Here is a 72,089-nt window from a genome sequence, read left to right on the forward strand (position 1 = left end):
ATCCAATTGCTTTAGTGGCCAACTGTAGTGCACAACAAGAGCAAGAATAGTTCTGATAGTTGATGCCTTTACCACTAGACTAAAAATTTCTATAAAGTCAATTTCATCCTGTTGTTCATATCCCTTGGCTACTAATCTAGCCTTGAACCTTTCAATTGTACTATCAACCTTTTGTTTAACCTTGTAGACCCATTTATTTGATATAATGTTTTTGTCAGGAGATCGAGGGCAAAGAGTCCAAGTTTGGTTGGTCTTAAGGGCCTAAAATTCTTTTTGCATGGCTTGACACCATTGAGGATCTGTGCTGGCTTGTGCAAAATTTTTAGGAGTGACAAAAACACTTGTGGCAGAGTAGACCTGCAGAGGTTATTTAGTAGAATACATTTTGTAATCTGAAAAGGTTTTGACTTTTCTGGAACCATCTTGGGATCTAATTACCATTGGGTGTGAAGGCTAAGTATTTGGAGAGAGTGATGAGGACATGTCAATTTGTGAGGGATTAGAAGAACTAGGTACTTGACTTTGATCATCAGAATGTGACATGATAACATGAGGGTCAAAACCAGGAGAGAGGTCATTTAACTCATTTTGAGTGACTACATGAGTAAGGTCATTTTTGGGATTAACAAGATTGGAAATGACATGAAAATTGGAATTAGTTCCTCCAGATATGAATGGAAGGGGTGTAAGAGTCATTACCTGAGAAGCACTTGTTGCTGAGGAACCATAAGCTATTGTAGAGGGCTGGGTAAAGGATGGTAACCAATCTTGAGCAGGAAAAGACCCTTTATCAAACACAACATGTATGCTAAGAATGATTTTGTGAGTTGTAGGATCAAGACATCTATAACCTCTATAGTTAGAGTAGTAGCCTAAAAATATGCATTTTTTGAATCTAAACATTAGCTTATGATGGTTGTATGGTCGAATGAGAGGGAAGTAAGCACAGCCAAATACCTTAAGAAAGGTATAAACTGGTTGCTTGTGGAGCAATTTGACATAAGGTGACTGATATTTCAAAGAGCAGTAGGCAAGCGATTAATGAGGTAAACAACAGTGTTGAAAGCATCAACCTAGTAGTCTAAACGTAACTTAGATTGAGAAATCAAAGCTAGACGAGTTTTTACTATGTGCCTATGCTTTCTTTATGCTAAACCATTCTTTTGAGTAGTATAAGGGCATGATATTCCACGTGTGATACCATGTGTTTCAAGGAATTGACCGAATCTGTTTGAAATGAATTCACCACCACCATTTGAATGAAATGCTTTGATTTTCTTAAATAAGAGATTTTCAGCCATGCATTTGAACTTAACAAAGCATTCAAAGGTTTCAGATTTTGATTGTAAGGGATAGATCCAAGTGAATCTTGAAAAATTATCAATAAAAGTCACATAATACTTGTAACCATTATTTGAAACTATAGGTGAACTCTAAAGATCTGAGTGTATTATTTCAAGAGGTTCAAGGGTTACATTATGAGACTCAGAGAAGAGTAAAGTTTTAGATTTTGCTAATTGACAAGATTCACACAATGAACATTGCTTAAGAGACTTAGTGATAGGAAGTTTCACTAAGGATTTGATTTTGTCAAAGATAGTGGTAGCTGGATGATCAAGTCTTCTGTGCCTAGTGATAGAATCAGCAGTGACTTCGAGAAAGGCAGTGATCTTCTTGGTTTTATTCATTTGATTGGTGAAGGAGATTAGATATAGTCCATCCTTATTGAGCCCTTGCAAAAGTGTTTGGCCCATGCATTTGTCCTTCACAAAGTAATGAGATTCAGTCAATACAAATACACAATGATTATCTGAACTGAATTTCTGTATAGAGAGTAATTTTGCAGCAACTGATGGATAGTGAAGAATATTATTCAATTTGAAATGAGTACTGGAATTAAAGAGAACTACAGAACCTTGATTGGCAATTGTCAAACCCGTTCCATTTCCCACAACAATTTCCTCATCACCTTTGTATGGTTCTTAGATAGATAAGTTCTCCAAAGCTGCTGTCACATGACTGTTTGCACCACTATCAGCATACCAAGCCTGCTTTTGTGAGTGTTCCATTTAAGAATTTGTTCTTGCTGCCATTATAGCTAGTTGAGCAGGTGGATGCTTGCCTTGATAAGCATAATCCATATGCTTGTAGCAGTCCAAGGCTGAATGCCCCATTTTCCCACAAATTTGGCATGGTGCCCTGTTGGAGTCACCTTGAAAGGGATTTTTGTTGTTGTTGTTGTCTCTTCTCTGGTTTGGTTGATAATTGCCTTCGTTCAATCCAAATGTCTTGCCCTTGCCAGTGTTGTTTGTCCATGTGCGTTTTGGCTTGTGAGAGTAGAGAGCAAAGTTTCTTGAGTTACCAACAGATTGATGTTGGTTGCCAAGTAGAGTTTCAAAATTTAGAAGTTCAGTTTGAAATCCTAAAATGTCATGGGAACATCATGAGTAGCAAAGTTGTAAGAGGTAATAAATGGAGTATATGCAGGATTCAAACCACCCATTATGTAGGAGATGAGATCATCATCTTCTACTGATTTGTCTGCAGCCATCAATTGGTCAGCCTATGACTTGACAAGACCAAGATACTTAGCGCAAGTTTGAGATCCCTGCTGTAGATATTGCAGCTGGCGCTTTAGATAAGCTACGCGAGATCGTGATTAAGAAGCAAATCTTGCTGCTAGAGATGTCCACACTTGTTTCGAGGTGTTCAATCCATATATGGAGGATAGGACTATCTCAGACAGAGTGGTTGTAAACCAGCCAAGAAGATACTAGTCTTTCTTTTGCCACAAAGGTAATTTGGATTGATTACTGTGGTTGTCTTTCCTATTTCATCAATGAGAAACTGATGGGGGCATGGTTCTGTGCCATCAATAACACCCATCAGTTCATGGCTCCTAAGAATAGGAAGAAACTGTGACACCCAATTTAGATAGTTTCAACCATCTAACTTGGTGGAAATGTGATGTGTAATGCTTGGTAAGGTAAAGGTGTTGGTATGAGTAGATGAGTCCATGTTTAGAGCAAGATCAAAGAAGTGTTCCTATGGTTGCTCTAATACCATAAAAGAAAAGATGAAGAAATGGTTTGGTTAACACTAACCAGTATTGTATTCCATTATGTATATATAGCCGTAAGCTATGTACAGAATTAAGAAAGTATATAGATAAGGAAATCTACATGTAAGGAAAGTATACAAAATATAATAACTAATTTACAACAGATTGGTCCTAAGGATGAATGAAAGTCAACTATCTTTTCTTGCTATCTCGAGTCATCTTGCCATTTGAGAGATCCTATGATTGAGCAACAGATGGGGCAGGAGATTGTGCTGGATCATGATTGAGTATATCTTTAACAAAATTTGAGTAGACCAATTATTTTATAACAACTTATGATACATTCCAATGGCTAGAAAATGACTAATTTTCTTGTTACGTAACAAATACCATAGTATGGCCGGAAAATAACTAGTTTTCTTTATGTAACAAATGCCATATGAAAGTTTCATTCTTCATATATTTTAATAAGTTGACGTTCTCCATCAATGCATAAGATTTTATTTAAAGATATAAGGAAAATAAAATATTACATTATTATTTAGAATACTCAAAAATAATTTTATCATTTTAATAAAATCTGACATTCCCCCACTATTTGAAATAATAATTAAATTTAAAAAAATTCTTGTGCATGTAAACGAAATAAATTGCTTCAATGAAAGTGTCTTTTGGACTTGAACCTTCACCTAATATAATTATATCGAAACTATGTCAAGGTAATCATTAAACATATCTTGATTTGATGACCCTATTATGCTAGTTGGATAGAATTCAAGCAATTATCTTCTACTTCTCCCAGTGTTTTCATTTAGCTTGCACTTTTATAGCCTTGTGCATATCCTAGTTTCATGAGATCTCTAGGCATGGTTGGTACCATAGGAAGCGGCCACACTTGCACTCTCACATAGGTAAGTTCCTCTAAGGTGATTCTGTTTCACCTTGACAAGATTAGTTTATGAACTTACTAAGAGTTTTACTCATTCTTTAAACTCCAGAAACTATTAACACTAGAATACATCTATTTGGAATTTGGGTGTAAAATGATAATTTCTTTTTAAACAATTATATAGTGTTAATAATCATTACTCTATCGACTTGTCGATACCCATTGAACCATGCCCATATTTCAAGTTCAAGGTTGGGTTCCCATTGCAAGCAATTTAATTTTCCTTACTCACAAAATATTAGCTTTCAATGAGGCAAGCCAATGGATGTATGGAGAGGAGAGGAGAGGGGACCTAGCCTCATATATAGAAAACTTATGTAATCCTCTTATTAAAGACTCAAATCCCAATGGGATTTAAGAAATTTTCAGAATAAAACCCTTAAGTTTTCAGGCCTATATACGTAATTTACTACATCAAATAGGATATAATCCTATATTACTAAGGTGCAAAAAACTCTAAATGATCACTCAACTTAATGGGTCTAAAAGTCTTGTCTCTATCGTATTCTAGAAGGCAATTATGGTGAAGTTAGTTAGTCTGCTCTATTTCAAAGGGAATAGGAGGAAGGTGCATTCATTGATGATGAAGGGAAGGGTGATGGATGATTTGGAAGAGATTTGTGATCGTCTGAATCTAAATGAAGAAGAAACAAAACCGATTGCAGTGGATATTGGAGATTTGGAGGAGTTGAAGAAAAAAGGAGATAGGAGTGTGGCGGGGAAACTCTGTTCGGAAAGAGCAGTAGGGAAGGATGTAGTAAGATCGATGATGGAGAAGCTATGGAGAGTCAACAAGCAGATGAAATTCTATGAGATCAGGGTGAACTATTTTGTTATTACATTTGCTACACAGGTAGATAGGAATAAGGTGTTTGGTGGCTGTCCTTGGCTGTTTGACAGCTATTTGTTGGCACTCAAAGTGTTCAATGGAAGCACTCAACCGCACTTAATTTATTTCTCCAAATAAAAGTTCTAGATTCAACTGTTTAATTTTCCATTAGAGGGGATAAACTGAAGACTGAGGGAGTCGACTAGAAATTCAATTGGAAGAGTAGTGGATGTGGACACCAAGGAAGGCAGTATGGCATGGGGACGATGCTTAAGAGTGAAGGTTGAATGTGAATTGTCGAAAGCACTGGCCAGAGGTAGAACTATACTGTATGAAGGTAAACAAATGTGGATTCCACTAAAATATGAGAAACTACCAAAAATATGTTTTCGTTGTTGATGTATTTGTCATAATAAAAAGCGATGTAATGGTGGTGAACAATTGGGAGGGAAAAACCAGTTTGGTTCATGGCTGAGAGCCTCAGTAGGAAATCGAAAAATAATAGAGAGAAGGGGGGAAGGTAATTCACAGATTTTTGAATCTAGTTTTGAAGAAGTTGTAAGGGAGGAGGTAGTGGAAGTTACTACAGTAGTTGAGGAGGGTGAAAGAGTAGAAGAGAAGGGGAAGGGGTTAGGAGAAAACACTAGGGTAGGGGGGGAAAAGAACAAAGCGGGAGAAGAAGAGGGGTGGAGTATTGAAGGGGAGAGACTGGTGGATAGGGTGAATACTCAAAAATGGTCATAAGGGTTAAAGAAGGGGAATTAGAAGTAGAAAAAAGTATGATGGTGGGTAGCAAAGTAAAAAATTCTTAGATTAAGGTAGGGGTGAGTAAGGGGAGTGTTAAGAAAGTGACTAAACAGTATGGGAGTGGGTGGAAGAGAAGGGTGAGGGGTAGAGGACTAGTAGTTGAACCAATTAGCCTTATTTCCTCTTTAAAAAGAGGTACGGAGAGTTGTGGGCTGGAGGAAAGGGAAGATGGTGGTAGAGAGAAAAAAACAACAGTAGAAAATGAAGAGGGGTAATGATGTTGGTGGAGGTATTGGTGAAGGCTGTGAAGCAACCCCGCCAGCAGCTATGAATCTATTATGTTGGAACTACTGAAGGTTTGGGAACTCTTGAACAGTTTAGGACCTTAGAAGGGGTAGCTTGGTGTGTAGCAGGAGATTTCAATGAAACTCTGACACAAAATGAGAAGGTAGGGGGAAGAATGAGAGCAGCAAGTCAAATGAGAAACTTCAGGGAAGCTTTAGAGGTGAATGAGCTGTTTGATGTGGGTTGTATGGGCTCTGTGTTCACGTGGAGCAATGGTCATTCTGACTATTCTTTGACTAAGGAGAGACTTGATAGATATGTAGTGAATAATAAATGGAGAAACATGTTTAAAGACTTTGTGGTGGAAGGATTGTTGGCTAGATGCTCTGACCATAAACCAATGCTTATGATTGTTCTGAAGGCTAAGACAATAAGAAGGAAAAGAAAAATTATGTTTCATTTTGAGGCAAGTTGGTTGAAGGAGGAGGATTGTAAGAAAATAGTGGAAAAAGTTTGGTCTAAAAAAAATAAACTCCTGAACCAATGAGACAAGTTCAAAAGTTACTAAACATTTGCAGTGGTACTTTGATGAGGAGCTTCAGAAAAAGAGATAAGGATAAGAATGGTAGCATAGAGATGTTAATGGGTAGAGTTAAAGAATTACAAGATATGGAAGTGCCACAATACACATCAGAGATCCATAAGCTACAGGGGGAAGTGGGCAACCTATTAGAACAAGAAGATATAAGGTGGAAACAGAGGGCAAAAAGGAATTGGTACAACTCAAGAGATAAAAACATAAAATTTTTTCATGCATGTGTTAGCCAGAGAAAAAAGAAGAGCCAAATACTTTCTGTAGTTAATGCTCAGTCAGTGCTGAGGAAAAATCATGAAGAGATAGGTTAGGCTTTTAGGGGGCATTTTTCTGAGGTGTATAAATATGAAGATCCTTCTCAGGATAGTAAAAGAGTGTGTTCAAGATATAGAGGTTAGGGTGACAAGTAGTATGAATGAAGAGTTGATTAAGGCCTTCACTAGAGAAGAGTTGGAGGTAGCATTGAAGTAGATGGGGTCATATAAATCCCGAGGCCCCGATGGTTATAGTGCCTATTTTTCCTAGAATATGTGGAGTAAAATTGGGACAGACATCAATGAAGCTACTTTGAGCTTTTTAAATGAGGGTGGTAGGTTGGAAAACTCTTTGAATTTTACTTATGTGGCCTTAATCCCTAATGTTACTAACTCAAAGAAAGTGGGGGATTATAGACTAATAAGTCTATGCAATGTATTATACAAGTTAATTGCAAAGACTTCGGCCAACATAATAAAGAAGGTACTACATGCTATTATCTCCAAAAACCAGAGTGCATTTGTGCCAGGGAGGTTTATTGTGGATAATATTATAGTGGCCTATGAGACTTTGCATACTATGAACTGTAGACAAAGAGGGAGAGTGGGAAGTATGGCCATAAAGCTTGATATTTCAAAAGCTTATAATAGGGTAGAGTGGTCTTTTTTGAAAATGGTAATGGTGAAGATGGGGTTCAGTGAGAGATGGGTAAAATTAATCCTGGACTGTGTTACTTTAGTCACTTTCTCAGTGCTGATAAATGGAGAACTAGGGAGGGTGATTTGCCCAACAAGGCGATCCCCTTACTTTTTTCTATTATATGCTGAAGGCCTAAGTACTTTAATCAATGGGGCAGAGGCTAGAGGTGAGCTACAAGTTGTAGCTATGGCAAGAGGGGGAGAAAGAATTACCCACTCGCTCGTTGCGGATAATTGTATAATTTTTTGGAGAGCTTGTTGGAAAGAATGGAAAAAAATCAGTAGCATTTTGAAGAAGTATGAACAAGCATCCGAGCAGTGCTTAAACAAACAGAAGACATCCACAATGTTCAACTCCCATGGAAAAAATGCAGACTGGGACAGAATTGTACAAGAGTTGGGAGGAAGGGTGCAGAATAACTATGAAAAGTACCTAGGTCTACCTACAATGGTGGGTAGATCTAAGTACAACATTTTTAGAGGCATCAAGGATCGAGTCTGGCTCAAGATCAACAACTGTGAGAACCATTTTCTCTCACCTGCAGGGAATGAGGTACTTTTAAAAGCTGTTATACAATCAATCCTTACTTATTATATGAGTGTATTTTCATTACCAAAAAAATTGTGTAAGGAGTTGGCTGTATTAATGTCTAAATTCTAGTGGGGTCACAGAGAAAATGATAATAAGATAAAATTGATGAGTTGGGGAAAGATGGGAGCTTCGAAATAAAATGGGGGGCTGGTTTTTAGAGAGTTAGAGAGCTTTAATCAAGCTCTGCTAGCTAAACAAATGTGGAGAGCACTCAAGGATCCTTGCTCTTTAGCTGCAATAGTATTGAAAAACAAGTATTACAGACAGTCTAGTGTATTGGAAACAAGGCTTGGAAACAACCCCTCACTGATATGGAGGAGTTTATGGAGTTTTTTGGAGTTGTTGAGGGAAGGGTTAGTGTGGAGGGTGGGTAATGAGAAGAAAATAAAAATTTGGGAGGATAAGTGGATCCCAAAGCCATCATTCTACAAAATTCAATCTCCAAGAATAAGGATGGAAGCAAATGCAAATGTGGAATAGCTAATAGAAGAAGGAAAATGGAGGGAGGAGTTAGTGAAGAAGAAGAAGCTAGCCTGATTTGTACAATACCCATTTGATAGTCTGGTAGGGAGCATAGACTGATTTGGACACCTGCTAAAAAAGGAATGTTTAGTGTAAAATCTGCTTATCACTTTCAATTGAGCAGGAAAAGAAGAATCAATGGGGAGTCATCTGGGGGTTATGAAGGAAGTGAGGGCTGGAAGAAGTTATGGAAGCTAAATGTTCAAGGTGCAATATAAACATATGGAAGACACTAAACAATTGCTTACCTACAAAAGGGAACCTATTCAAGAGGAAAGTGGTGGATGATCCACTATGTCCCATCTGTGAGAAAGAAAATGAAACAAATTGCCATGCTATCTAGAGTTGTCCTGCTGCAATTGATGTATGGGCTGAGGAGGGTAGCTCGATTCAAAAATCGGCATAAGGTGAAATTGATATAGGGATGATATGGAAGAAAATGGTGGAAAGGTGGAATGAAGAATAACTGGAATTAATAGCTACTGTGATGAGATATATTTGGTCGAGGAGGAACAAATATGTGTTTGAAAAGGGTTTTACTAGTCCAAAAGATATTCTTACATAGGCTAGGCATAGTACTATAGAATTTCAGCAAGCTCAAACCAGTAAACCAGAGACTAATATACGAGTGAGCAGAGACATAGTAAGATGGAAGGCTCCCGAGGATGCTGTTGTTAAAGTCAACTGAGATGCAGCTTTTGACAAAAACTCTCTACAGATGGGGGTAGGGATAGTAATTTGTGATGATGAAGGGGAAATTCTAGTGTCCCTTTATATGTCAAAGTCACATGTTGGTTCCCCAGCTGCAGCAGAGACAGTAGCATTGTGGAGAGCACTAAAACTTTGTACAGAATTAAATATCTCTGAAGCAGTCTTCGAAGGTGATGCTTTGGGAATTATTAAGGCTGCCAATAGCAAGAAGGAGACTTGGGAGTGGATTGGCCAATTGGTTGAAGATATCATAGAGTTGTTAGTAAATAGACCTTTTTGGAAAGTTCAACATATATATGGTAAATAGACCTTTTTGGAAAGTTCAACATATACATAGAGAAGGAAACATGTTAGCACATTTTTTAGCAACATTTGCTTACAATGTAAAGGAGGAACAAGTTTGGATAGAAGATGTCCCAAAAGGCTATTTTAGTTTCTTTTTGCAAGATAAGAATTGTATTGAAAATAGATGATGAATGAAAGAGGTAATGTTCTGGTTTAAAAAAAAAAAAAAAAAAAAAACTTAATTGGTTTAACCAAAGTATCATTGTAAGCTATATATCTAACCTGTTTCATAGAACGTAAAACACGCAATCAAATGAAGTTCATATTTTGAAATTATTCTAATAGATCAAACTGAATACGACATCTACTCTGGTAAACAGTTTAAAATCTCTCTTGTCCACGGATAAAGAGGAAGAACACGCTGTCCAACTGAGAAAGGGCGAGCTAAATCAGTTGGAATCCCTTTTCTGGTACCAGCACGACGTTCAGCTTGATTTCTTCTAAGTTCTAACAGAGTCTTGGTATTGATTAAGCTTCCCTCTCTTCCTTCAGAAATTGGTCAGAAATTCTCCGGGGTTTGCCAAATCATGAACTGCAACAACAAGAAATCACAAGTGACGCATTTTGTAGAGGACACCTAATCAAGAATGTGAGAAAGTATAGTATGAACATAAATGAAGGAGTGATTGAGGCTCAAATACCTCCTTTTGAAACCCCATTCGACACGGGTTAATCTTGGAACGTGGCCCAATCTGACGTGATCCAGGTACTCCATTTCCCTTCTTGCAAACCATGGTCCATGGGTAATCAATAGCACTGTGAAACCACTCAAAACTGCATCATCTCCGTGCTCGATACTGCTATATGAAATTAGAGAGCTTTTGCTATAATATAAACATGCATAAGAAAAACAATTTATTCAAGAGAGTCAATTGCATGGAAATGTAAACAAATGATGAATGTTTGACCTTAAGAGTAAGTGCTCTGTCATGGGTTGAAGGAATGGGCATATTGGGATGTTTCTTCAATATATTTTCAGAAGACTTTGAATCATTCTGTACCACTGGCTTCTGTACATTCATCTTCCATCGACTTCTAACTTTAGTTGGTAGTCTGACCTGGTCTGCTGATGAAACCTGTAAAGTTGATAGAGGTGAGTCATTCCCCTTCCCTTCCAAAATCAGCACTTGGAGACATATGTTCCGTAGCTTCACCATCTTCCTTGTTTTGGGTTGTGGCATTATGAGAGGAGCGTTTGCCTTTACTCAAGGACACCTTCGCTTAATAGCCTACAACCCAGTGCGGAGAACATAGACGCCAAATGTTCCCAGATAAAAATATGAACAAGATACAAAGAACACAATTTAATTGCAATAACCATAATAGAAAACTTACAATATCGAGACATGATGACTAATTCAACTCAAGGCCTACAATTCATAATATATATATATTAAATAAATAAATAAATAAATAAATAAATAAATAAAACTTCTAAAGTCTTCTGGCTCACCAACATGGCATCAAAGCCTTGTTGTATGTAAGGTAAATGAATTATGAAAAAAAAAATGCAAGAAAATATTTCTTCAATCTTCTATAAACAGAGATAATAATAGTGGATGGAGTTTTATACCACGTGGTTGATGTGCAATGGTGTCATATATATTGCCTTTAGGTTTTGGATTGCACCTTATAACCCTATAACAGAATCAGACACTTATCTTCGAAAGGGGTACATAATTGTGTTTGTACATGTGAATCATATTCACTAGGCAACCAAAAGTTATATATGGTAACATAGGTTGCATTCAATTCACCCTCGGTGAGAATTTGTGTGAATGTTACTACTTTTAATTGGCTTAAGCTTTTGACAATCCCAAAGTTATATATATATATATTGTGTGCGCACGCGAGCTAAGGACGCATTTCCATCAAATCCATCAACTTATTTATTTTGTGTATTCTAAAAAGGAACTAATATTTTAATCATTTTCTAGATGAAATAATTCATGGAATATTTAATGAGAAAGAGATTGTAAAGAGATAATGTAATCCAACAGCAAGTATGGCAAAATACTAATCCAATGAAAGTTTTTTACAGGAGTAATATTGATAGAAGTTACACTAGAAATAACTTGAACCTAAACCGTATGCATATATAATCTTTACCATGGGTTGTATGGCAAGAACATCCAATTAAACATTTTTCAGTAAATGCATAAAAAAAAAAAAAAAAAAACAACATTGAGCACATGAAAACACTGCGACAGCATCTATTTTAAACTTCCAGGATGCAACGCTAACGCACCTCAAACGTTTTAGGTTCGCTTAGATGATTAGTACGAGCTTCATTTGTCGCAAATCTGCAACTAACAAGAAGCTTGCATATGGTCAAAAAGTCAGGAAAAGAAGATCATAAAAAGGTTGAGGTGAACTTTCACCTTTTCTTACTTTAAATGGTAAGGTTTTCCGTTTCCTTTTCCGCGCTCCAGTATTAGACTGGTGAGCTTCCTCCTTTGTTTTCAGAGGATCACCAATGTTTTGAGCAAAACTTTTGCTCAGCTTCGGTGTTCTCAAAGCATTGGCTTTTACTCAAGGAATAGAGTGACCCCCTTCCAATTTAGAATTGTCAATCATATCAAGACTTTCTTCGTCTTTGACCTGTGCTGATAATTCTAACAAGCTTACTACGCCACTTATCAGGCCTTCAATTATACTGCTAGAAAAGCTGATTATTCAGAACATGATATCTTACCGGTATCTGGCATCTTCGAAGACAAATCTGCCAAACTTTGCAGAGCGTCAAAGGCAAAGCCGTTGTCATCTGCATGAAAGAAGAGTAACAGAAAAGGATTAAAAACATTCTAAACAAAATGGAGAGAGAGGTCAGGCGTACAGGTCCAGGAAAAAAAAAATCATTTACAGGGAGGGGGGGAGGGCGAGGATCATGGGGCATTAACAGTATACTATCATTTTAAAAAAAGATTGAACAATTTTCATAAAAATATAGTTTTTGTTTTGAAAAAATTGATTAGATACCAGGTAAAATCCAAGGAAAATAGTAATGATTTACACATGATCATCCTAATCATGTATTCTGACTTAGAATGCACAGCATAAAACCATCTCACATACCGCCAAGTGTAAGGTTAGAATAAATGCTTAGGATGATAATCATATGCACAAAGTATGTAAAAATCTCTTCCATGGATTGATAGCAGAGACTGGTGTCTCTTTGATACCAATTTGTAACACACTCCTAATGTTTGAAGAAAATATACTGAGAATCGCTCACTTAGGAAGGAGCACCTCCAAAGGAAAGAAGAAGAGGAGGATAGAAAAGGAAATAAAGATTTGATTAAGTTTTTTGCCTGCCATTACAGGGGCATCTTCCCACTACAAATAGTGACACTCTCTAACTAACTCATGGGCAGAGGCCAACTTAAAAAAGTAGCAAAATAAAGACAGGTCATACAATCCTAACAGTAAATGGGCCATGGCCAGACCAAAAAATAACATGAAATTAAAGAAATGACCACATGCCAACATGCAACTAAGGGACGGAGCCCTACGACTAAACCTGTATTACCCAAACCAAAGCCCACAATGACTTTGGTCCACTACTGTTGATATGTTGAATTGTGACACTCTCTGTATAGCTTCAAGAGTTAGAAGCTTCCTTCTTGTGAGGCATTACAAACTTCCTAGAAACATCTCATCAAGGCATTGAAATAATAAAGAGATGCCAATATCCTTCTTCACCAAACCTTTAGAGAAACTTGAATGACCAAATCCCCGAGGAATCAATCGCTTTTTCAAGCTTAGAGAAACAAGCGACTGTCGTTTGAAAACAACTGAAGGCTTCAAACTCATCTTGTTGACAAAAAAACCCATTACCCCCATAATCTTATCTTTAGAAGCCATCATGCACCATGGATGCCTTTTAAATGCCACAAAAACCTCATCCTCAAACAACCCCATTTCTTGTAAACATCAACCTTGCTTTCCCATGTTGATTTGCTCATTGCTCGGAAAGCAACCACCGCAATAGCAAATTTCAACCTCAAAGGATTGAATCCCATTTCCTTTACTTCCTCCATAATCTCTCTAAACTAAATACGATTGACACTGAGAGATCTAGCGTGGTATTTAAGTAGAGTAAGAATATGACACTCAGACACTCTATTCTCTCTCAGTGTATTGATATTAGGCACCATATAAGTTTCAAGATCAAATAGAAGCATAACCGAAAATCGTTTTATTGCTTGAATGATCTTGTCCTCAGACTGAAGCAAATCTTTAAAGAAATCAAAGGACGGGATAATTTGTTTTCCTATGCTTCTTTTAAGAATATCAGGGCACCCAGATAACATTTTGGCAAGGTCACAACTTGAAATGCCTTTAGAGGCAAAGAATTCAATTTTGGGCAAAAGGGTTTTATTAGGATCAGACAAAAGCACTGTGGGGAGTCTTCTGACGAGGTTCAAAATCTAGGTTTCAATCAATGCACTACTATTGAAAAAGTTAATCACCGAGTTTGCTTTCTTTGGGGTCTCGAAGCTAACATATTTGGAAGCAGATACAACAACTTCTAGGGACAATCCCAGTGTGTTTATGAGGTATGAGACTACGAAAGGTTGTTGATCGAAAGTGCTTGAGATGTATTTCAAAGATAAAGACGGGCATTGTAGAAACCCAGTTTGAGTACTAGTAGGGGAGTTGCATTAGTGTATCTCCCATTTTGTATGATTTTGCAGAGAAAATAAAACATGGGTTTTGAAATTTAGGTAGTGAGAAAAGAAACTTACCTATTCTTCAGAGTCAAATATCTTTTTCGGCTGAGTGAAAAGCAAAATTTTTAGGGCTCGTTTGATGTTAGAAGTTCAATTTTAATCTTCTTTCAACATCCAAACATAAGTGAGTTTTCATTTGGTGCATTTCAACTTTAGATTTCATGAGACTCGCAGCTGACAAAATAAAAAGAAAAGTAACTTCTTCCTTCTCGTTTATTCTCTCTCTATTTCTCTTTTCCCTCAAAAAGCATCTCCTTCCCCAATCTCTTTTATCCGTAGTAGACCCATGATGGAATTGTAAGGTACCAAAAGGAAGGAAGAAGAAGCACAATAGTGCATAGAGGATTGCACATGGAAGGGGCTACAAATCAGTGCAGTATATTCTAAATGAATAAAATGTACAGTCCTAAGGATCTCATATACAAGTCCACTCTAACAAACTAACAGAAAATATTCCTAAAATTAGAATACAGCTCATTAAAGGAAAAATATTTACAACAAATAATAAAGAATAGTAATTAAATGTGCAGAAGAGGAAAGAAATAAATAAGTTATCTTTTTCCACTTCTATGTGTTGTAGCTGAGCAACTTGTAGTGGTTGTAGCTTCATTTTGGGCTTGAATAGGCTAATTGTGGGCTTTTACATCTTGAGTTTGGGCTGAATGTGTATTATGTAATAGCCCCCCATAAGATGGAGAATAGAAATTCACTATTTCCATCTTAGAAAAATGCAAATGGAGAAGATATGCAGGTAGTGCCTTGGTGAAAATGTCGGCCACTTGAGATTCAGAAGCAATGTGAGAAATGATTATACTACCTTCTTAAATCTTGTCTTGGATGAGGTGACAATCTAGCTTGATGTGCTTGGTTCTTTTGTGGAAAACAGAGTTGGTAGCGATGTGTAGGGTTGCTTGATTGTCACAAAAAAGTAAGGTGGCCTGTGGAGTGGTACCTTCAAATCAGTGATTAAATATCTAAACCAAGTTAGCTCAGAACAAGTGAATGCCATAGATCGATACTCAGCTTCAGTTGAGGAGTAAGATACCACTGATTGTATTTTTTATTTCCATGACACAAGATTTACCAAAAAGAATACAGTAACCTGTTGTGGAGCAACGTGTGTTAGGGCATGAAGCCCAATTAGAATCACAATAATCTCGAAGTTGTAACTGAAATGTAGATGATAATAAAATGCCTTGACTAGGGGCACTTTTGAGATATCTGAGTACTTTGTGGGCTGCAGAAAGGTGTGAAGTTGTAGGATGAGCCTTGAATTGGCTCAAAAGTTGGATAGCATAAGAGATGTCTAGCCGTATGATGGTGAGATACAACAAATGTCCAATGAGTCTTTTATATGAACTAGGGTCATAAAGGGCTATCTAGATGCTTTATTTAGTTTAAAATTCTACTCAAGAGGCCACTTGAGGAGCTTGCAACCAAGTGTGCCTGAATCCGAAAGTATGTCTAAAGCATATTTTCTTTGAGATATATGTATCCCTTTAGAAGATCTTGCAACTTCCAAACCAAGAAAATAACGCAAGCAACCAAGGTCTTTGATCTTAAAGTGAGTATGAAAGAATTGTTTAAGAGATGCAATGGATGTTGAACAATTTCTAGCCACAATAATGTCATCAACATACACTAATAATGTTGTAAATGAAGCACCATCAACTTTAGTGAAGAGACTATAATTAGCTTTTGATTGATCAAAACCAAAAGCAATGAGAGAAGTAGAAAACTTGGAATACCATTGTCTTGAGGCCTGTTTAAGGCCATAAAGACTCTTAACCAGCTTGCATACCTAATGAGGTTCCCCTTTATTGTAACCAAGAGGTTTCTTCATATAGATTTTCTCTTCCAAGTCACCATGAAGAAAGGCGTTGTGAACATCAAATTGATGTAAGGACCAGCCCTTTACTGTTGCCACAGAGAGAAGAACTCAGACTGTCACTAATTTGGCAACTCGGGAAAAGGTTTCTGTATAGTCTATACCTTTTTGTTGTGTGAACCCCTTTACAACAAGTCATGCTTTCAACCTTTCAATGGATCCATCAAAATTAAATTTGATTTTGTAGACATACTTACAATCAATGGGTTGTTTACCAAGGGCAAATCAGTGTAACCCAAGTCCGATTTTGTTCTAAGGCATTTAGCTCATTTTTCATGGCTTTACACTAGCCAAGATGTTGTATTGCTTGCTTGTAAGTAGATGGTTTAGAAACATTAAACACAGAGGTGGAAAAAGTAGTAAATGAGGGACTAAAATACTTGCATGTGAGAAATTTATTGAGTGAATGAGAAGTACCAAATTTGCCTGTAGAACTTTCAGACAATAATTGGGTGGGATCATTGAGGGATGTCTGTTTGTAGTGAAAATTTTACAAATATTAGGGTGCTCTCCTTTGCCTAGTAGACTTGCGAAGAGGGAGCTGAGGAGGAGAATTAAAGTTAGGAAGAATGGAAGAGGAGGAGGGGGCTGAGTTATTTGTGGAATAAAAAAAAAAAAAGAGACAGGAGAGGAGAAGGTGCAGAATTTGTAGAAGAAGAAGTAATGGAGTGAGAAAGAGTTGCTGGAAATTGAAACAAATCAGGCAATGGTTTAGTAAAGACCAGATTATTAATTTCAGTGGTGGAATGTGATGGAAAAGATAGAATGAAAAGGGAAAATGAACTCATGGAACACATCTCTAGAAACAAATGTGGCTTTGGTTTCAAAGTCAAGAAGCTTGTAACCTTTGATGCCAAATGGATATCCAAGAAATATACATATGCAACCTCTAGGATCAAATTTTGTCCTACCATGAGCAAGTGTAGAAGCAAAACATAAGGAGCCAAATATTTTCATATGAGTATAAGTTGGAGGTGAGTTAAATAAAAGTTCTTATGGGGTTTTGTTTTGAAGAAGTGGGCTAGGAGTTCTATTAATGAGGTAAGTGGCTGTTAGAACACAAGCATTCCAATATATAAGTGGAAGACCAGCTTGAAATTTTAATGCCAAAGCAACATTCAACAAATGTTGGTATTTTCATTCTACATGTCATTTTGTTGGGGGTGGCAACGCAACTTTTCTAGTGAATGATGCTTTTGGTATTGAAAAAATCAGTCATGTTGAATTCACCCCATTGTCACTTCTTAAGATTTTTATGTTAAGGTCAAATTGAGTCTCAACCAAATTTGTGAATGATTCTATGCATTTTCTCGTTTCATATTTATTTTTAAGAAGATATAGCCATGTGGTACCGGTAAAGTCATCAACTATAGTTAGGAAATATTTGGATCAATCATATGCAGTGGTGGAGCAAGGTCCCCAAAGATCAATGCATCATTTTAAAGGAATGAGAAGTTTTTTGGTGACTAGTAGGAAAAGGAAGTCGATGTAATGTAGCTAAAGGACAAATGCAACAAAGCTTTTTATTAAGAGATGAAATATTATTCTTTATAATGGGATCAGTGATTAAACTAAGACATGGAAAAGAAAGATGACCTAGATGACAATTCCAAAGGTCATTGACACCAACATCACTCAAAACAAAAGCTGAAATATTAAAGGAGTTTATGTGAAAACTGTGAAACTTTGGTAGCTAGGCTTGGAGGAGAACCTACAATGTGTAAGAGGTGATAGAGGTCATTCCTCACTTCACCCTTCCCAATCGTTGTCCAAGAGATAAGGTCTTGAATGAAACAATCATCAAGAAAAAAAAAACATCAAGTAAGTGAAACAACAAGTTTCTTTGCTGAAATCAGGTTAAGAGTGAATGATGGAACACATAATACCTCAATAAGATAAATGGGATGGGTGAGTTGGACAGTACCCATTTGTGTGACTGGAATATCAGTTCCATTGGGTAATTTGACAGAGTGGCAAATGGTGTTGGTGATAGAAATGAACAAAGAGGGGTAGCAAATCATGTGGTATGCTGCACCCGTGTCTATTATCTAAGGAAAATTAGTGGGAGGTCGTGGGTTGTGTGTGTGAGTGGATAAGCTTATAGAGATACTAGAAAAATTAGAAGTAGAAGGAATGTTGGAATTGGACTGAATCTGGTTAGTCGAATGCTGAGCAACAATGGAAGCACCCATTGGCTAAAGTAGAGCCATTAGTTATTGATATTGAGCCTTAGTTAAACCCACTTTATCATACTGAGTGCCTTAAGGTTAGGGGAGGGGGAATTGGTGGATTAGATAGCAAACATAGCAGGGGGGTTGGGATTTATTAAAAAATTTATGGCCAAGTAGATAGACATGTAATTTGTAGCATTTTTTAGCTGTGTGTCCAATCAGGTGGCAGTGGGAACATGTAGGGGCCTCGACATTGCCAATTTTGAAGCAAGTTTCAAGGGTATGGCCTGTGATTTTGCAGTGAGTGCAATAAGGACGGTATTTCTTCTGGTTGAGTCGTGATTAAGGTGGGAATTTAGAAGTAGGGAACAGTTTCTTGATTGCTAAAGCCATTGAGTCAATGAATGCGTAATGTTGAATAAGATGGTGCTAACTTTCATGTTGTTGGATGAGGGAAAACACCTTAGTGACAGAAGGCATAGGGTCTAAAAGCATTATTTCGTCACAAAAATTTGAGTAAATGTCATGCAAACCCATTAAGAACTGAAATACACAATCGCGTTGGTAGCGATCCACAAGAGTTTTTTTTTTTTTTTTGGCTACAATTGCAAACATGGATGGGGTTCTAGATGGAAAGCTCATCCCAGAGGGTTTTAAGCTTCTTATACTAAACACTTCATAGTCATTTTTTTGAAGAATGCTGGCAAGGGTTGCCAAGGTCACTAAGGTTCAAATAGAGTGCCATGTTGTTGGCATGGAATGTGTTTGTGTTTGGGTTTGTATGAAGAGAAGAAGAATCAGAGTGGGTGGGGGAAGAAGTAGCGGAGTTTTCTTATTGGTCATCCATAGAGATTAGCTCTCATGCTCTAATACCATGTAAGGTACCAAAAGAAGAGGAAGAAGAAGCACAATAGTGCAGAGAGAATTGCACATTGAAGGGGCTATAAATTAGTGTAGTATATTATGAATGAATAAAATGTACAATGTTAAAGACCTCATATACACGTCAACTTTAACAAATAACATAATATTCCTAAAAATAGAATACAGCTAATTAAAGGAAAAATATCTACAACGAATAATAAAGAATAGTAATTAAATGTGCAAAAGAGGAAACAAATAAATAAGTTTCCTTTTCCACTTTTCCGTGTTGCAGCTGGGCAACTTGTAGTGGTTGTAGCTTCATTTTGGGCTTGAATAGGCTGATTGCGGGCTTTTACATCTTGAGTTTGTGCTATGTGTTCTATGTAATAGGAATCAACCTGAAGGGCTTCATGAAAAGTACAGTTTGGCTCAGGTAATTGTATATGCCAGACCTGTCTCTTGCCACAACCCAAGTCTTCATCATTTTTGGAGCACTGCTAGTCACAGTAAATCCCATTGCATTGAGTGATAGAGATTGTTGCCGACACATCCATTCCATTATGGTTACAGAACAGTGGGAATGGAGACAAATTGGCATGCACCTATTGTAGTCCTACAAGCAACATGCTCAAACAGTGTGGTTGCATCCCCTATAATCAGCATGGTAAATAATAAGCTCCTCTAACTCGTGGTCAAACTAATCCCCTGGTCCCGCTGCTCTAACTTAAATTAAATGATCTGCCAATTTCAGAATTCATTTGCACCCAACCCATGATAAATTCTTGAATGTATATAGTGAGGGTAGACTGTCATCGTGGATCACCTGGTGTTTACAAATTCTCTCTATAAAAAAATGCCTATGCCGAAACCCCAAATCCATCTTCCCAGCAACAGTCCTCCCCCAAGGCAAGGCCCCTCCAGGGTAAAGCTACGCCAGAGATCTTTGCAGTTGAAGAGATCGACAAGCACAGCTCCCAAGACTCGCTCCTACTAGGTAAGCAACGATCTACTCCTATTTTGTTCAATTGTACCATACTTAGCTTATTAGAATTTTGTCAAACATATTTAGTATATTTTGGAATGTCTGCCATTGTACCATCTTTTATTGCATGTTGGGAATCAAGCTTGGACATCTCAAGCTCACCATGTGATTTGTGTTCAAATGATGGTCTTGGAATGAGCCATACATAGAATTTAGTATTTTGGATTTGGCTAGAGTTTAGACTTTTCTTGTGAGAAAGACATATGGAAATTCAATTATTGAAGAGGGGATAAGAATCTTTAAGAAAATATTTGGATTGTTTGGGTGAATGCATTATATAAATCAATAATTAATTGGAAAAGTTAGGTCTTCAACCAATAGCCTTTCACTTTGGCAAGCTTAGAAATTTTTATTGTTAGTTGAGTACAATTGACAATTGTATTATTTATAAATACACCAACCGGATATGTTATTTATAAATAGAAAACGGTTTAGAATGCTATTATATTTGATGTGAATGAACTTAATTCACATGGCTTTAATAGTTTTACTATCTAAATCATTGTAGAATTTGGGTATATTTTGACAATTAACAATTCTTCTTTGAAACTTACTTTCCTAATTGCTATGTTTAGCTTGTAGCCATACTTCCTATGCTCATCCAATAGCTCCTCGTACGAGGCATTACATTAATCACTACAAACACATTATGCCTTTCTTTACTCGCATTTTATGATATATATAGTATAAATACATCGCACTTCATACCATATTACATGTGCCTTGGATTCCTTCTATGATATATTACATGCATTTAATTACTCAACTTAAATCTTTGTGCTTAATTCATTTACCATGAATATGATGCATATCAATACATTCTCATATGGCTTGAAGTGCATTGTCTATTATTTTTATTGTCATACTTGCCTATTAGCAGCATACTGCGGATGATGTAAAGGTCCTACGTGATCGCGATCTTTGGGATAGTGGGTTAGAGGAGATGTTGGTCAACATATTGTACTAAGAAACAACGGAGGGTAAAATGGTGGGGTCCAAAATTACCAACTGTGACACAATTTGACTTACCACGCGCCTCACTGATCTTGGTATTAAGCCAGTTGATACATCACAAGTGAATGGCAAAGTCGCTTGTCTTAAGAAGACACAATGATAGTTTACGGATTTAATCGGTCAAACGGGCATGGGTTGGAACCCCTTCACGAAAACTGTAATTGGTACAAAAGAACATTGGGCAAATGTTTGTCGGATAACCTTCCTCTTCTTTAAGTCTAATACGTTTCTTTTTTATGCATTGTATAATAAATTCATGGCCCATTATATGATTATATAAATTGTTTTTTTTAATCTAATAATATTTTCATTTTTTAGGCCCGACCACAATGGAAAAACATTAAGACTTACGATTGTCAAAACTACGATGTTCTCTACGCGATTATTGGTCATTCGACCGCCACAGGGGTGCTGCATTATGCCTCAAAATAAGAACCCTCTCTAGAGAGGAGCAGTGGCTAGATGATGAAGTGAGGGCCCGGGGGCCACTAGCACTACCACAGACTTGGACATTGATCTAGATGAAATAGAGATGACTAGCTGTAACAGCCCGCTAGAAATTCAATTGTGGAATTTCTTTTGACCTTAAGAACCTCGTGAAAATTCCGTAAGTTTACACGAATCGACTAATCGCATAGGTTTTAGCCTGTCAACATAGTTAGTGTTATCACTCACTATGGTGCCAGAAATGCGATTTTTATTATTTGAGATAGTTAGAAGTGTCAGAATACATTATAGTCTACACCACTAGGCTTAATTGAATATTTAGGATTTTTCAGTACTAAGTTTATTACGTTTATTTTTGGAGTGAATAGTAATCTCGGTAAACGTACTAAATGCTGTGTTTTCAAAATCACAGTGTGAAATGTCCAAATTAGGTTAGCGAAATTTTATTTGGATACTTGGCAAGATCTTAACCTCACATAATAAATAGTATTAGATACTTAGCACAAAGAGAAACCATTAGATGGAATTGTGAAGGAAATCAAGGTGTGAGATCATGACACCTAAGCAAAATACACATTTGGAAAATATCTTAAGAACATAGATTTAAAATACACATGGAAAGATTTTAACCACCTTACTCTTCCAAGTCTACTCCACATTTAGAAAATATTTTAAGCTAATTTCGTGGATATTATTGGGTAAAAATATCTTGAGCTGTTTTTTATAGATATTATTGGATAGAATATTTTGAGATAATATTTTATAGATATTTTGGGTAGGAGAAAACCACACTCAACTCTCAAATCCAGCCTTATCATCTCCCTTATCTCTTCCATAAGCATCTCCAGCCATCACCCACGAACTTATCTTCATTTACACGTTTCTTTAAAAGAATATCAAACATTCTCTCTCGGACAGCTTTTAGGAGTTCTTTTGCATGCCCATTTCGAAGCTGTTTTAAGTGTTTTATCATAAAATCTCCTTCATATAAGTTGTTCCTTTTTTAGTCTAGTTTACATGGATATCTTATTTGCCCCATTTGAAGATCATTTGGTCAGTCAAATATTATGTAAACTATAGAAAGGTCATTCTGGGAGATAAACTGGAGAATATGTTATAGTTTGGAGTTTTTGACCAAGCTAATGGATAGATATTGGTCCGAAATGTTTATGGAGTATTGTTAACATGTATATATGACTATTGGTTGATGATTTTTGCATGATTGAAGGTTTTGATGAAATATTTGCTTAGATTTAGAAACTTAGAAACTGGAAGAAGAAAAACAGTTTCTATTTTGAGAAAGTTTAACTCTTTGGTGGTCTAAACTTATTCTAATGACTTTGATAATTTTATTGGAGGATCCTAAGAATCTTATATACATGTTATATTATTATTTTGAAGATATTTGATGTTAGTTTCAAAGATATGAAATTTTATGTAAAGAGATATTCAGATAAGCCAAAGTGTGGATGTTCTTGGCTAAATTTATGTTTTGGTTAATTTTTAACCATGTGATCTTGAATTAGAAGCTTATATATGTTTTAGGACATCTTTTTAAACCATGTGATGGTTTGGTTTGAAGATCACATATTTATAAGTCATAGATCAAAAGGTTGATCAAAACAAGTTGGAAACAAAAATCAATAGAAATAGCATATGAGAATTTCGGCCCTATGGAGTTTTAATAGTTGTGATTAGTTTTAAATTTTTCTAAATTGATATTTGAGTTGAGGATAAAATTTACATGAGGCATGTAAATTTTGGTGACTTTTGGAGTTAGTATGCAAAATCCTTAAGTTATGGGTAAAACGGTCATTTTCCTACATATAGAAAGTAAAATGGAAATTTTACTCTTTAAGTTAGTATTTTTCCATATTTCAAATTATTAGTGATTTAGTACTAACTTTTAGAATCACTAATTACAGTTCCTCGTGATCGCGCTTGAGGTTTTATAAGAAACGCGGAGATCGAGGTAAGTTAGCTTTTAACTTACTAGCAGTCTACTGTGTATGTATGCTAAGTAAAAGAACTACAGTGTATGTATGTATGTTATCATATGTGTCATGCCATGTCAAGTTATCATGTAATTGTCTATTATACAGAATTTATTCTGTCATCAATTTTTATCTGTTACATAATATATTCTGTTATGTATTACTGTACATTACAAGTACGTCATGCTAAGTATGTCATCTATTACATGTAAGTCAAGTCATGTAATATTCACTGTTGCAAGTATGTCATGTTAAATATGTTGTCTATTATATGTTATGCCATGTTACGAAATGTTTCTATTTCAAGTTGGTCATGTATTCTAAGTTATGTTCAAGTCACGTTATGTTACGTCAGGACTTCAGTCCTTTCGTATTCCAGTCACATTTCATCTTGAGAACATTATGATGTGTAGAATACATGGGGCCACAACAACTGTGGAGTATGTATTTAACTACAAATGTGATGCGTAAAATACATGGGGCCACAACAACTGTGGAATATGTATTTTTCATGTTAAGTCAAGTTTGTGTAGAATACATGGGGCCACAACAACTGTGGAGTATGTATTTACACATAGAATACATGGGGCCACAACAACTGTGGAGTATGTATTTAACTGCATTGTGATGTGTAGAATGCATAGGGCCACAACAACTGTGGAGTATGTATTTACACATAGAATACATGGGGCCATAACAACTGTGGAGTATGTATTTTTAATGTTAAGTCAAGTTTGTGTAGAATACATGGGGCCACAACAACTGTGGAGTATGTATTTACACGTAGAATACATGGGGCCACAACAACTGTGGAGTATGTATTTTTAAATGTTAAGTCAAGTTTGTGTAGAATACATGGGGCCACAACAACTGTGGAGTATGTATTTAACTACAATTGTGATGCGTAAAATACATGGGGCCACAACAACTGTGGAGTATGTATTTTTCATGTTAAGTCAAGTTTGTGTAGAATACATGGGGCCACAACAACTGTGGAGTATGTATTTACACGTAGAATACATGGGGCCACAACAACTGTGGAGTATGTATTTTTCATGTTAATTCAAGTTTCAGAGCAAGTTCATGCTAAGTCAAGTTCAGTTCATGATTCAATTTAAGCTATGTCAATTATGCTATGTTGTACGCTAAGTTATGCTTTAATTACTTATGAATTTGATTATGCATTTATGTTTTTACTGTCATACATGCATCATTAGTCTGTATGGAAGTTTTTTGTTAACTTGCTGAGATTTGTAATCAAATCTCACTGTGGTAGTCCCAACTACCATTCCCCCCGAATGGTAGATCTTGTTACAGGACCTGAAGGAAGATTAGGAGCTGACCAACTAGACACAGTCGACTGAACGACGGTGCGTCGTTAATGTTAATATAGTAGTTAAATTACTACTTGTACGATGGAGTTGCATCTCCAGTACTTTTGGATCATAACTATTTTGGAATAGTGCTGTGATCTTAGTTATTCAATGTATCTTTATTTATGAAGTATGTTTTAAGTATTGGGATATTTTCAGTTTGGTGCATAGTATTGCTAAAGAAAAAAATTATCCGCTGCGAATATTGCATAATGTTAGATGCATGTTAGGATTATTGCATCTTATATGTCATGAACGGGGGCAGGTAACCTTGTGTTGCATGTCTCGACGCTTCAAATGTCCGTCCGATCCCAAACGGAATTTGGGGGCGTCACAGGGTGGTATCAGAGCAATATGTCTCTGGGCAGTAAATCCACATGTCCTTAGGAAATGCTCCAAACATTAGGCTTGAAATTTTAGTCGTCAGTAGGCTCGAATTTCTTAAGGTATGAAGGGTAATATGTGGTTTTAATATATATACTCGTGTGTTTCAAGAAGGGACACATGACTCGTGATAGAAGACCTCGGAATCCTAAGGGAGATAACAATCAAGAGGATCAGAATTTCCCGATGGATGAAGAATTAGTTGAGATAAACATAGTTAACGTTGATCTGATTGCAATTGATGGTAGTATTGCATTATTGTTATTTTGTAGTAGGTCAAGTCATTGGAGTTGGTAAATTGTACATTGTTTGATTCAAACGAGTCATTGTTTCTATTAATTGTGGTGCTTGAGAATTCAGCTTGGAAGCTAAATTGTTACCCTAATGGTAAGAGTAACAATTTTCATTAGAAGTATTATTGTTCATACCAATGTAAATATAGAATACCTTTTAATAATATGAGAAAGGATATTTAGGGTTGATGAATGGTATTCTACATATTTGAAGAATTGTTTTGATTCTGAGAATACGATGGAAATTGTGTTTGGAAGAGTAATTTGATTAAGAGAAGCTTTAGCCTTAGTAGAATTTATTTATGATAATAGTATTACCACGCCGCCAGTAAATGATTTCTGGCAAAGCACTATCTTTATGGATACATAGATCGATCTTCTTTTGAAGACTATTATATGGAGAGTAAAATCTTGGTCTTGAGGATTTATGTGAACATTAGGAACAAATCATTTAGAGTTAGAATAATTGATAACTTATGATGGATAGAAGAGTTATGACAATCATAAGAGAGAAAGTTTCAAGTTTAAGTTATTAACTAGTCAGTTATCAAAGTACCACCTAGGAAGATGACTGATTGTTGCGATTATAAAGAAGTAAGTTAGTCCTAGACTAGTAGAACTCCTTGAGGTTTTTATTAACTTGAAGATTACTGAGAGTTTGGATATGCATGATTAAATGCATATTTATATGAGTCATTGGATCATATCATATATATGAAAATCCCTGAAAGAAATAAAATGGAGTACATAAAACAGATACCAGAAGATAGAAACACAAATATGAATATTTGTGAAGTATTATTTTTTTATCATAAAGCAAAATTACATAAATTTGAGGCTCTTTGCCTCAATCTTTAAACGTTCTTGCTCTTCAAAAATCTGCATGCCTCTCCTATCTAAAGGAGTAGCCACTCGAAAAGAAGAGTTAAGCAAAGATTTTAAATCTCTGTTCTCTCGCTTTACTGCTTCTATCTTCATGTTGGATTCCATAAGAAGCCTCTGAAGCAGAGAAATACTCTCGTGGAGTTTGTCAACCCCACCAGTCCTGGATTGCAGTCTCTGAGAATATGCGACAATGGCTGATGAGTATCGAGTACCGAGACTCACAAGCTCGTAGATAAGTTCATTTTCTGACTTATTAGTCAGATCATTATTTGATTGCATAATAGCACCTATGGAAGAAGCAGAAACAACTGGGGAACGAGGTGCATAATACCTCATGTTTTGGCAATGAGAAGATTGCTGAGCCATTGCAAAGTGAGTAAGCAGAAAGAGATTGCAGAGTAAGAATGCAGATTAATTTCAGAAAAGTGAAGAAGATGAGATGAGAAAGAAGATGAACTGAATAATTCTTTTATAGAGAAAATTATGACGAATCACCTCTCGTGAATCATTTCTCTACAAGAGACAAGAGCAATGTAGTATCATAGCTGCGGTGCCTGACAATTACAGAAGAACAAAGTAGTGTCGTAGCTATGCGGCGCCTGACAACTACAGAAGACCTATAAAAATCACGCGGATCAGAGTTGTCTGGTCTAAAACAGAGTGCCACCGATTTTGTTAAAAAGAGAGAGGTTAACGGTTTAATTTTGATGAATTTTCTACTAACTATGGTATTTACAAGAACATTTAAAGTATATCACCTATGCTTTTCTAAAGAAGAGTTTCGGAAGATTATTTACTTAAAGTTTTAGGTTTGGAGAGTATGTCGTTACAACTTGACCAACCTTGTGCAAAGAAGTATAATCTAATTGTTGATTAAAGTAAGAGAGTTAAGGAATGACATAATCTCAAAGGCAAATATATACGGGATAGACAGTAGGTTGGTAAGCAACACCTCCTCATTAAATTGCTATTTCTTACTTACTTCGATTTCGAGGACGAAATCTTTTTTTTAGGAGGGGAGATTGTAACAGCCCGCTAGAAATTCAATTGTGAAATTTCTTTTGACCTTAAGAACCTCGTGAAAATTCCGTAAGTTTACACGAATCGACTAATCGCATAGGTTTTAGCCTGTCAACATAGTTAGTGTTATCACTCACTATGGTGCCAGAAATGCGATTTTTATTATTTGAGATAGTTAGAAGTGTCAGAATACATTATTGTCTACACCACTAGGCTTAATTGAATATTTAGGATTTTTCAGTACTAAGTTTATTACGTTTATTTTTGGAGTGAATAGTAATCTCGGTAAACGTACTAAACGCTGTGTTTTCAAAATCACAGTGTGAAATGTCCAAATTAGGTTAGCGAAATTTTATTTGGATACTTGGCAAGATCTTAACCTCACATAATAAATAGTATTAGATACTTAGCACAAAGAGAAACCATTAGATGGAATTGTGAAGGAAATCAAGGTGTGAAATCATGACACCTAAGCAAAATATACATTTGGAAAATATCTTAAGAACATAGATTTAAAATACACATGGAAAGATTTTAACCACCTTACTCTTCCAAGTCTACTCCACATTTAGAAAATATTTTAAGCTAATTTCGTGGATATTATTGGGTAAAAATATCTTGAGCTGTTTTTTATAGATATTATTGGATAGAATATTTTGAGATAATATTTTATAGATATTTTGGGTAGGAGAAAACCACACTTAACTCTCAAATCCAGCCTTATCATCTCCCTTATCTCTTCCATAAGCATCTCCAGCTATCACCCACGAACTTATCTTCATTTACACGTTTCTTTAAAAGAATATCAAACATTCTCTCTCGGACAGCTTTTAGGAGTTCTTTTGCATGCCCATTTCGAAGCTGTTGTAAGTGTTTTATCATAAAGTCTCATTCATATAAGTTGTTCCTTTTTGAGTCTAGTTTACATGGATATCTTATTTGCCCCATTTGAAGATCATTTGGTCAGTCAAATATTGTGTAAACTATAGAAAGGTCATTCTGGGAGATAAACTGGAGAATATGTTATAGTTTGGAGTTTTTGACCAAGCTAATGGATAGATATTGGTCCGAAATTTTTATGGAGTATTGTTAACATGTATATATGACTATTGGTTGATGATTTTTGCATAATTGAAGGTTTTGATGAAATATTTGCTTAGATTTAGAAACTTAGAAACTGGAAGAAGAAAAACAGTTTCTATTTTGAGAAAGTTTAACTCTTTGGTGGTCTAAACTTATTCTAATGACTTTGATAATTTTATTGGAGGATCCTAAGCATCTTATATACATGTTATATTATTATTTTGAAGATATTTGATGTTAGTTTCAAAGATATGAAATTTTATGTAAAGAGATATTCAGATAAGCCAAAGTGTGGATGTTCTTGGCTAAATTTATGTTTTGGTTAATTTTTAACCATGTGATCTTGAATTAGAAGCTTATATATGTTTTAGGACATCTTTTTAAACCATGTGATGGTTTGGTTTGAAGATCACATATTTATAAGTCATAGATCAAAAGGTTGATCAAAACAAGTTGGAAACAAAAATCAATAGAAATAGCATATGAGAATTTCGGCCCTATGGAGTTTTAATAGTTGTGATTAGTTTTAAATTTTTCTAAATTGATATTTGAGTTGAGGATAAAATTTACATGAGGCATGTAAATTTTGGTGACTTTTGGAGTTAGTATGCAAAATCCTTAAGTTATGGGTAAAACGGTCATTTTCCTACATATAGAAAGTAAAATGGAAATTTTACTCTTTAAGTTAGTATTTTTCCATATTTCAAATTATTAGTGATTTAGTACTAACTTTTAGAATCACTAATTACAGTTCCTCGTGATCGCGCTTGAGGTTTTATAAGAAACGCGGAGATCGAGGTAAGTTAGCTTTTAACTTACTAGCAGTCTACTGTGTATGTATGCTAAGTAAAAGAACTACAGTGTATGTATGTATGTTATCATATGTGTCATGCCATGTCAAGTTATCATGTAATTGTCTATTATACAGAATTTATTCTGTCATCAATTTTTATCTGTTACATAATATATTCTGTTATGTATTACTGTACATTACAAGTACGTCATGCTAAGTATGTCATCTAATACATGTAAGTCAAGTCATGTAATATTCACTGTTGCAAGTATGTCATGTTAAATATGTTGTCTATTATATGTTATGCCATGTTACGAAATGTTTCTATTTCAAGTTGGTCATGTATTCTAAGTTATGTTCAAGTCACGTTATGTTACGTCAGGACTTCAGTCCTTTCGTATTCCAGTCACATTTCATCTTGAGTACATTATGATGTGTAGAATACATGGGGCCACAACAACTGTGGAGTATGTATTTAACTACAAATGTGATGCGTAAAATACATGGGGCCACAACAACTGTGGAATATGTATTTTTCATGTTAAGTCAAGTTTGTGTAGAATACATGGGGCCACAACAACTGTGGAGTATGTATTTACACATAGAATACATGGGGCCACAACAACTGTGGAGTATGTATTTTTAATGTTAAGTCAAGTTTATGTAGAATACATGGGGCCACAACAACTGTGGAGTATGTATTTAACTGCATTGTGATGTGTAGAATGCATGGGGCCACAACAACTGTGGAGTATGTATTTACACATAGAATACATGGGGCCACAACAACTGTGGAGTATGTATTTTTAATGTTAAGTCAAGTTTGTGTAGAATACATGGGGCCACAACAACTGTAGAGTATGTATTTACACGTAGAATACATGGGGCCACAACAACTGTGGAGTATGTATTTTTAAATGTTAAGTCAAGTTTGTATAGAATACATGGGGCCACAACAACTGTGGAGTATGTATTTAACTACAATTGTGATGCGTAAAATACATGGGGCCACAACAACTGTGGAGTATGTATTTTTCATGTTAAGTCAAGTTTGTGTAGAATACATGGGGCCACAACAACTGTGGAGTATGTATTTACACGTAGAATACATGGGGCCACAACAACTGTGGAGTATGTATTTTTCATGTTAATTCAAGTTTCAGAGCAAGTTCATGCTAAGTCAAGTTCAGTTCATGATTCAATTTAAGCTATGTCAATTATGCTATGTTGTACGCTAAGTTATGTTTTAATTACTTATGAATTTGATTATGCATTTATGCTTTTACTGTCATACATGCATCATTAGTCTGTATGGAAGTTTTTTGTTAACTTGCTGAGATTTGTAATCAAATCTCACTGTGGTAGTCCCAACTACCATTCCCCCTGAATGGTAGATCTTGTTACAGGACCTGAAGGAAGATTAGGAGATGACCAACTAGACACAGTCGACTGAACGACGGTGCGTCGTTAATGTTAATATAGTAGTTAAATTACTACTTGTACGATGGAGTTGCATCTCCAGTACTTTTGGATCATAACTATTTTGGAATAGTGCTGTGATCTTAGTTATTCAATGTATCTTTATTTATGAAGTATGTTTTAAGTATTGGGATATTTTCAGTTTGGTGCATAGTATTGCTAAAGAAAAAAATTATCCGCTGCGAATATTGCATAATGTTAGATGCATGTTAGGATTATTGCATCTTATATGTCATGAACGGGGGCAGGTAACCTTATGTTGCATGTCTCGACGCTTCAAATGTCCGTCCGATCCCAAACGGAATTTGGGGGCGTCACACTAGCTTACCTTGGGACTGCAGTCATGGAATTCTTGTAAGCGACGTACGGACCTGTGACGCCCCCAAATCTCCACGCCCGAACACGGGGAAATCGAGACGTCCGGATGGTGACAACCCGGGGTCACCATCCTATCGACGGGTGCCAAGTGTGTGCAAAGGCAACATATATGCACAAAGAAACACGCAGCGGATAACGAAAGTCATTAACTTAGTACCAGAATTTTTTTCTTAACGTAATACAAGCTGTTTAAAACATACATAAATAAAATATTACAAAAACACAAATACAGTTTTAAACCAAATATAAAGCATAGCATCAGCAACCCGGTGGAGCCGCATCCTCGGGCTCGGCCTTCTCCTCCTCATCCTCCAACTCTGCACCAAAAGCTACGGAACCAAAAATGGTACCGCAGGTAAGTAAAACCCAAACACTATCAGATAAAAACACATAAAACTCAAACAATATGCATGAAACATGCCCAATGCACAAAACCTATAAAACACGATTTTTCCACACGCCAAAAAAACCCATTTGGCCCAAAAACACATCCTTTCCGAAAAACACGCCAAAAGTCACATTTGGCCTTTATCCGATTCAAACCAGAATCCATATTATCCGTATGCACCATGACCTCCCCTAGGGGTCATCCGCACACCCTGGTTCCAGTGCCACACCGCAGAGTACCACTACGCATGTGACACCTAACGAGCGATGTCCAGTTCCACGCCCCGCGCGTTCGTAGCCAAGCATCCTCTAGCCCTCACCAGCGAAGGGCCACGGAGTCAGTGCATAGAGTGATACACGGTTCCGCGCCCGGCGCGTTCGTAGCCAAGCAACCCCTAGCCCCGCTCCCGTCGTCGCCCAGCGACGACCCAGGGGACATCACTCAGTTTATTCCACTCCCGAGTGACCAGAGGAGCTCTACCGGGATAATACCCCATCCCGGCTTGGGGTCGTGATACACACGCACCCGTAAGACCACTTACGCCAATACACAGGCTTTTCACACTATTTCACAAACACACGTACATGCACCATGCAATGCCACAACAATGCATAGTAAAATAATCCAACACACATAAATCAAATAAACAGGCAACTCCGTCCTCCATCCATCCGACTCCCGAACTCTTCGGACTCAGTCCGGAATCAACCAACCAGCAGATAAATTATTGAAAGAGCAATATATATTGAAATCTGAAAATAGGGTTTGGAAAATACTTACAGCGCTATATGGAAATTTTAGAAAACACGCGGCGTTGCAAACGGCGGAGAAAAAGCAACGTCACAGTGAAAATTCACTGTGGCCGTGGGTTGTGAAAAACCCACTTTTGAACGGGGACAAACTAGGGCTTGGGATTGATAGGGAATGGTCTAAGGATGATTGTGAAGCTATTGGAAGTGGTGGTTGGCCGTGGGTGGCGGCAGAAACGGCGGTGGGAGGCCGGATTTTCCAAAAAGGAAAGCTAGCTCGTAGGAGCTGTTCCGGTGGTCGTTGGAGGCCGGAAATAGGTGGGTTAGGACGGCAAGGGACCGGTGATGAAGTGGTGAAGAAATGGTGGCCGGAGGTGGAGCGACGGCGGCGGATCGGAGCCAAAGCCGTGCGGGCTTTAAAGAGGTTTTCCAGCCAAACGGCCGGCCGGATGGGGGTGAGCTTCGGTGGGGAGGTGCGCCGGAGGGAGACGAACCGAACAGTACCAGCGGTGAGCCGCACGATGGCCGGACGGCGATAGATCGGGGGTGAGAGGCTTCCGGCGTGAGGGAGAGAGAAGAGAGAGAGAGGCCGGGGGGGTCGACGCGGGGAGAGAGAGGGAAAAAGAAAAGAAAGAAAAAAAAAAGAAAAAAAAAAGGAAAAAGAAAGAAGGAAAAAGAGAAAAAGGAAAAAGAAAAGGAAAAAAGGAAAAGAGATGTAGGGAAAAGACGAGGTCTAATCCTCAGTCCGGGAAAAACAACACTAAACCGCCGCGAAGATATTAAAAACTGTAAACAGCTAAAAGAAATAAAACACCACATCAATTAAATAAAAAAACAATTTTAAAACGCAAATAAATTAAAATAAATAACTAACATATTAATTAAAATAAAAACAACCATTTCAGCGAAAATACACTCAAAAGCGGGTCATCACATCCTCCCCTCCTTAAAAACAAATTTCGTCCTCGAAATTTACAGATCAACCACCAACTTAAAGCAAGCCACAAGAAAGCACATAAACCACCTGTGATCAAGATTAAGATACATACCTTCTTTATTCGAACAAATACAGGTACTGCTCCCTCATGTCCGCTGCTCGCTCCCAAGAGAAGTCTTGAGCTAACGGATCTCCCCAAGCCACTTTAACCAAAGGTATCATCTTGGACCTCAACTGTTGCTCCTTCCAATCCAAAATCTGCGACGGAACAACTTCATAAGTGAGATCCGATTGCAACTGAATACCCGCTGGGTCAACGAAGCGTGGCTCTTGCTGTCCAAAGCTCTTCTTCAGGGATGATACGTGAAAGACATCATGAACATCCCCAAAATAATCTGGCAAAGCAACTCTATAGGCGACGGACCCTACCTTATCCAGAATCTGAAAAGGGCCGACATACCTCGGATCTAGCTTCCTCTTCTTACCAAAACGCTTAACACCTCTTATGGGAGAGACTTTAAGGTAAACCCAATCACCAACTTCAAAAGACAACTCTCTCCTCATGGTATCAGCGTAACTTTTCTGGCGACTCTGAGCTGCCGCCATTTTATCTCTGATGATCCGGACTTGGCTTTGCATCTCTAGAATTATTTCGGGTCCAATTATCCTACTCTCCCCAACTTCATCCCAACACAAGGGCGACCTGCACTTTCTCCCATAAAGAGCTTCATAGGGAGCCATCTGAATGGTCGCATGGAAGCTGTTATTGTATGCAAACTCGATGAGCGGCAAATGATTTTCCCAACTCCCTTGGAATTCCATGACACATGCTCGCAACATGTCTTCCAGGGTCTGAATGGTGCGCTCTGACTGGCCGTCTGTCTGCGGGTGATAAGCAGTACTGAACTTCAACTTAGTACCCAAAGCTGCCTGCAAACTCTTCCAGAACTGCGACGTAAACCTCGAGTCTCGATCCGACACTATACTCTTTGGTATGCCGTGTAGCCGCACTATCTCTTTGACATACAAACGGGTCAACTTACCCAAAGAGTCGGTGTTATTAACAGGCAGAAAATGAGCACTCTTCATTAACCGGTCCACAATCACCCAAACAGAATTCTTCCCACTAGGCGTTCTCGGCAAACCCACTACAAAGTTCATCGTGATGTCATCCCACTTCCACTCAGGAATAGGGAGGGGTTGGAGCATACATGCAGGTCTCTGATGCTCGGCCTTTACCTGACGGCATGTGTGGCATTTCTCAACATACAAGGCAACGTCCTTCTTCATTCCATCCCACCAGTAATTTTTCTTCAAGTCCCGATACATCTTCGTACTGCCGGGATGAACTGAATAAGGGGCCGCATGAGCTTCCGCCATGATCCGTTCTTTGAAATCTGAGTCCTTTGGGACCACTCTGCGATCTCGGAACCGAAGTATCCCATCGTTATCCATGCTATAATGCAACGGCCCTCGAGATTTTCTGACTCTTTTCCTGATGTTCAGCAGCTTCGGATCCTTTCTTTAGAGAGTCTTCAATTCTTTAAAATCAGTTACCCGAATATCAAGAACTGAAGACAAAATCTCCACTTGCTGCGAACTCTCTATAAGGAGCCTTCTCATCCCACAAAGCAACGAATCCAATTCTGACGGCTCGGCTTCATCTTCCAAGTGTAACTTCCTGCTCAAAGCATCAGCAACTATATTAGCCTTCCCCGGGTGGTACTTGATCTCACACTGATAGTCACTGATTAGCTCCAGCCATCGCCTCTGCCTCATATTCAGATTTTTCTGGGAAAACAAATGCTTCAAGCTCTTGTGATCGGTAAAAACCTCGCAAGCTTCCCCATACAAGAAGTGCCGCCAGATTTTGAGAGCAAAAACAATCGCAGCCAATTCTAGATCGTGCGTCGGATAATTCTTCTCATGGTCCTTTAGCTGACGAGATGCATAGGCTACAACCCGTCCTTCCTGCATAAGGACACAACCCAAACCAAACTTAGACGCATCACTGAAGACTACGAATGGCTTATGCGGTTCTGGGAGCGCTAACATTGGTGCCGTCGTCAACCTGTTCTTTAATTCCTGGAAGCTTCTCTCACATTTCTCTGACCAAACAAATTCTGTATTCTTCCGAGTCAAAGCTGTGAGAGGTCCGGATAGGCGAGCAAAACCCTCTACAAATCTTCGGTAGTATCCGGCGAGCCCCAAGAAACTCCTGACCTCGCGCACTGTAGTCGGGCGCTGCCATGACAAGATGGCTTCTACCTTACTAGGATCAACAGCCACTCCGTCTCGGGAAATTACATGCCCAAGGAATTTAACTTCTTCCAACCAGAATTCACACTTGCTGAGCTTGGCGTATAGCTGGTGTTCTCTCAATCTCTTAAGTACCAGACTAAGATGATACACATACTCTTCAACATCTCGGGAATAGATCAGTATATCATCAATAAATACTACCACAAAGGAATCCAGATAAGGTTGAAACACTCGATTCATCAAATCCATGAAAGCTGCAGGGGCATTAGCTAACTCAAACGGCATCACCTTAAATTCATAATGCCCATACCTCGACCTGAAAGCAGTTTTAGGCACATCCTGGTCTCTGATTCTCAGCTGGTAGTATCCCGACCTCAGATCAATCTTAGAGAACACGGCTGCTCCTTGAAGCTGATCAAATAAATCATCTATCCGCGGGAGAGGATATTTATTTTTGATGGTCACCTTGTTCAATTCCCGATAATCGATGCACATACGGAGGGTTCCATCTTTCTTTTTAACAAATAAAACTGGTGCACCCCACGGCGACGTACTAGGCTGAATAAATCCCTTCTCTACCAGTTCTTGCAACTGAGTCTTCAACTCTTTCAATTCAGCTAGTGCCATGCGATAAGGAGCTTTATGCACAGGAGCCGCTCCAGGTTCCAATTCTATAACAAACTCCATCTCCCGAACAGGGGGTAGTCCGAGCAAGTCATCCACAAACACATCGGGGAATTCTTCCACAACTGGAATGTCTGCCAAAGACTTCTTCTCAGACGGCGTGGACACCATCTGCACCAAGAATGCATCCGCTCCCCATGCAATCTCTCTTCTTGCTTGAATCGCCGATATAATTATCGGCTTTTCTTTTAATTTACTCCCCGTAAATTCCAGACAATCACCATCTGGAAGCTGAAAGCTAATTATCCGACTTCTACAATTAATACTCGCAGAATATCGGTATAGCCAATCCATCCCGAGGATGATGTCAAAGCCCAGCAGCTTGAACACCACCAAATCAGCATCCAAGAACCTTCCCTCAAAATTTAACGGGCATCCCAAAGCAACCTTAGAACACCACACCATCTCACCATCGGGTAGAGCCACTACCATAGACTTCGGCAACGGTTCCGTGACCAAATTACACACCCGAGCAAACGTGGAAGATACAAACGACTGTGAAGCACCGGAATCAAACAAAGTACAAGCATAAAACTCATACAAACGGACTCTTCCTGAACCAAACACATCAACCCATGAAATCCAAAAAGCAAAGAATAAACCCCATACACCAAAAATTAAATCCAACTTAAAATTAAATTAATCCATACCTGTAATTACTCCAGCATCATGGGTCGCTGGCGCCTCATCATCCACCTCTCCGGGTGTGACAGCATAAACCCGGGCTTGCACTGCTTGTCTCGGGTTGGTTCTTCCACCGTGTCTACCTCCACGGCTTCCTTAAACTCTGACGGGGCAATCCCGAGCGATATGTCCCACTTGGCCGCATCGGTAACACTGGGGTCCGCTACTCATCCGACACTCGCCCTCATGAGCTCTGTTACAAGCTCCACAAATAGGCACTCGTCCTCCCATACGAACACCTGAGGACGTTTGAGGTCAAGTTCCGGTCCGCTGAACAAACTTCTGGGGTGAACCTGAGTTGCTTCCTTCACCAGAAAACTCCGCCTCTTATGCCCTGGAGGGGAGCCCACACTCAGATTATTTTCCCGCTCCACAAGGGTGGCCACATCTACTAATTTCTGAAAAGTGGATATCCGATGGCTGACCACCATACGGCGTATGTCATGGCGTAGCCCCTCCTGAAAACAATCTGTTCGCATCTCCTCAGTGGCGACAAGGTGAGGAGCAAATCGCTCAAGTTCTATGAACCTCCGGGCGTATTGTTCCACTGTCGCGCCCCCTTGGACCAGATTGGAGAACTCTCTTGCCTTTTGCTTTCTTACCGATGCGGGAAAGAAGCGGTCATTGAACTCCTTCTTGAAACACTGCCAGGTCACCGCAGCGAAAGATCCCAGTTCAGATTCCAGCATCACCCTCTTGGTATCCCACCAATCAGAAGCGGTACCTTGCAAGAGATAGCTGGCGTAGAGTACTTGTTGTGCCTCAGTGCATCCACACACCTCAAAGGTTTTCTCCAGATCTTTGATCCATTTTTCAGCCTGAAGTGGATCCTCATTTCCAGTGAAGTGTGGAGTCCTATGTGCCAGGAAGCGCTCATAGGTGCATCCGGCTTGCACCATGCTACTGGACCCTCCTGGATACATCCAAGGCCCTTCCTGATATGGCCAAGGACCTCCCGGTCGTGGCCAAAACCCTCCTTGTTGTGGACAAGGCCCTCCTGATGGTGGACAAGGCTCTCCTGATGGTGGCCAGGGACCCCCTTGTTGTGGCCAAGGTTAGGGCTGAGCAAAAATCCGAAAATCCGACTCTGACCCCGACTCCGCTCCGGCTCCGCTCTGGCTCCGACAAGTCAGAGTCGGAGTCGGAGTTTTTTCTCGAGAAGAGTCGGAGTCGGAGTCGGAGTTGGAGTCCAGCCGGATCCAACTCCGACTCCGCTCCGACTCCGACTCCGACTCCGCCCCTCCGACTCCCTATTCCGACTCCGACTCCGCTAGTGTACATGTTTTGTAAAAAATATGTGTTTTTCTATATAGTAATCATATAAATATAAATATAGAAACATCATTAGTTAAATCCAATAATATACTAGCAATTAGCACTAGTTATTAGTTATAAACTTATAGTAAATAAGTTAATAAATATTATTAATTTACTATATACTAATAGACTAATAGTATTAGACTATTAGTATATAGTAAATTACTAATATATATAATAGTATACTATTAGTTGTATATATTAAATTAATATCTTTAAGTTATTATCTATTAGTAATTTAGTACTAGTGTAGTGTTATCACATATTATTAGTTACTAATTATTACATCTAGACTATCTAGTTATAAGTTATTAGACTATAGTAAATAAGTTAATAAATATTACTATATATTAAAGACTAATAGTATTAGTAGTAGTTTATTACTAATATAATATATATATAATAGTATACTATTAGTTAATATATATTAAATTAATATCTTCTAAGTTATTATCTATTAGTACTAGTGTAACTAGTGTTATTACATATAATTAGTTACTAGTTATTACATCTAGTTATTACATATTTGTTATAGACCATTCACTATAGTAAATAAGTTAATAAATATTACTAATTTACTATTATACCATATACTAATTTACTATTAGACCATAGTCCATATACTAACTTACTAATAGACTAATAGTATTAGACTATTAATATATAGTAAATTACTAATATAATTCAATAGTATACTATTGAGTTACATATATATTAAATATATATCTTTAAGTTATTATCTATTAGTACTAGTGTAACTAGTGTTATGGACATATTATTAGTTACTAGTTAGTAGTTATTACATCTAGACTATCTAGTTATTAGACTATAGTAAATAAGTTAATAAATATTACTAATTTACTATATATTAATAGACCAATAGTATTAGTATTAGTGCATTACTAATATATAATATATTTATTAGTATACTATTAGTTATATGTATATTAAATTAGTATCTTTAAGTTATTATCTATCAGTACTAGTGTAACTAGTGTTATTAGATATTATTAGTTACTTTTTTTTTAAAGGGATATTATTAGTTACTAATTATTACATCTAGACTATCTAGTTATTAGACCATAGTAAATAAGTTAATAAATATTACTAATTTATTATATATTAATAGACTAATAGTATTAGTATTAGTATATTACTAATATATAATATATTTATTAGTATACATTTTTACTAACTTAAATATATTTTTACTAACTTATTAATTTATTTTTACTAAATTATTAATTTGTATTTTAACTTTTTTTTTCCCAATTTTTTAAAAGTGAAAAGTGGAAAACCCTAATGGGTTAGGCTGAAACGGCGCCGTTTCAGCCTAACCCATTAGGGTTTTCCACTTTTCATTTCCCCCCCCCCCCCCCCCCCCGATTCCCTCCCCTCCCCCTTCAGACTTTCAGTGTTTAGTGCCTTCACAGCTCATTTTCTTCCTCACTCCTCAGTACCTCACCTCTCATCTAAACCCGTGCCGTGCCGTCGCCCCTCCGACCTCCGTCACTCCTCTGAAAGCCCATTCTTTGCAAAACCGAGGTGCCTCTCTCTCTCTCTTTCTCTCTCTATAATTTGAATATCTTAACTATTTTTGCATTATTTTTGTTCATTTTCTTGATAGTTGTGGATATTAGGTTTGTTTGTGTGCTGGAATCGTTGGATAGTTGTGGATTTTAGGATTGTTGTGTGCTATTTATGAAAGGCCATAGGTTTTCTTCATGAGAGATGGATGGGGGTCATGGGTTTAAGTGTACAAATGGTTTAGAATTTATTGAAGTATGGAATTTGTTGGAATTTGTTGTTAGGATCTACTATGAAATACACTAAATGTTGTTAGGATCAATCTCCTTCAGTAGCCCTTGATGATCTGAAATGCTATTACTTGTTTTTTCCCATTCCTCTAGTAAGCACTAAGCAGATTCGCAGAAGCTTTTAACCCAGTAAGCACTGAGTTCGCTCGAGCTCAGTGTCGAGCGAGGGTCGAGCGGCACACTCTGCCTGAATTCGCTCGAGCTCAGTGTCGAGCGAGGGTCGAGCGGCACACTCTGCCTGAATTCGCTCGAGCTCAGTGTCGAGCGAGGGTCGAGCGACACACTCTGCCTGAATTCGCTCGAGCAAAGTGTCGAGCGAGGGTCGAGCGGCACACTCTGCCTGAATTCGCTCGAGCGAAGTGTCGAGCGAGGGTCGAGCGATGCAACCACATTTATAGATTCATAGGACATTTTTTCTCATTACTACTATATAAGTATATATGTATATCATATAAGTTACTTGAGTAATCTTTACATTAGTTCATGAATTTATTTTCTTTATGTTTATCTTATTTGTTGTGCTCTACGGTTCTAGTTATTAAATAATGGATATGGAAGGCACAAACACTCCTACATCCACAGGTGCATCTTGTCCTTGCATTCCAGCCCCAGAACAACCGATTGATATTCCCATTCCAATAGTTGATGAGTCTAGCGGACCAATAGGCTCTTCAGTAGGTACTCCTAGTGCCTTTCATTCTACCCCTCGCCCTCCACCTGGTAGTAGAAATATTAAGAATAGGTCTGAGGTATGGTCCCACTTCACAAGAGTGCCCGATTGTGATCCCGAAGAGCCTATAGCTACTTGTAATCATTGTCATAGGCAATGGAAATGCCATCCCAAAAGGCAAGGCACTTCGGCCATGAAAACACACATCCAACTTTGCCCCAAAAACCGTAAGAGTAAATTGGATAAGAGTCAAACATTCTTGGTCCCGGAAGCAAGAAGTGAAGGAGGGGAAGGGGAGAAGACCTTAGGGATGGCCAAATATAATGAGAAAAAAATACGAGCTGCCCTTGCTAGGATGGTGATAGTGGATGAGCTACCATTTAGATGTGTTGAGGGAGAAGGGTTTTGGGAATTTGTTAAAGCCCTTGATCCAAGGTTTCCTATTCCTTCTCGATTTACCGTAATGCGTGACTGTATGAGGGTATTCTTGAGAGAGAAGGATAGCTTGAAGAAAATGTTTTTGACCACCAAACAAAGAGTATGCCTAACCACCGACACTTGGACTTCTATCCAAAATATTAATTACATGTGTGTGACCGCTCACTTCATTGATAATAATTGGAAGTTGCATAAGCGGATCATTTCATTTGTTCGGATTAGCGACCATAAGGGGGCAACGATTGGGAGGGAGTTGGAGGAGTGTATGCTTGATTGGGGCATTGACAAAATCCTCACAATTACAGTGGATAATGCTACCTCTAACGACTCTGCTATTGATTGGTTGAGAACAAGGGAAATAGGAAGTGCGGATTGTATAGCAAATTACGAGTTTATTCACATGAGGTGTACGGCACACATCTTAAACCTTATTGTGAGTGAAGGTTTGAAAGATGTTGATGACTCAATTGTAAGGGTCCGAAATCTGATTAAGTATGTGAAGTCTTCTCCCCAAAGACTTGCCACTTTCAAGTCTTGTGTTGATAGATCAAAAGTTCAATGCTCTAGTTTTTTGACTCTTGACGTGCCTACTAGATGGAATTCGACTTTTCTTATGTTGGACGTGGCTGAGAAGTATCAAAAAACCTTCCAACTTTTGCTTGATGAAGATCCCTACTCACGAGTTTATTTGTCTGAGGATGGACATGGGAGAAAGGGTCTAGGAGCTCCTGGGCCGGATGATTGGGAGACCATAAGAAACTTTTCGAAGTTTCTTCAAATATTTTATGGTGTTACATTGCGCATTTTTGGTACACTATATGTCACATCAAATAATTATGTCCAGGAGCTTATTGCCATTCATAAACACTTGAATAATTTTTGTGACAATAGTAATCGACGTTTGAGTTCAATGGCTTTCAGAATGAAGACAAAGTATAATAAATATTGGGGTGATCTTGAAAAAATAAATCGGTTGTTGTTTATTGCTGCTATTCTTGATCCGCGGTTTAAATTGGTTACTCAAGCATATTGGTTCAAGAAAACATTGGGTGAGGCGAAGGGTGAAGAATTTGTTGCACTCCTCAAGAGGGATATGGAATATTTGTATGAGGCATATGTAGAGTTTGGTGGTGGGTGCGTAACTGGTGCTAACAAAACTCAAAGCGATGAAGCTAGTGCATCAATGGGGAGTAGTAGTACAGTTACAGACTATGATCCCTTGGATTTTTTTAGGGAGTTCCATAAAGAGCATACAGCATCTTTGATGGATTGTAAGTCAGAGTTAGAGCGGTATTTGTTGGAGAATATTGAGATTCCTACGGGGAGTTTCGATATTTTAATTTGGTGGAAAGTCAACTCTACCAAGTATCCAGTTCTTGCTCTAATGGCAAGAGATATCTTGGTCATTCCTATCACCACCGTTGCATCTGAGTCAGCATTTAGCACAGGAGGCCGTGTCCTGGATCCGTTTAGGAGCTCTTTGGCTCCTAGAACTATAGAAGCTCTCGTGTGCTCGCAAAATTGGTTGAAGTCTACTCTCATATGCTTGAGTCAAAATTATTCTGAAGCCATTGATGATGCAGAGAGTTATAAGCTAGACTCAGGTAATGTATTTAGAGATTTTTTTTAAGTTGTTATATGAGTTGATTTTAACATTTTGTAATACTAATTTCCTATACTTTAACATCTTAATGCAGAATTAGCCAATTCTATGGCCAGCATACTCCGTGAAGAGGATTGACAATCTTGTTTCTGGTATCTTATTTCAATTTTGCTTTCTTTATTTTTATAAATTTATATGATATCTTATTTCTTTACTAATTTTTTTTTTTTCAAGCACAAGTTGAAAAATTACATTTTTTGGACCTTTGGTTATGTATTTTTAATTTTAGGTTGTAATTTTGGACTTTTGGTTATGTATTTTTAATTTTAAGTTTTAATTTTGGTTATGTATTTTTTAATTAACATTTTGTAATTTTGGTTATGTAATTTTAATGTGTGTATTTAGTTTTAATTTAGTTTTTAATTTTAGTTGCACATTTGAATTTAGTTTTATTTTTTATAGTGATAGATTTTGAATTTAGTTTTATTTTCTAATGTGATGATTTTGGTTAGATAAATTAGAAATCTCAAATTATATTTTAAAAAAAAATTTGATATAGAAGTCCAAATCCGATTAGAGTTGCAAATTGTAAAATTGAAATGTTAATTGGGTTAAAGAAAAAAGTCTAAAAAAAGGCCCAATAAAAAAGCCCAACTCCGACTCCGCTCCGACAAGTCGGAGCGGAGTAGGGTGTAAGCGGAGTCGGAGTCGGAGGTCGGATTCGGCCTCCGACAAAGTCGGAGTCGGAGTCGGAGGATGCCAAATCCGACTCCGGTTCAATCGGTGCTCAGCCCTAGCCAAGGCCCTGTCTGTTGAGACCTCGCACTCTGCTGCATAAATTCCGTCATCTGCCGTATTGCTTCGGCTATGGAGTCATCCCTGGAGGTATTGTCCCGTGGTTCCTGAGTAGATTTCCTTGGTCTCCACATTCTCCTGCCACAACACCACTCTTGACCCTACTTTAAGAAAACAAAAAAAAACCATCATAAAACCAACAACCAACAAAACAGAACCAAAGACCAACACCACATCACACCAAAACAAAAGAAACAACTTGCAAATACATAACCAAATAAATAAAAACAAACAAACAAGCTCAAACAAATAAAACAAATAAAACAACTGTACTTAACATAATTTTTCTTTTTTTAAAACACAACTTAAAAAAAAAACATTCTGGTACTACCTACTGGACATGTGGTTTTACCCAGAGCCAAACCGCTCTGATACCACCTGTGACGCCCCCAAATCCCCACGCCCGAACACGGGAAAATCGAGACGCCCGGATGGTGACAACCCGGGGTCACCATCCTATCGACGGGTGCCAAGTGTGTGCAAAGGCAACATATGTGCACAAAGAAACACGCAGCGGATAACGAAAGTCATTAACTTAGTACCAGAATTTTTTTCTTAACGTAATACAAGCTGTTTAAAACATACATAAATAAAATATTACAAAAACACAAATACAGTTTTAAACCAAATATAAAACATAGCATCAGCAACCCGGCGGAGCCGCATCCTCGGGCTCGGCCTCCTCCTCCTCATCCTCCAACTCTGCACCAAAAGCTACGGAACCAAAAAAGGTACTACAGGTAAGTAAAACCCAAACACTACCAGATAAAAACACATAGAACTCAAACAATATGCATGAAACATGCCCAATGCACAAAACCCATAAAACACGATTTTTCCACACGCCAAAAAAACCCATTTGGCCCAAAAACACATCCTTTCCGAAAAACACGCCAAAAGTCACATTTGGCCTTTATCCGATTCAAACTAGAATCCATATTATCCGTATGCATCATGACCTCCCCTAGGGGTCATCCGCACACCCTGGCTCCAGTGCCACACCGCAGAGTATCACTACGCATGTGACACCTAACGAGCGATGCCCAGTTCTGCGCCCCGCGCGTTCGTAGCCAAGCATCCTCTAGCCCTCACCAGCGAAGGGCCACGGAGTCGGTGCATAGAGCGATGCCCGGTTCCGCGCCCGGCGCGTTCGTAGCCAAGCAACCCCTAGCCCCGCTCCCGTCGTCGCCCAGCGACGACCCAGGGGACATCACTCAGTTTATTCTGCTCCCGAGTGACCAGAGGAGCTCCACCGGGATAATACCTCATCCCGGCTTGGGGTCGTGATACACACGCACCCGTAAGACCACTTACGCCAATACACAGGCTTTTCACACTATTTCACAAACACACGTGCATGCACCATGCAATGCCACAACAATGCATAATAAAATAATCCAACACACATAAATCAAATAAACAGGTAACTCCGTCCTCCATCCATCCGACCCCCGAACTCCTCGGACTCAGTCCGGAATCAACCAACCAGCAGATAAATTATTGAAAGAGCAATATATATTGAAATCTGAAAATAGGGTTTGGAAAATACTTACAGCGCTATATGACAATTTTAGAAAACACGCGGCGTTGCAAACGGCGGAGAAAAAGCAACGTCACAGTGAAAATTCACTGTGGCCGTGGGTTGTGAAAAATCCACTTTTGAATGGGGACAAACTAGGGCTTGGGATTGATAGGGAATGGTCTAGGGATGATTGTGAAGCTATTGGAAGTGGTGGTTGGCCGTGGGTGGCGGCAGAAACGGCGGTGGGAGGCCGGATTTTCTAAAAAGGAAAGCTAGCTCGTAGGAGCTGTTCCGGTGGTCGTTGGAGGCCGGAAATAGGTGGGTTAGGACGGCAAGGGACCGGTGATGAAGTGGTGAAGAAATGGTAGCCGGAGGTGGAGCGACGGTGGCGGATCGGAGCCAAAGTCGTGCGGGCTTTAAAGAGGTTTTCTGGCCAAACGGCCGGCCGGATGGGGGTGAGCTTCGGTGGGGAGGTGCGCCGGAGGGAGACGAACCGAACGGTACCGGCGGTGAGCCGCACGGTGGCCGGACGGCGGTAGATCGGGGGTGAGAGGCTTCCGGCGTGAGGGAGAGAGAAGAGAGAGAGAGGCCGGGGGGGTCGACGCGGGGAGAGAGAGGGAAAAAGAAAAGAAAGAAAAAAAAAAGAAAAAAAAAAAGGAAAAAGAAAGAAGGAAAAAGAGAAAAAGGAAAAAGAAAAGGAAAAAATGAAAAGAGATGTAAGGAAAAACAACACTAAACCGCCGCGAAGATATTAAAAACTGTAAACAACTAAAAGAAATAAAACACCACATCAATTAAATAAAAAAAATAATTTTAAAACGCAAATAAATTAAAATAAATAACTAACATATTAATTAAAATAAAAACAACCATTTCAGCGAAAATACACTCAAAAGCGGGTCATCACATCTAGTCGGGCCGTCAATCTCACCAGAGCTTAGCAATGCCCCGCAAACAATTGTTGCAAGTGTTGCAGCACACACAGAGTTGGATGCTAAGATGTATGAGGCATGCAGTTCGAAGCGCAGTATAGGTGAGGGTTCCTATAATGGGTCTAATGCAGCCTATAGCAGTATTGCATACTATATGAAGTTTTTGTAGAACATACCCCTCCGCTACCACTGGACCTTCATCTTCGTGCAACAAAAACTTTTATGGATCCTAATATTCTAACTGTCTTCCAGCACATGACTCCAAAGCTGAGATTACAGAGGGTCTGGTCGCTCGACTAACCACACAACTCGGGCCCCCACCGTTTATTTTATCTCATCTTAATAAGTTGTAGTTGGATGGTGTCAAACTAATAGCTAACAGTTGAATGGCTTAGAATGGGACAGCTGAGAAGTAGGTGTAGGAGAATACTCAACATCCAAAAGATGAGGGCAAATGTGTGCACGACTCAGCTAATGATCTTACGACCAATAGGAGCCTTAAGAGGGATTATAGGCTCCGTCAGACGAATAGTAACAGACTGAGACAAAGCAATGTGGGTGACATGACTCACAAAAGGTAATCCAGTATTTAGTTTATTGGACTGATAAGCTTCAAGAAAGCCCCTACAAATATGATTTCCCAAATCGATGGGAACGTCATTGATCAATGCATAAAGCAGAATGGCTTTGTCAAGGCTGATATTACTTTGATGGGGTAGTTGGGCAAAAGTTAGAGAGTACGATCCTACTAAAAAGGAGATGGGGGGTCGGTCACACGAGGAGTGTTAAGCAAATCAGCTAACATGCCTGGAGTCACTCAGAATTGTATGTTCCAAAGATTGACATCAAAATAACCATCGAGTGAAATGACATGAATGTTTGAGTAAAACTCCCAGACTAACTACATAGACGGAGTAGGGAGACCAGTGGTTAATGATACCCACTAGTGAGACTAAAAAATACGACATAGTATAGATTCCTAAAGCTCACTTAGGGAGATCTCATGCTCAATAATGGGAGTACAGTGAGAAAATTTTTCAGTATAGAGTTCCCGTACTAGAGCATTATGGAAGTGTGCTTGGTTGGGACTAGAAGAATTTGTTCGACCTTGCACACACCACATGATATTTTTCTATAGGCATAATAATGACAATTAGATATTACAAAAATTAATGTGGATGACTCAATGTATGCATGCCTAAAACACAGACAAATGCATATGCAGTCTGTGTAAATGTGAGTTGTAAAAGTTAATGCATGTGCTATGACTCTCCTAAGTACTCAAATGCAATGCATGATGAAAAACCATGTAAATACATGTGCTATGACTCTCCTAGGCAGCACATCGAACACTTGGTGTGCATGCTCTGCGAATATTGGGTTTCAAACCCTATGGGTGTTCCATCACCCTTCTAATTTCTAAATACAACATAGCACTCAATGGTGATTTACCCACAACACTTCGCAAATGGGTATGCTAAAAAATTTGTGATTCACATTTGATAACCAAAACGTTATGGTCAATCCACTTCCCAACCCGAAATACATGACTCATTTTGGCATTTTCTCGAACACTTAGTGCGCCCTCGATACAAGTTGAGAATGAAACATTCATGTTGGATGCAATACTTACTAAGAACAACACGGACTCAGTGTAGGCATGCAACAACATAAAAACAATCCCAAAAATCCCTTAGTTATTGCTCCTAATAAAAAACCAAAATCCCCAATTTACCATCCAAACCGAATTTCCTAATGGAAAACAATGTTCAAAATGCAAAAGGATTTGAAGAGGATAGGCTTACCATGAGTGAAAGAGGATTTCGTTAAATAAATCACTGGAATGACGCACATTCGAGGTGAAAAATGGAAGGAAAATCACACAGACTCAAAATTTTGGGGGAATTGTGCGAATGGCTTGAGCTGTGCTTGGTAAAAAGCACTTAAATACATTCGCTCGTGTGGTGTATAAAACCCGCAAGCAACCATTTTGCGACAGAGCCCACTTGAGCGAGAGACAAATGTCTCGAGCACTAAATTGAGTGAGGCTCAATTTGCTAGGTGACTCAATTTTTTTTTCTCCCGCATTACATGCATTTTTTTGTAACCACTAATGAAATAATATGTAAATAAATAATAGAATAAAATATGGGCATTATACTGTTTTAATTTTATTGATAATTATTTTATTTTGTTTTTATAAATTTGGAGTAAGAAAATTTTATTTTTATTTTGTTGTAGTTTTTTTTATGCATCAAGGAATTTATGTCTGATTTATGTTATTTATTAATAAAATATTTAATAAATTAATTATTCAATCATTACAACAACTTTCCAATTATTGGTGGATCTTATACATTTTTTAACTTCCCGTAAATAGTACTCAACTCATTTTAACATTCAAACACATCTAAAATCATATTAGATTGGTCACACAGAACTCACTACTATTTATAAAGAATACCGCTCAACTCAACTCAACATTCAAATGCAATCTCATCTTTACCGATGGAACTTTAAAGTGATACTGTAACCCTTGCGTTATAATATTATGAAAAATTTTAATAATGATCCCTGCTCAAGCACATGTATGTTTTTTTAAATAAATCTGTGATACAGAAATTATGAATTTAATTAATTTAATAAGAATAGTAATAATATTCTTATAATTTTTGTATAACTATTTTACAACTCATTTTTAAACAACTAATAAAACGATGCCACTCTATTAAAAATAAATTTTGATATTATAAAACTACCATCTAATTTATATAGAATTGTAAAATAGTTGTAAAATTATCATTTTTCATAATAAAAATAAAAAGAATTTTACATTTGATAACCTTACAACTATTTTATAACTCTAAATGAATTGAAATTTAGTTTTATAATATTAAAATTTATTTTTAATAGAGTGGCATAATTTAATTGATTGTTTAAAAATAAATTATAAAATAATTATAGATATGTCATGACTCTTTGACTTTGAATAATGTGACGGATAAAGTCCATTTTCAACGTCCACAAGAGACGTATAAAAGTGCGAGGAATCTCTCCCACTTGTGTCTCACAGGTGACATGCTTATTGTCAACAAAAAGAGAACTTGGATCCATCTCCAAGTTTAAAGAATGCAATGGGAGGAACTTTCGTGGCATAGCTTAGTGTGGTTCAAAAGGCACATTTCAAGACGTCACTTAGTTAATCTTTTTATTTAAGCAAACCCATCAAAGATTCAAAGCCAACCATTTAATTATATTTGTGTAAGTGATAGATACAATTTTAAAATGTGTAAATTTCATACACTCTATTCGAAAAAAATAGAATCCATTATTAAAAATTTGATTTTTTTATGTATGTCTTAAATTTATTTATTTTTTTTAAAAGGAATACGCAAGACTTATGCACTATAAGACTGTAAATATTATTTTATTATCTTTATGTATACAAAAAGAAACCGTGACTCACAAACTTAGTTTGTAATTGAATTTAAAATATTTTAACTTTTAGTTTAAATATAGAGTAAGGTTATTTTTGTCCATAATCGCCTCTTGAATGTCCAATGGCGCGTTACTCCTACGTGATTAAACTCATGTTTATAAACATGTAGATATTTACTTTCATAGGCTTCATTGATATAAGTTTCCAGTACGTAGAGTTGAGAAGTATATTTGTTATGTCGAAGTTCAAGGTCGACAAACAATCGTTCCGTCCAAGTGGAAAATCAACTAAAATGCGATTGTTCATGTCAAATTGTTATAGGTAATTTTACATATAATCGTAAAGTATGTAAATATCGTATAATTTTTTTAAAAAATAGTGAGATCTATTATTTAAAAATTAACTTTTTTATGTAAATCTCATATTTTATTCATTTTTTTCAAAACAATTATTATTGTGTGATTTAAAGTGTCATGTGTGGAGAGGAAATGAAATAAATGGAATGGAATCTTTATTGTTTAGATGTTTTAAAAGAAGGGAAGAGATATCACCTTAAAGTACAGTCATATAGTATACAAGTGTCATATAGTCATTTTGAAAAGAGTGAGATCTACTATTAAATTTTTTTTCATGTGTCTCGTATTAATTTATTTTTTTCAAAATAATTATATGGCGTTTATGCACATACAACTATAACTATAATTTTTGTTTATAAAATGGATGGGGAAAGGAAGAGGGAGAGAGAGAAAAATCTACTAGTGAAAATGAAAGATAGAGATAGTTTAATATCTTAACCAAATATAAATGATATTGTAGGAATTTTTCATCCACACACACAATATATATATATATATATTTATATATATATATATATATATATTTATATATATATATATATATATTTATATTTATGATGGAATGAAAAACTGAGATATCCATTTTCTTTTATTATTAAATCCTGTTATTTCCTTCCAAACAAGATGTTAATCTTTATTCAGTTATAGCAAAAGGATAATGAATATTATTGAGACCGTACAACCAAGTTTGAGTGCTATTTTTAGGTGTATGACATGGAATTATATCTCCTAAAAATTCAACATTGGAAAAAAAACGATAGATAGATTGGGGGGCAGGGTTTTTTCTTTTTCAAACGTTATTCAAATATATATATATATATATATATATATATATATATATAAAGAACCAAAGTTACTTTGGCATATGAAAATACAATTATTTATCTTAATTGATGTTTTTAGTTTATATTTTAAATGAATTTTTATTTAAGTGATTATTACTCTATAAAATCATTTTAAATATCACATATTAATGATTAAAAATTTAATAAAAGTTAAAATAAAAGGTAACATTTGATTCTAATCAGGAGAGGCTCAATACAAATTGAGATCTAAGGTAAAATTTAAGTTAATTATTTGTAATTATAATATAATAGAATATCAATTATTATATAGAATATTTTTCAAAATTTTCAATAAAATGAGATTATATTTAAAATTTTTAAATAAATTTTTTTGAATTTATATTTAATACAACAACTTAAAATGAGACCCCAATGTAAATTGTATACCTCAATTTAGTAAGACTTTAAAGAAATTATTTAAAATATAAATAATTCATTGTATTAAATATTAAATTTAGTATTATAAGATCCTTACACATAATAAAAAATAATAAATTTTTTATTTTAGTATTGATAAAATAATTTTTATTTTTTTAAAAATACACGTTATTTTTAATTTTTGAAGTCTTGAATAAAATAACAGTCTTAAGATAACCCCTAAACAGCGTTACCGTTGAGCCGCCATGAGCCAACCCCACACACACAAGGAATCCAGGATAAAAAGAAAATAAGGAAAAAACTCGCCGACATTGGGGTCGATATGATACGGTCACTATCAGTCCAAAACAGACCAATGGTAGCAAACTCAACTAGTGCCACTCGTGGCCAAAGCTTGTCCAAGTCAAATAAACCCCACTTTCCACCTGGTGACCGGTCGAGCCGGTCCCCCTCCATTGCGTTCACGCCTTCCACCGACGGCCCACACCCGGTCACTCGTTTAACCTGAATTAGGATTCATGAATCAATAGACTTCCTTACCTACTGCACAACTTCCACCCTGATACTGTACCCTCGTTGACGTTTCAAAAGATCTCACCCGTCCATATGTGAAAACATGGGATCTGAACCGTTTCTGTTTTGGTCGAAAAACCCAAACAGGATGCAGCTGAAACTGCCTCCATACGATGCTTACCGTTTTTGTCAATAGACAGATTGATTTATAGCAATTCCCACGCCAACGTACGACCGGTGAAAGCCAATATTTTTCTATTCTTTTTGTTCAAACGATTGGCACGTGCACACGCGCTACAAGGACGCGTGGGAGGATATCTCTGTCAAAAATATGCCTGACAAGAAAGACTTCTTTGGCAATACGTGTCAGTCCCTCGTTGGTCGACACAGAAAAAGTGTTCAGTCCTCGGTGTCCTTATCCCGCATCCATCGGCGACTGTTTGCTCTTGATGCTTTCTGGTTGGTGCGAAGTCGTCTGATTACGAAAATAGACAAGGATTAAAATGTTTTGGACTGAATATAGTTAAAAATTCTAGTTATTGAATTAAAAAAGAAATATTTTGTAATAAAGAAATCTTATTTGTTTTAGTTTATATTCACATTGCTTGATATATATCGTATTTTAAGCAATTCTTTACATAAATTTATAAAATTAATTAAAGATTAAAAAAAAAACTACAATGAAAAACATCCTACCCTTTATAATAAGATATATTGAAATATATTATCATATAATGACTCTAATTTTGATCAAACCAAATCCAAATTAAGGACCTAAACCAATTTTTTAGATACAATTAATTTGAGAAAATAAAGGTTACAAATAAAATAAAGAAAACTGATAGTTACAGTTGTAAGTGCGCAAGTGTCGTTCAATCAATTTAAAAAAAATGAATAAATACGAGATTTATATAAAAAAATTAATTTTTAATAATATATTCTTCTATTTTTTAAAGTTATTGTACAACGTCTGCATACTCTACAATTATATATAACATTATTTTAAAATAAAATGATGAAGTCTTGCCCTCATTGTACCTTAATTTTGGCATAAAAAGGGGGGGAGGGGGGGTGAATTTATACAACATAATCATTAGCATGCGGATGAAACAAATATTGTAAAGGTATATTGTCCTATTATTTTATATTTGAAATGTGGAGAGATAAGACACAAAAGCATAAGTTTTATGTGACTTTTCGTATAATTTAATTTTTTTTTATGAGCCAATAGTGGAAAGTGATTTAACATTTGATCAAATTTTCATTCTAATTCATCATTAAAATCTACATTATTGTATATTCTACAAATGCTCATTCCTATATTGCTTGTCGGTCGACATTAAACGGGTAAAGTTGCTCAACTTAATGCCATAAAAACAAATTAATTAAAAATATTACACTGTTTAAAAAATTCCTGAAAATTTAAATCGGATGCCCCCAAAATAGATAGAAAAATAAAGCTATACGAAAAGCGCTTAAATATATATATATATATAGTACCATTAATTTTTAATAAAATTAATTTTAGATATAGTATTTCTAATTAAAATTACTATAATCACATGAATCGCATCAAAAATTTGTAAAAATAAAAAAGAAGACACATTAATGAAACCAATTCTCGCTCCTTTTTTCATAATAGAAATAATATGTACAATTTTAGAATAGAACAGTGTTGTGCAAGTCTTTTAAAAAATGAGATAAATCTGAAGTATATGTAAACAAATTCGTTTTTAACCGTAAATTTTATTATTTTTAAAGAAAATACATAAAATTTATAAAATTTAAAACTATATCTAACATACTAACAATACCTTTTTCATAAAGAAAAATGTTACATACAATCGTAAAATATGAAAATATTTTTTTTATATAAATTTTATATTTATTTATTTATTTCAAATACTTACACGATACTTTTATATTCATGATTATTATTAACATCATTTTATCTTTCATGAAATGTGAGAATTATTCAACTGGATAATTGACTCTTCTTATTTTTATTTTTATTTATTTTTAATGCTTATTGCATTGTTCTGTATATTTGTCTGCCACGATGAGAAATAGAAGCACCGGCACTGCACCCACTCTCTTCTCGCCCCACTACCTTTTTAGGGTCTCGCAGTAGTCGAAGGTGATTTTAATTTACTTAATCCCCCATCACGAGCTTTTTATGATTATTTTCACTCTGACCAAAAAGGACAACCTTGTCATATCACACAATCCACGAGCTGGACTCCAGTCTTGACTAAGGCCATTTCTGTCATTTCACTTGACACCTACACTGTCACACATGCTCCCCACATTATTTTTTTTCTTATAATTCAAACACGTTTTTTTTATTCCTCTTCTTTATTTTCTAAAAATAATATTCAGGCTACCACTTAAGGTAAGTAAATTCCTCTGTTTTTGACGCGTTTATCAACGACAGGATTGTTGACATAAATATTAAAATATTATTTTCATTTATTTTAAGGTATGTTTAGATGTTGAGTTGGTTGAAATGAATTAAGTTTTTTAAGAATGATAATAAGTTAAGATGATAGAGTAGGTTTTATATAATCTATTGGCCTCATTTACTTTTATAAAAATTTTTATCTCATCTAATAATTACAATTTTTTTAAATTCTCAGATAAAATAAAATATATAATTTAATTTTTTTAATTTTTAATAAAAAATATTAAAATAATATTTTATTCAACTTTTAACTTTAATCTCAACTTATCTCATCTCTTCTTTAAAAATAAACGAGACTTAAGATCAGTTTAAATGTTAAGATGAGTTTAAATATATTTATGAAAAGTTAAAAAATATTGTGGATCCTGAGTACAGAAAGTTATTGAGTTAAAAAAATCATAGGTCTTACGTGTAAAAAAAAATTTAAAATTAAGATAAATTTAATAATTTAAAAAATTAGATATTTAAATATTAGATTTAATTTTAAATTAAATTAAACTGAGATCATAAGTTCCAATCAGGCCTAAGTGTCCCTTTTTAAAATTTTTTTAATTTATTATGTTAATAAATAAAAACTTATCTAATCGTCAATTAAAATTTCAAGCGATAGATGAAGGTATTGTGGCGAGAATTAAGAGGCCGATGTAATATATAGAGGACTGACTCGGGTATGGGAATTACAAAAATAACTAATAATTACCCAATAATTTTTCAACAAGATGAAAACCAACAACAGAATACCAAACCAAACCAAACCAAACGGAAACAGGGACACAGTACTCTGTGAGTGAGAGAGAGAGAGACAGACAGAGAGAGAGAAGAAAACCCAGAAATCCAAGCAGTTCCCTCTTTCTCTCTCTGTATCTGTATCTGTCCCTGTCTTTATTTCTCTCCCCATTTGAGCGGAGCCTCTCATTCTTTGTACTGAAAGGTTCGAGAACCGTCCTCTTTACTGTACGATCAGTGCCCCTCTCGTCCGGTTTCGAAACCCCCCCCCCCCCCCCCCGGAGTTCGTACAATGGAGCGGTATGGTCGGGCTACTGAAGGCTCTCAGTCCGATCCGTCGCCGGAATGGACCGCTCCGGGACCCGAAAGCGGACTTGAAGGTAAGCTCAGAGACCCTGCATTTCAATTTCATTGTCGTTTTGTGACAAAAATTTCTGCGTTCCGGCGATTAGGATTCCCAAATTGCTGTGGAATTTGTGCGAACTTTATTGGGTTTTGATCTTTCGTGTGTTTTGCGGAATGTAGAGCCTATGTGGCAGTTGGGATTGGGCGGTGCAGATTCTTACCCGGAACGGCCGGACGAGGCCGATTGTATCTACTATCTGCGAACCGGGATTTGTGGGTACGGCCCGCGGTGTCGGTTCAATCATCCCCGTGACCGCTGCAGGGTAATATTTTTGGAATTCCATTTCGTTTCGTTCCATGTGTTTGAATATAGGGCTTAATCGGAACGTTTCTACTCGTTTTCATTGTGATCAATTAGGATTTTTGGGCTGAGTTTGATTTGATCTTAGCTTTATGTTGGGTTTCATGATGGTTTGTGAAACTTGGGCATTTTTGTCGGGGTAACTTGTGTTGAAGTTTTTAGATTCTTTTTTACTAGTTGTATCGGAATTGTGATTGTTCGAAAGTTAAATGAATGAGATCTGCATAGTTGATATGGTGATTCCTTATTTGATTTTGATGAAAGTACACTGTTCAGGTAATAGGAGCTGCAAGACCTGGAGGGGAGTACCCAGAGCGACTGGGCCAGCCTGTGTGCCAGGTACTTATTTGGTTATTCTAGTTGATTTTGAAACTCGGGTTGCATGCCAAGTGGCTCATATTAGACAATGTCTGTTCAGTCACTCGGTCCTACTTGATTGTTACCGTTTGTGTTTGTAATCTGTAATTAAACTTGTTTTATTTGGTTGTCTCTTTGTTTGATGATTCATCAAGATTTTGAGCTCCCATTGTGTTGACTATACTGTTCTTGCTCAATTTTCAGTATTATATGAGGACGGGGACATGTAAATTTGGTGCTTCTTGTAAATACCACCATCCTCGGCAGGGAGGAGAATCTACCCCTGTACAACTAAATTATTATGGGTACCCGATTCGTCTGGTCTGTATTCCGGACATTTAGTCTAATTTTTTGAATCTTTTGTTATATTGGAATCACTTTTAAAAAATAAACATTTCCTCAGTGTGCACTTAAGTTTAATCTAAACAGGATTTTTTTTGACAGGGTGAAAAAGAGTGTTCCTACTATGTAAAAACCGGGCAGTGCAAGTTTGGTGTGACATGTAAATTCCATCATCCACAGCCAGCTGGCATACAAGTTCCAGCAGCATCATTAGCACCAACAATTGCAGCTATGCCTACACCCACATTACATCCAGGTGTGCATTCTTCATCTGTTCCTTCCTCACAACAATATGGGGTAGTTGTTGCAAGGCCTCCTCTGCCACCGGGCTCATATGTTCAAAGCCCTTATGGTCATGTGCTGCTACCAAGCATGGTTCCCTTTCCGGGTTGGGGTCCTTACCCGGTAGGTGAAGCTTTCTTACTTCTCTATTTTTTGCTACCGTATTCGTTTTATTTATGCTGTTAACCAACTTGTGCAGGCACCCATAAGCCCAGTCCCCTCTCCTAATTCTCAGGCCACTGTCGGTTCTGGGCAGCTTTATGGGATGACACCCTTGTATCCAGGAACACCCACCTACACTGGAACTTATCAGTCTTTACCTTCTCCTGTTGGTCCCTCAAGCAGTAGTCAGAAGGAATACTCACTTCCAGAAAGACCCGGCCAACCAGAATGTCAGCATTACATGAGAACAGGAGATTGCAAATATGCCTCCTCATGTAGATATCATCATCCACCTGAATTGGTTGCATCCAAAACAAATAGCTCCATTGGTCTTCCTCTACGTCCTGTAGGCATCTTTTTACAACTTATTTGCATTTGATGCTTTCTATGTTGGCGCATGTTGTTAGTTTGTATTTTCACTTAAACCTATAAAATTTCCTTTGAATCAGGCACTTTTTGTTTTTAGTTTTCCTTTGTTAAAAGAAACTATAACATATTAGTATTAGGCATCGCTTGTTTAATGTAAGGTTGGAAATGATTTTCCTGAACTTCTACTGAATGGCTCATGCGAAATCTATATTTCTTAGTGTAGTCAAATATGTTGTAAACATATGCATTCTTCTTTATCTTTTTCCTTGAGATCCGGATTTTGCGGGCTCCATTCTATGGTTGATGTCTTGATGAGAATTTTGCAGTTCATCTCGCATCATCCCATGTGATTCCTTCAGGATATTATATATATATATATATATATCTTAGGCCTCTTGTAGACATACTCTGAATATAAAGTTGATGTGGATATCTTTTATATGATTCAAATAACATCATGGCCAACCATTATCCAAGTTTATCTATTTAAGAATCTATGTTAGATTGATGCTACCTTGTGTTTTCACTTTACCTCTATTAATGTTAGCGTGTCAAACGCTGTTTGTCCTGGAATGTGACTGTACTTGTTTGATACCAATATGAACATGTTTATTTTTGCTGGGCCTATTGGCCAATGAATGTGTTGAAGAAACATTATTAATGATTTTTTCAATATTATAATATTATCATTCTTTGGATTATTCGAGGGAATCCTCTTCGTGTCAATCCTAAATTGGTAATTTCAATTTCTTCATTTTTGTGTAATCTGTAAACTATGATGTTTAAGGTAACTTTTCTGGTTTTCCCACATTCATAAGATCTAGCGAGATGATAAAACAAACACATTATTGAGCTACATATAAGGTTATGAAAGTGTATTTTTACAGCTGGAAAACACTAGTTCCTTGCACAAATAGAAGATACATAGGAATTAATGAGAAAACTGCATGCAGATGAGTGTTTTTAGAAGAAGCTGAAGACTAATAATTTTAGTAAGACTAAGATTGATGTCTTATTCTGATTTAGATAGGAAATGCTGAAATAGGTTTTGAACCAATTACTTTGTGAATTCAATTACATCTAAACTATCGAATTGGACAAGAAATCTCTGCAGGAACAATGTTGAACATCTAGAAGCATTAAATCTAGATGAACATTTGCTCTTAGCAGGAGCAATCAATGGTTGGTCCAGATCATCTTTACTCGTTCCTATGAAAGGTTTTTTTATATGGAAAGGAGAAGACTGCAGAGCTATGATTTCAATTATTATATGAAATTAATAGATATTTGTCTACTATTGTTTTATAATGTATTATGTGCTTCATTATACTTTTGAGTGGCTTATTGATCAGTTGTTTTACTCAGGGTGCACCGGCTTGTATTCATTATGTTCAACATGGAGTATGCAAGTTTGGCTCTGCATGCAAATATGATCACTCATTGGGAACATTGAGCTACAGTTCATCTGCATCTTCTCTTGCTGATATGCAAGTTGCGCCCTACCCTGTGGGATCTTCAATTGGTACGCTAGCCCCGTCATCTTCATCTTCAGAGTTGAAGCCTGAACTTATTTCAGGATCCAGCAAGGACCCTGTTTCATCGAGAATGTCTTCGTCAATGAGCACATCTAGTGGATCAGTCGGTTCAACTTTCTCAAAGAGTGAACCTATTCCACATTTGACTATGGAACAGTCTGCTCAGGGTTCTGGCCCTTCAACTGGCAGCAGCAGTGGTGGCACAGGGGCTCGCTCTTCAAACTAAGCCACATCAAGTCATCCTTTTTATTACTCTTTGACCAAATGTCATGAGCCAAAACATCATTTTTTGGTGGAAGTCCTCAAAAGGAGGCTTCATTTCTCAGTTACCAATGTTCCACGGCTCAGATCTAGCACACAGCAGCTTTAATCTTCTCTATGTTCACATAGTCTTTTTATGGCCATGTCCTACATCTTGAATAAACCGTGGCCAACTTTTAAAAGTTTAGCATACTCCGCATAGCATTCCACCTTAATTCTGAATAACCCTGAAAGAACCTGCAATTCTATTAGGCAACTCTGTGTCCATCTCTCTCCATTTTTTGGAGTTGTGTTTATTTCATCCAATCCCTCTTCAATGAAAAAAGATGTGTTCCATAGTGTTTTTTCTTTTACATTGACGTGACTCCGTCAATGTCTCTCTATTTTATTTTACTTTGATATGGTTAAAAAAGCTTCCAATTCATCTTAGAAAGGACTTTGAAGGTCTTATTGTTCCCTCACTTTTTGTCTAGGGTCCATCATGAAAAAGGGAAGGAATCAAGAGACTCCAAGGAGGCATCAGGCTGCTTCATTGTATGAGATCAGATACAGTCATATTGTTGCAAATATGCTTGACTTGGTTCTTGATAAGTTTATTATGAAATACAAATATATGAAGAAACACCCTGGGATGTATAATAATTGTTCCATTCCTTTTCTCCATTTATAAATGTGATCTTATCTTATTGCATCCTGTTATGCTTGCTTAAAGACTAGGGTGCTCTCTCCCTCTCTCACGCACTGTTCCAGGAATGGCGATGATTTACAATAGATCAGTCCCATTTGGATTCAGAAAGTATCTCATTTCATCACATCTCATCTTATTATTATAAATTTTTTTAATTTTTACACAAAATATAATAAACAATTCAATTTTTTCAATTTCTAATTTAATTTTTTAAAATTTTAAAACATAAATAATATTATAAAATAATATTTTTTTATTTTTCATTTAAAATCAGCCCATCTCTGAATCAGCTCAGGTATATCCACCTCTGAAGATAGACTTGAATAAATCTGTACACATCTTGTCAAACACGTTTAAAAAAAAAAAAAAAGAGGATGGAATTACTATTTAAGTGTTTGACATAGAGGAGATCATGACTACAAAATTGCTTGATATGTATTGGTCACTTCTGACACTTGGTTCGATTATTTCTAAGTCTCAGATATTGTTTGAAGTTTCTTTGGTATAGAGTGAAATGGCTGGAACATGAGTACTCGTCAAATGCCTGGACTCTTTCACAAACCTATTTTTATGAACTCTTACCTATCATAATTCACAGACCTATTTTTATGAACTCATACCAACAAAAATAAATGAAATGGGAGAGCTTGTTTTATTAAGTAATGCTACATATAGTCGTAAAATATACAAATGTCGTACAGTCACTTTGAAAAAAAGTGGGGTTCACTATTAAAAAATTATTTTTTTTTCTTGTGGGTCTCGTATTTATTCACTATTTTTCAAAATAATTGTATGGTACTTACACACTCACGAATGCAGTTATCATTTTTCAATTTTTTATAAGCTAAATTTTGTCATTGTTAGCTTATAGAACAATTTAAAATATACCACATCAAGTGATATGGCTAAGAATAATATGATCAAAGATGAAGAGTAGGATTGCTGGCACGAATTGCAACCAAAACCCAAACTACAACAAAAACATTTTCATTTGAGTAAAATGACTTTACCATGAACGTACACTCAAAAGAGGGAATAGCCCAAGTCAACTAAATCACCGTAAGAAGAAATTATGGAGGCAGGAGGTTGAAGAGGCGGCCAGAGGCACCATATCATAACTAGGATTGTCCATAATTGGATACGAAGCTCCTATGCTTCCATCTTACTCCATCGACGGGCTGCTGTTCATGGCTGAGAGCTCGCTGGGATTGGAAAGAGGTCTCAAGCAGTTGTCGGGAACTATGCATCCCAAGTAGCCTGAGTTAGAATCATTAGAAAAGAAGAAACTATTATCATCTGCTTTCCCATATGAAGTTTCTGCCCCCTCACTGCTGGGCTTGATTGGAGTGCTATTCCAATCTGAGGGCTGTTCATTCTGAGTAGTAGTGAGGTTTAACTGTGATGTTAGTAAGAGGGATTGCTTATCAAATGGAGCCATCAGAGAGTGGAAAGTAGAGTTGTCAGAGTAGACAAAGTTGGTTCTTGCTTGGGTGCCTTTCATGGACAATGCAGCCCTGTCATAAGCCAGAGCTGCTTCCTGAGCAGTGTCAAATGTGCCAAGCCAGTGCCTTTCTTTTGTTGTTGGGTCCCTGATTTCAACAGCATATCGGCCCCAAGGACGCCGCCTCACCCCGAGAAACCTCCCTGGCTCGGCTGGCTTTCTCCGGCCTCTTCTAGATGGGGATATGTTACACTCCATTACTGTAACAGGCTCACAGCCCTTGCAGGGTTTATCCAAGGTTTTGGAGGTGGACATTGCTAGTAGTAGCGAAGAAAATGGGGTCAAATTGGGCAAGATAACTAAAAAGTGGCAAGGGAAAAGAGAAAATGATGTCAAAAGAGTTATAGACAGAATAAGAGTGCAAACTATAGGGGAAGTGAAGGTTTTGTTTTTTAAAGGAAGTGTAAGTGCTGTGGGGAGCGCTTATAAAGACACTGATCTCATCATGAAGGAAAAGCACACTGCGGATGTCATTCTTTGGAATTAAGTTCTTCCTTTTCCACATAGATATGAAAGTAGAGGCCCCTTTCGGTCTGATGACAATTTGGATGATAAACTCATCTCAATTCATTTCATCTAATTATTACAACTTTTCCAAATTCCAATACAAAATATAATAAACAATTCAACTTTTTCAAATCACAAAATAATAATAATATTAAAAAATAATATTCTAACAATATTTTATTCAATTTTCAATTTTCATTTCAGCTCAACTCAACTCAACTCAACATCCAAACGCAACCTCAGGTCTATAAGTTGAGCCCATAATATGGTTATGTATTATGTATAACATGTATATATTTCAAAAGGATGATAGCTTTGCTCCCATCGAGCCATATAATTTGAAAAATCATGGGGTCAAGAAGACCGTGCCTTCTTTTATCTATAACATCTCACTTGCTTTCCTCTATGTATAATTTCTTAAAACTTAGTAATCAAAGAAAGCTACTCAAACAACTTTGCAATCGGCTTAGATATAACATTAAAAAGTAGAATAGAATTAAAGGCTAACAATTTTTCTCACACATTTTGCGGGTGCACAACTAGTTATCAAGGAATATAGAAGAAGCATCCCTAGTTTTAAGCCCTGAAACATAGCCTTTGGATTTTCAAATTTGACTTGCTAGCATGGAGTAGATTATAAGTCGGTGTGCTGACACACCCTATTGTGTGTCTACCATTGTATTTTATTATGTATCGTGAAACTCATTCTCTTATAAACCAATAAAAGTTTGCTTGTTTTTTCAATGTGGGACTAACAAAAAATCATATTGGAGAGAAATTTCAAAAGAAGTCAAAGTCAATTTTTAGAGGGAATATTTGAAATAATCCAACTACTTATAGTGGGATCCATTTTAACTTTAAAAAAACTTTTGCACCAATCATTTGCTAGCATAACTGATGTGAAAAGCTTCAACATTAGCAATGTGTTGGGGGTGTTAAATAGATTTTCTCGAGAAAAAATGCTCATTCCATCATAAGCCATAGCGATGTTAGAACTACATGCTCATTTCATCAACCATAGCTATGCTCATTCCATGACAGTCCATGTGGCATCATGTGTGGCATATCATTTGAAGTATAGGGGTGAGGTATCTCCTCCATCCATAAGAGGGTGGCTCCACAATCATTAGGGGACTCTCGAGCTGGTGACCTTGTCATCCTTAATGGTGACGGAGGAATCCCCTCCTCTACCCATATTCACAACCTCCCTTCCTGACCACCCCTCATCTTGAGAGAGGGTGCAAGGGACGTCCTCTCGCCGCCCTTGCTTGACGGTACAAGACCTTGCTTGACAGTACAAGAGGGTCCCCTTCAATCCCTCTTGGGTGGGGAGGTAGATATTATTGTCAGGTAAGGGTGCCCTCATTTTTTTTTTTTGAAGTTTTCTTATTTTTTGTAAGTTTTTACTTAATTTCTTATATGTTTATATTTTTATTTGTTTCATACATATATTTTTATATTTTTCATGCCACATACAAATTTCTGCCTGGTCATATACACACCCACGAAGACTTACCTTTCTAGCAAGCAATATGGTACCTCCCCATGATAACTAAAACAGCATCAATATTGTTTTTGTCAGCATACACCTAGAGAGTCAATATTTGAATTTGATAGTCATATATTGCCTAATATGCGCATCTGAATCCGCATTTTATGTGAAAATAATATTAATAATCAGTCAATCAATTTCCTCCTACGTTCTTGTCTGCTTCACATGATTCTCAAAGGAGCAGTTGAGATTCTCTCTCACCAAACAGAAATTATCCAATAGGCTTGAAGTCCCTGTCCTGCATCATGGAAACAACTAACCCCACATCAAGTACAAACACAAAGGCTTCCCCAGCGAAGGGCCACAAGTCAAAGTTGTATGGCTTTGTTGTTTGTCAGTTCATGTTATCCTGATCAAGTATCGCAAAACGATTATTATTTATAAAAAATTGTTATTTATCATTATTTTATCATTTATTAATGTGACATTAAATTATTGAAAGATTATTTACTATCTTTTATCCATATGTTAATATTTTAACGTCATGTCAATGACGATGATATAATGGATAATAAATAACATTTCTTTATTCATGTAATAGACTTTCATCTGATCCTTCTTAGCGTATGCTAAAATTATGATAAAAGGTTAAATAGGAGACAAATGACTAGTGATACAAGGAGATGGCAGCCATTAATCCCATTTTAGTGTTCAACTAATTTCTCCAAGCTTGATTATTAGAGACATGGATCATTGTCTCTTACCCCTAAAAAGTAACTAGAAAAGGATATGGTCAAAAGGGCAATCAAAAGCTTAAGAAAGCATCGGACTGCCCAAGTTATCAATGCTTGGTCACTGCTCATTCATGTTATGGTCTATCTAAAGGCTAAGATAATGAAGAAATTATAATTGAATATTACAGCAAAAAATGAGAGAGAGAGAGAGAGAGAGGGATTCTAAAGTGTAAATTAGTTTAGATTTCCAAGAAAAAAAAGCACTGAAATAGTTCAAAATATTAGTTCTGTTTGGTGTCACAATGCTTTCATGTCCAATAGAACATAGAACCAGGCGTTGTACTTAAGAAAATATGTTTCCTGGCCTATACTTTTGAGAGACCAAAAGGGAACTAAGTGGTTACCAAAAGCTTACAGAAGATCAGGAAAAGACTGTCCCACTTTGAAATTAAGAGGCAATGAATACTGGTGAAGTGGGATATAACATATGCATCTTTTGGCTCTTGCATCTAGGTCAATGTGAAAAGCAGAAAGGTTTATTTAGTCAAGGCTCACCTAAAAAAAGGAGTCGGCTAGTTCAGTTGGAATGGAGTGCAGTTTGCAGTGTACTTGCAGTTGAAGTTAAGAGGAGCCCCCACTACAACAAAAAAATATTTTTTGGGATGAAAATTTTCGTTCCAAAATATATAAATTTCATTTCGAAAGATTTTTTAGGATGAAAAAATTTCGTCTCAAGGTCGTCCCAATATCACTGTCCCAGAAGATATATTGGGACGAAAATCACAATTTCGTCCCAAAATATATCTTTTGGAACGATTTTAAAATTGACCGTTCGATACCATTTGAACGATGACCTTTTTTGTCATGGTTAAAATTCGTTCCAGAATGGCGTTCGAATGCTTCTCAGTTACCGTTCAAACGTTAATATATCTTTTGAACGGTTATCAAGATACGTTCAAACGATCAATAGAATTACGTTCGAACGTTAAAGGAACAGATCGAACGGTAGAAGAGATCGAATGGTGCTGATCAACGTTCGAACGCTATGGTAATGACCTGCGTTTGAATGTTTTTTTGAGCATCTGGTATCGTTCGAACGGTTTGGTCATTAATGTTTGAACGGTACATTATCGTTTGAACGGTCTACCCATTAATGTTCGAACGTGACACGGTCGTTCGAACGGATATTATTTTTATTAAAATCAATAATTATAAAAAAAACTAAATAGACATCCATAATATTTGAAAAACATAAATTAGGAACTGTTTAATTACTCACAAAAATTTTATAATAAGTGCGAAGAAATAAATAACCATGATACTAGCATTGTTCATACATAATTAGATAATGTCATAAGCTAGACGTAAAAAATCATCAGTTGGTTGGAGGCCTATACTGTTGCATAAGCTGTTGCATTTGGAGTTGCATATCTCTCCTGAACTCTGCTTGTTCTTCTTCATGTTGTTTGAGGCGCATTTCCATGTCTCATTGTCTCGCCAATTGAGCCTCTAACTCTTATTGTTTTGCAACCAATTCTTCAATATAACATGTATCTGCAAGATATGTTAATTAAGTATTTATATTATTAAATAATTAGATAGTTGTTTTATATCTTTCAAAATATTTTATTAATTATAACTATTTGTATTTTAATTAACATTTTAGTTAATAATTATAACTATTTGTATTGTAATTAACATTCTAGTTAATAATTATAACTATTTGTATTGTAATTAACATTCATTTTATTAATTATAATTCGGAATTTATATTTTAATTCAAATTTATTTGATTACTTTTAACTTTTAAGTATTGAAGTATTATTAAATCTAGATTATTTGTATTTTATTTAAAATTCATTTTATTAATTCAAAGATTAAGTATTTTTGTGTTATTAAAATAAAACTATTTGTATTAACCTATAGTTGAATAATTCAACTATTAAATATTTAAGTATTATTAAATCTTAGATGATTTGTAATTTAATTCATTCTCATTTGATTACTTTAATCTTTTAAGTATTTAAGTATTATTAAATGTAGATTATAAATAATTAATTTTTAATTCAATTCCTGCATTTAAAGTATTAATTATTTTAACACTGACCAACATAACGTTCAAACGGTTCTAGTCACCGTTCGATCTAAGGACATACGTTCGAACGGCACACGAATACCGTTCGAACGGATTAATTCCAGATTACAGTCGTCTTCAACCTCCGAAAACCTCAACATTTACAGTCCAAATTACATCAAAAGACAGCAAACTATATGAGAACTCATTATAGCAAACGAAAACACTTATATAAAATCTAAAATGAGAATATATTTAAGGAGAATACCTGATTTGGAGAGATAAACCGGAAAATCCACCCGTACCCAATGCCCAAAACTTAAATACTCTTCACCAAACGGTAAAAACAACCTCTTAATCCGAAAATATAAGAGATTGATAGAAGTTAGTAATATTTGAGGGCTGGATTGAAGAATAATGGCGTTGGTTGGAAGAAAATGAGCGTGGGAGTGATTGGAAGTCGACTGGAATGAGTGCGAGATTGTGAGGTTCTGTCGTGTAAATGTAGAACATTGACGTTCGAACGGTTATTTAATGAACGTTCGAATGTCAAATAGATTAGCAGGAAAATTTTCCCCCTCTAATTAAACGTTCGAACGTGAAAATTACCGTTCGAACGTTTTCTTATACGTTTGAACGGTTATTTTAAACCGTTCAAACGTCAAATTAAAATGTTGCTTATTGTATTTTTTTTCCACTATACCTTTTAATATAATAACTTGTAAATATACTATAGTTTAGAGACAGAGTAATATAACTATATAATATATAATCAAACATATATTATATAGTTTAGTAACATATATAGTATAAAATATCATATTACATCTAGTATTATAGTCATGTACATATATTAACCTATTATATATAACATATATATGGTATCATAGCATAGGGTTATATGTATCACATGCATATATATATAGTGTTTATTATATTATATTATTATTATAATATTATTTAATAATAAGATATCTACTATTATATATAGTGTCATCTATACTACTAGCAATTAGAGTGTATTATAATGATACAAAAACTAAAATTGAGTATATATAGTGTCATTTATAGTGCTAGAATAGAGAGTGTCATCTAATTAGCCTATAACTGTAATATAATATGAAAAATATACTAAACAAGTAATGTAATACATATACTATTAAATATATATATTAGTTAATATCACATATAATATATATGTTATATAAATACATGAACATAGTTTCATGTATATAGTAGTCTATATTATATTAATTATACTATATAATATAACTTATACTATATACTATATAATATTCAATAGTATAATATATTTTAATTAAATATAATATAATATATACTATATATATAAAAAATTATAAATATAATATATAGTGTTTAATAATATATAAGCGCATTAAATATATTGCATTTAATATATTTAACAGTTAAAATATATTATAATTGAATTAATTATTATATTTAATATAATTAATACCGAATTTTGCATTTAAATAACATTTATTATCATGAAATTTGGATTAATTAAGGAAGGGTATTAATTTTCAATTAATACGTTCGAACGGTATTAACTTACCGTTCGAACGGTACCACGTTCGAACGCTTCAAATAACGTTTGAACGGTGAATATGTATCATTCGAACGTTTATAATTTACCGTTCGAACGGTTTGTCAATTTCCCTTCAAAATAATTTTGCCTATCGCACCAATATTACGTTCAAACGGTAACAATTAAACGTTCAAATGGTTAATCATTAACGGTCAAACGGTTAACTTATTTGAGACAAAAAATTTCGTCCCTAAGAATAGCGTTCGAACGTGTTCGAACAGTCTAGCATTCCGTCGTTATTTTGGAACGAAATTCAAATTTCGTTTTTAAATCTCACTTTTTGGGACAATTTCCAATTCGTCTCAAAGCAATTTCGTCCCAAAAAATAATTTTTGTTGTAGTGCCCTCAAACTTAATCTTACTCAAGTATTTTAATTTTTTTTAATTTATTTATTTTTATTTAATAGTTAAGAAAGTGATGATTAGTAAAATTATGTATTTTTTTATTTTATTTTTAATGATTAAGGATGTAAAAAAATATTCACAAAAAAATGATAAAAATATAATCTTCATATTTGTGATAACGCTACGCTCCTATAGAAAGTTTTTAGCCGAAATTGGGAGAAAACGTAATAATAATAAAGAATAAGTAAATAAAAATTATTTTAATAGAAAAGAAATTATAATGCATAGGTTTCAGAAAAGGGTCCCCCTCCATAGGGACCAAGTATGCACCTATTGATGGGTGCATTTCTTCAGTCGATGGGTGCATTTATTCGGTGCAAGCTTCAGTCCCTTTTAACATTTTTCTTTAAAAAAATGAGCAGTTAAAATAGAGAATATATATTTTTGACTAAATTTTGGCAAATAACTTAGGAAGGTCAATGTAAATAATCTTATAGACACAAAATATAAGGATAAATAGCCTTAGCACTCTATGGATTTTATACTTTGTATCCTAAACAAATACAAACTGACCGTATTTACTCTCTATTAAAATCTAACACTTCAAATTTTATTCATCTCAATATTTATTATTGAAATTTGAAATAGGGTTTAAAGTATCACTATTTAATAATCTGAAGGGTAATATTTTAGATTTAATAGTCTGAAGTGTGAAATATAAATGGTGGCACTACAGCCACTGCTCCCAACTGCTGAGAGGTGCCATTAGTTATTTTGATATGTATTTTTTTTAATATTTTTAAATATTTTTTTAAAAATAAAATTTACAATATTAGTAAAAAATATTTTTTTAATCACAAAATAAATAAATAAAAAATACCAGTGGCTCCCAGCAGAAGCAAGAAGCGGTAGGATTAACATTATTTAAAATATAAAATATTGGATAATTTGACTTTTATAAATAAGGATAAGATGTGGGACAAGGCCTGTGTCTCTAGTTTAAAGGCTACCCGGGTTTTAGAGAAAAGGACTGCTCAGGACTTGGACTTGACTCGGACTCTGATAAAGATAGACGGGGAGACGTGAAACAAAAATTCTGCACTTCTAAATATGGAAAATGATAGAAATATATTATTTTTATACATTATGTTTTAAACTAAAAAATATTTTTATAAAATAACTTTAAAAAGTAACATCACTTTATATAAATATCTTTATTTTAAAATATGATTATATAAATAATTATAAAAAAAATTACACATGGATCATTATTCTTATCATATAAGCTGCGTTTATTTAGTACTTATGTATATTACAACTCCTATATGAACAATATATACATATATATATATATAAGAATTATTGCGGGCTGCGCAATGCAAACATAATATTAATATATATATATTTATATTCACGGCTAATATTTTTCCCTTCTTGAGTAATTACTAATTATTCACACATACTCAAGTAAACATCTTCACCCATAAAACATAGATAAGGAAGAGAAAAAAGAAAATTACAAGGGAAGCCCTAATTATATAAAAAGAACGTGTCAGAAAATACTCATTGAAAAAATCAATATAATAATAAAAGTAATAAATCTTTCACCGTTATAAGATGTTTATTTACCATCTCTTAATAATTATTTCATCATTTCTTTTTCTAATGTAGTATTAAATAGTTGAACATTTATTTTTATTTATTATTTATCAGTCAATTATTTGATAGAGACGAAAAGAGATTATTAAAAATTTAAAAGGCCTATAAATATCAATTATTTTTCCTTTCATCGTTATAGTTCAGATTAACTTCATTGGAGTTGTTTAGTGTAACGGGTGCAGCAAGGGGCCCGTAACATTTGTTTCTTAGGCAAAAATACAAAGAGAGAGTTTCTGCAGAGCCAACACACATAAAAGGATAAAAATGTTGCACAATTTTGAAATCCAAAAATAAATCACTCATTTGTCACAGGATGGGTGCAAGAGGATCGTTTCGAGTGGATGCAGATGAGCAATATTGCTGCTGGCATTCGATGATCAACAGAAATAAATAATACTGAATATTAAGCCCTAGACTCAACGAATGGGCGAGCCAACTATACCATGAACAACTAATTCAGACTAATCATACAAAGACCTCTTTGGCATCATAAAACCACCATCCGTACAAGCATATAAACATGGTAGCTTTTTAATACCTTTATAACATCAGAACCTCAGTATGTAAATCAACAGCAGATCCGAGGTCGTCACTTCCGCATGATCTGCCAGCTAGACAGGACACTGGCAGAAACAATCAGGCCTCCAGCATTAAGCCATTTTTATTCATTGTCTGTCGAAAGCACAAGCCAGGCCAAACTTCTTAGGGGCCTAATGATCTGAGCCGGAAAATTTACATCACTCTCCCTGTCCCGGTTCAAGTGCAAGTAAGTAGATCTACAAGTAGTCTTGTAGTTCATCTGGCACATGCAACTTCTCAATGGCAGCCTGTCAAAAGATACAGAGGACAAGAAAGGATCATAGAGCAGAAGTTCCTTGCTCTCAGGAAAGAATCAACTTAGTGAAGAGAGAGGAAGACAGAAGAAAACCTAAAATCTATTTGTAAAGTAATAGGAACAAAAACAAGAGATTTTGTTTACTTCTGAAAACATTGATGGTATAGCCACAGAAAAAGCTAAAAGATGCATGATTCATGTCAGACAGTAAGACGAGTAGGTATTGCAACAATTGAGAACCCCTCAATAGAATTGAATGAGATGGGTGAGATAGGTTCAGAGATGGCCAGATTTGCAGGAGGAAGTGCGGCCACACCCCAGAAAAATGATGTATTTATTGAAAAAAGGCTATATACGGCCATTATTTGATAGGGCCCCTTCCCATCTATCTTGATCACGAAGAGGGGTGAGGCCTGTGAGGAAAGGCTGCTCTCCCTTCTCTGTCACAGGAACAATAATAACAGTAAACAACTCTTTTTCCCACAATCAATAAAAAACTTCCCATCCCCATAAATCCTGTTCTCGTATTGGATCAAACCCAAAGCTTGATGAATGAGTTCCAGAGAAATTTGATGATACCACTTCCATAGAGCCCACAACTTCATGTGAGAATTAGTTGCATGTTGTGATCTGTGCACATTCAGTTAAACTCCAACAAACCTCAAAAAAAGAAATATTTTCCTCACCAAAAAATTTGGGGAAGTTTGAAGGTGCATTTTGACAATAATCGCTAGTTTCAGAGGCAAGATGATAGCTAGGAAATAAGTCAATCACCTTAATGGTAGCTACGTCTGTCGCGGGTGGTTTCAAATCCAAGGCAAGACCAAAATGAAGCATCGCTTTGTCATGCATATTACGCCTCTTGTAGATCTTACCCATCAAAGCATATATACTGCTTTCACGAGGGGCAAACTCTTTAAGCTCCTCCAGGGCTTCAAGGGCTTCATCAAAATTTTCCAAGCTCACTAGTATATTAGCCTTCTGATACATGGGAAGAGGATTCTTCTTATCTGCTAAAATAGCCTTCTCCATTATCACCAGAGCTTCATCACTTTTCTGTCAGGCGATACAAACACAATTAAGAGAGCTTTCATATACTGTTGCTCCTGAAATCATAATATTAGAATCAACATAGCAATTGGTCCAACCTTTAAGGCATGCAAAGCTGTACCGAGATAAGACATTATAACAGAAGAACGTGAATTTATTTGGAAAGCCATCCGGAAGTGATGCTCTGAAAACTCATACTTCTCTTGGCGAAGATATATCATTCCAAGCCCATACCAGGAGTTATAATGCCTTGCATCAACCCGAAGTGCACTCTGGTAGCTCTTAATTCCATTCTCAAAATCCTCCAAAGCCACATATCTGTACATAAGAATGCAATTGCAAGATCATAAATAACTAGCTGAACCAGCAAAAGCAAAAATTGACCATCAGAGCAGAAGTTCACTCCAAAAGGTATTCAATTAGGGGTTAAATCAGGGCAGGAAAAGACTGTCACATACTCATGACCACAAAGGGTGTGTGCATATGCAAATCTTGGATTAAGTTGAACAGCTCGCTGGAAATTTCTCAAAGCAGTTTCATGGTCTTTTTGCAAGCTATAGCAATTTCCCATAGCA

General features: G+C 36.2%; 3 protein-coding genes, 1 long non-coding RNA gene and 1 other non-coding gene across 5 annotated transcripts in view; 1 reads left to right on the plus strand and 4 right to left on the minus strand.

Moving 5' to 3' along the window:
• Nucleotides 1–2,400: 2,400 nt before the first annotated feature.
• On the minus strand, nucleotides 2,401–2,536 carry LOC122302075. Its single transcript, XR_006240322.1, has one exon. It is a non-coding gene; the product is annotated as a small nucleolar RNA Z247 (small nucleolar RNA).
• A 7,149-nt stretch (nucleotides 2,537–9,685) lies between these two features.
• LOC122294726 lies at nucleotides 9,686–11,368 on the minus strand. Its single transcript, XR_006237695.1, has 3 exons — nucleotides 10,498–11,368; nucleotides 10,231–10,386; nucleotides 9,686–10,121 (listed from the first exon to the last, which is right to left on the minus strand). It is a non-coding gene; the product is annotated as an uncharacterized LOC122294726 (long non-coding RNA).
• A 43,643-nt stretch (nucleotides 11,369–55,011) lies between these two features.
• LOC122300444 (zinc finger CCCH domain-containing protein 58-like) lies at nucleotides 55,012–59,711 on the plus strand. The gene is made up of 7 exons (XM_043111115.1): nucleotides 55,012–55,386; nucleotides 55,532–55,674; nucleotides 55,989–56,051; nucleotides 56,274–56,390; nucleotides 56,514–56,816; nucleotides 56,893–57,201; nucleotides 58,590–59,711. Exons 1-7 carry the CDS (start codon nucleotides 55,299–55,301, stop codon nucleotides 58,983–58,985), a joined length of 1,419 nt encoding a protein of 472 aa, XP_042967049.1. The 5' UTR covers nucleotides 55,012–55,298; the 3' UTR covers nucleotides 58,986–59,711.
• Nucleotides 59,712–60,718: 1,007 nt separating this feature from the next.
• Nucleotides 60,719–61,661, minus strand: LOC122295595 (ethylene-responsive transcription factor ERF086-like). The gene has a single exon (XM_043104673.1). The coding sequence runs from the start codon at nucleotides 61,462–61,464 to the stop codon at nucleotides 60,871–60,873; it is 594 nt and encodes a 197-aa protein (XP_042960607.1). The 5' UTR covers nucleotides 61,465–61,661; the 3' UTR covers nucleotides 60,719–60,870.
• Nucleotides 61,662–69,904: 8,243 nt separating this feature from the next.
• The window catches only part of LOC122300445 (cell division cycle protein 27 homolog B), an 11,737-nt gene continuing 9,552 nt past the window's right edge, over nucleotides 69,905–72,089 (minus strand). The window contains exons 13-16 of the mRNA XM_043111116.1: nucleotides 71,973–72,089; nucleotides 71,613–71,832; nucleotides 71,239–71,520; nucleotides 69,905–70,456 (exon numbers count right to left, since the gene is read on the minus strand). The exon at nucleotides 71,973–72,089 is cut by the window's right edge and continues 3 nt beyond it. Of these exons, the coding sequence (XP_042967050.1) occupies nucleotides 70,406–70,456; nucleotides 71,239–71,520; nucleotides 71,613–71,832; nucleotides 71,973–72,089 (670 nt within the window). The 3' untranslated portion in view covers nucleotides 69,905–70,405. The remainder of the gene's footprint in view (nucleotides 70,457–71,238; nucleotides 71,521–71,612; nucleotides 71,833–71,972) is intronic.

Source organism: Carya illinoinensis, chromosome 2 (genome assembly GCF_018687715.1).
Source record: "Carya illinoinensis cultivar Pawnee chromosome 2, C.illinoinensisPawnee_v1, whole genome shotgun sequence".
Taxonomy (NCBI): domain Eukaryota; kingdom Viridiplantae; phylum Streptophyta; class Magnoliopsida; order Fagales; family Juglandaceae; genus Carya; species Carya illinoinensis.

Coding starts and splice junctions, on each gene's coding strand:
- LOC122300444 (XM_043111115.1), top strand. CDS start 55,299: ATGGAGCGGTATGGTCGGGCTACTGAAGGCTCTCAGTCCGATCCGTCG. Junction 55,675..55,988: donor ATCCCCGTGACCGCTGCAGG/GTAATATTTTTG, acceptor TACACTGTTCAG/GTAATAGGAGCTGCAAGACC. Junction 56,817..56,892: donor CGGGTTGGGGTCCTTACCCG/GTAGGTGAAGCT, acceptor CAACTTGTGCAG/GCACCCATAAGCCCAGTCCC.
- LOC122295595 (XM_043104673.1), bottom strand. CDS start 61,464: ATGTCCACCTCCAAAACCTTGGATAAACCCTGCAAGGGCTGTGAGCCT.